Source organism: Agelaius tricolor, unplaced genomic scaffold, assembly GCF_023055355.1.
Source record: "Agelaius tricolor isolate 1412-34295 unplaced genomic scaffold, bAgeTri1.0.p SCAF_49, whole genome shotgun sequence".
NCBI lineage: Eukaryota > Metazoa > Chordata > Aves > Passeriformes > Icteridae > Agelaius > Agelaius tricolor.
This window is the reverse complement of record NW_027269309.1, coordinates 394,114-449,132: the sequence shown is the minus strand read 5'-3', so window position 1 is coordinate 449,132 and position 55,019 is coordinate 394,114. Positions and strand designations below refer to the sequence as shown.

The following is a 55,019-nucleotide window of genomic DNA, read 5'->3' as shown; positions in this document are numbered from 1 at the left end:
CATCATCTGCACCTGGAACCCTGGGGCTACTGGCTCTCATTCCCATGGAAAAGCACAGTCATTTCCATTCAGGGGTCCATCACCAAAATTTATGATACCACCTCCACTACTGAATACATCCAAAGATTTTTCACACACAAAAGGTGTCAAGGCAGAAAAGTCTTGCTGGCCTTTACCAGCACTAGGCAGATGATCACCTGCAGCACCAACAGGATGAACAGGTATTTCCCTTCCCCAGGAAAGGTGCTGTGATTCACTTTCTGGACTGGACCTCTGCAATTTGGGTGCAAAATTAGCTCCAAAACTGAATAGATCCAGGGATTGCTCCTACACAAGATGTGAGAGGTCAGAAAACTGTTGCTAGGCTTTATTGTTGAGAAATAAATTTGGTCCAGGTAACTCGGCCTGCAAACTGCAGATTGAAATGTGGATTGAGCTATTGGTGGGAGCCATGAGCTGCCAGCCTCTGGTTAACAAAAGGCACAAAGACAGGTCCAGGTGATGACACTGAGAAACAGCAGGAGCCAGGGAAGTGGATGGACACGGAGAGGGGGACAGGAGCCAGAGACCCACGAGGAAGAGCTGAGACTTTGCTGTGCTCAGACTGTCAAGGCATAACAGCCCAGGGGTTCAAAGTCCCTCCGTGGAGGCCCCGGCTCGAGCTGTTTCTGTGCTCCTGCGCCTCAAATGAATTGTTTTGTGGAATGAGACACGTGGGACTCTGCTGTGGGAAACCTGGTCTGACTGTGTGAGAGTGGGGAATGCAGGGACACCCTTCGGCTCATTTGAGCCTCCCACTGTGGAGGGGCTTCGGTTCCAGCAGTGAATGTGTCTGACCTTTGGCAGCCTGACTGCCAGGGCGTTTCAGAATGGGAAGCTTCCTTAACACTTACCTCCCATGGGTAGCTTATAACCTGCACTTTAAATGCCAGGGAAAGGTGCTCTCTTTCCCATGGAAACACAACTACATAATTACTCTCTCGAGCGTGCCATTATCGGTTTGATTCACGCCGCTGAAGGCTCCCGATCCCGCGGGGCAGCGCCTCGCTGCCCGCCCGCCTCACGCCGCCGCCCGCCCGGCGCTTCCCACGGAAGGGGCCGGGCCGCGCCGGCGGAAGCGGCGCCGGGGACTCATGGCGGCGCTGGCGCGGGCCCTGGTGAGCGAAGGGAGGAGGGAGGGGAGGAAGGAGGGGAGAGAGCTCTGGTGCTGAGGGGCGAGCGCTGTGTGGAGCCGGGGTTGTCCCCGCGCCGCCCCTGTGGCGGCCTCCCCCCGCAGCCCGAGGGGTGTCAGCGGGGGCTGCTCCCGCTTCCCGCCCTGTGGCCTCGCACCCGATGTCTGGAGAAGCAGCGGGGCGAGCTTTTCCCGCGGAGTTTGTGTTTGCTGAAGGGTTAGTGAGGGGCTGGAGCGTGTTTAGGGAAGGGAACGGAGCTGGGGAAGGGGCTGGAGCACCAGGAGTGGCTGAAGGAGCTGGGCGGGCTCTGCCTGCAGAAAAGGAGGCTCAGGAGGCACCTTCTGGTTCTGCATAAACTCCCTGACAGGAGGGAATAGACAGGAGGGGTTCGGCAACAAGGATGAGAGGAAACAGCTTCAAGTTGTGCCAGAGGAGGTTCAGCTGGGACATCAGGAGGAATTTCTTCACTGAAAGGGTGGTCAGGCATTGGAAGGGGCTGCCCAGGCAGGTGGTGGAGTCACCATCCCTGGAGGTGTTCAAGGGACTCTGTGCCATGGTCTAGTTGACATGATGTTGTTGCAGTCGTAGGTTGAACTTGATGATCTCAGAGGTCTTTTCCAACTTAGTTGATCCTATGATTCTGTTGTGTAAGGGTTTGGGCTCCTGGTGGGAGCTGGAGACACATGCCTGCCAGTGGGCTCAGTGTGTGCCCTAAGGGGTGGGCATTGCCCTTATGGGACCTTCCCCTCTCACTCTGGAGCTGTTTGATAGCAAGGGTAGTGTAAAGATTCCAGTTCTTGTGTACTGCTCAGGCACTGGCACCACCACAGGGCAGTGGTGGAGATACCATCCCTAGAAGTGTTCAGACACCATGTGGTTACGGCACTTGGTGACATGGTTTAGTAATAGTTGGACTTGATCACCTTAGAGGGCTTTTCCAGCCCTAGTGGTTCTGTGATTCAGATTGGAAGTGTTTGGGTTCCTGTGAAAGTGTGGGTTTCCGATGCCTCCACTCCTTTCTTCTTTCCCATTCATTTGTGTGCATTTTTTCTTTCTATTAGCCTTTAAAACATCTGTGGCAGAGTTCCTCTCTTTAGCAAGTTGTCTAGAACACGGAATTTTGTACCTGGATATGATCTTACATCACCACCCAGCACTGCTAGGTGGGGACAGATGTCCCAGGAACGGGAAAGGCCTTTAGTACGGGGGCAATATCCACTTATGAAATCAGTCCCCCAGGTACTCTGAGTCGATGGCTCAGGGTGTGGTTTCCCGAATCGTGCTGAGCCCTGCCCTTTCCAAACTCATGATGAGAGCAGCCACGCACAAACCTGCCAAGAGCAGCTCAAATGCAGCGACCTTGAGTTCCTGCTTTCTCCTCCCACCCCTGCCCTTTCTCTGTGCTTTGTCCTTGCTCTGTTGCCTGCCTTTTTCTTGGCCCCCGTGATCCAAGTGCTGGAGCAGCAGAACGGTGACAACAGGTTGTGCAGTTTGAAAGCATTGAAGAATCAATGGTCGGCAGGCAGGGAGGGGGGAGCCAGACAGGGAGGGCAGTAGGGAAGCAGTGAGGCACCAGGAGGGCTCAGCTGTCTGTGGAGCCTCACCCCCAGGGCAGGGTTTGCAATGAAAGCTGCTTCTGAAGGGGAAGAATTTGCCTCCTGGGCTTACCTGTCCCTGGGCAGCTCCTCAGCCGGCTGCTGCTGCTGGCATTCATGTGACAAAGTAAGCTGATTTGATTTTTCAGCCAGACCAGAAAGGTTTCTCTTTGGAGAGGAGATGATGTAGTTACCTGCCATTTTTGTGAGCTGAAGTATGCTCAGCTTCAGCTCAAGAACTGCTCATCCCTGGCATTTCTCCAAACGTGTTGCTGCATTGTAATTCAGTGGTTTCCTAATTGTATGAAAATGAGTCTTAAAACTTTCTGTATTTCTTCCTTCTACTGGAAATAAGGAAAATTTGGTTTTTGTCTGACTTTGAGCTCCTGGTGTATGATACAGCCCTGGCATTTCAGCTCTGCTCCTTAATACTGGCATTATGATAAATCTGGCTTTTGCCCAAGATACCTTGATAAATAGCTTGCCTGCTACCTTAGACTTTCTGAAAGTTTGCCAAGAGGATTTAGAAGACTAGTGATATTCTTTCATCTCTGCCTTGACAAGGCAGCTGTCTGCAGACTATTCCTGAGTAATCCTGTTCAGTTTAGGCTTGGTACATTTTCTTTCAGCCCAGGGGGGAAGCAAAAGAAGCACTTGTAATTTGAAAGGAAGGCTGTGTTCTGCAGAGTGATGCTGGCTTAGAGAAAATTCCTTAGCTCCTCATATTCCCTGTTATCTCCTGGTGTCTGTTTTCTTTATTACTGGATTGTTTATCACATCTCAGTTTTTAAGTGTGCTTATGCTTTTTTTTGTTTGTTTTCATATGTTTCTGTCCAGTTTTGTTGCATTTGTGCTTTTCAGCAGTTCCAAACCTCAGTATGTTCAAGCTCTAACCTGGGCATGTTAGTGAGAAAAAGCCTCAAAAAAGCTCTGTCAGATTCTTGGAATCCTGTAGTAATTGTTCACAAAAAAAAAAAAGGTTACTTCTTTCTCAATGAAGTGTTTATTAAACTGTTTGGGTCAGAACACTAGATTATGTCAAGAGGTACTTTGTGGGACTCAGCTGAAATGGTTTATGGATAGAAATGTGTCATTTTCATCATTTCACTTGCTGACGATGATGTTAGGTCCAAAGATCAGAAGCCTGAGTAGTCTTGCTGCAGTACAAGTGGGAAGGTGTGGTAGCAGTGGACACTGCCCATGTTTGTCATGGGACAGCATCTCTCCCTGGGCAGTGTTTAAAACCCCAAATCAGTTCCCTTGATGGACTCCAAGTGCAGCTCTGGAGTTGAGGGACAGCCTGCGAGGCCCATGGCCACCCCTGAGGGACAGCGGTGACAGTGCAGGTCACAGGAGGGGGACAGCAACTGGGGGTGCTTTGTGTTGGTTCCTCTTGTCTCTGGGCAGATCTGCTGCTCTCGTGGTTGTCCTTTCACTGAGCACCCCCAGGGACAGTCTGACTGCCCACCCCACCAGATGTTAATACAAATTGATAAGATTTCCCTCAAGTCTTTGTTTCTCAAAACTAATTCTCTGCTCATACATTGCATGCTTCAGTCTCTTAATCATCTTTGTGGCCAACCAAAATGAAGCTATTTTTATTAGGAAATGGCATCTCCATACATTATTTCCAGTGTTGATGTAGTGTATGTATGAAGGAGGCAAATATTGTACTAACTTAAATATTGCAGAAGGTGAAAGGTGCAAAGAAGGTGTAGGCAAAAAAAGCTCCACCTCTTCTTTGTATTGCTGACATTTTCAGGACAGAAAATAATGATCTTCACTAAAATTTATGGGGACAATATACTTTTGGAATACAAAAATTCTTAGCTGTGCCTGAGTAAAGTAAGAGAAAGATGCATAAAAGCTGAGTTGGATGAGGGCTTTTTAGAGCTTACTCAGTCAATTGAAGAATGCTTCTTAAGCATTTGAATTTATTGTATAGACAGAGAAGTTGTGGTGTGGTTTTATGATGTAGACAGCCCACCATTTCCTTCCATTCATCTGTTTCTGCCATCAGACTTGGGTTGGATACTTGTACTGGAAGGCAAAATATTTTCATAATCAAAATTTATACTCTTGTCAAGTACAAGTTGGGAGTCGAATCTGAGGATTTTTGGAATAATGGAATATCCTGAGCTGGAAGGGACCCACAAGAATCATTGAGTCCCATGCCCAGCCCTGCCCAGACACCCCAACAGCCCCACCCTGGACATCCCTGGCAGCTCCTGGAGCTCTGGCAGCCTCGGGGCCGTGCCCATTCCCTGGGCAGCCTGGGCAGTGCCAGCACCCTCTGGGGAAGAGCCTTTCCCTGGTACCCAACCTAAACCCTTCCCCCTGCCCCCTGGCACAGCTCCATGTTGTTTTTGTTGCATGAATGAATAAAACCTGTGAGAGCAGAGGGGCAGTTACACTATTTCTGCACATCTGTGTCCTCTCCTCGTTGCAGAGCTGCCAGGCTGGAGTGACCCAGTGGACAGCAGGGTGCTGTGGGTTGCTGCAAAGCCCCTCAGTCCCGGGCCCCTGGAGGTGGATGCTCTGCAGTGCTTTCCAGGTAAGACATCACTGCATGTTAAAGTGTCTGAAAAATGGAATGATCTGAAATTACCAAGAAAAAGTAAGAGTTTTTCAATAAAGAGGCTTCCAAAAGCGATGTCTTCACTGTGTATTGTGGAAATACCAAGGCAACTCTGGAGCTCTCTGCTGCTGCAAGAGTGAGCTCCCACTCTTGTTACATGTCCAGGTGTGTCTTTTAATAGATTCAAATGATCTGTCATGAGAAGGTTAAATGCAGATGTCCAAATGGAGGTGTTACTTTTCCAAATGAGCTATTACGAGCCAGTCATGTTTGCATGCTGTTTCCAGCATTTTATTTTAGAGAACATTTTATTTTATAGAGCATCTCCACTGTACAGTGACCTTGGACTTCCCAATACTGATGGATGTTTACCTTGCACAGCACATTTAGTGTTGTTGCAGTGGAAGCTTTGCAGTTTGGCTCACTGTTGTGGGACAGCCAGAATAGTGCCAGAGTGTGTCTGTCCAGAGTAAATAACTAGAGCATCAAGTAATAGGAGTTAATGATAAAGGAATGAAAAATATGTAGAAAATTGGAATAGACACAGAATGCTAACCCTGCTATTAAATCACCAGTTTGCACCAGTAGCACGTGATGTTGGGACTAGAGGTGGAAATGAGCAGTTGTGAAATTATTAATGAAGTTGGGCTTACTCTACATTCAGTACACATCTGGGGATGACTGCTCTGAACAGCATATTTACTCTGTCTGAGTTAATTGATAAATAAGGTACTGCTAAGCTGGGTGTGCTGGGAGACTGAGAGTGCTCTGTTCAGTGTGCAGCTTCTTTCCTGGGCAGCCCACATCCTTGCTCCTGCTTGAGAGTTTGTTGTGCACTAGATCTGTGATTGAAGTCATAGGGGCTGTAGTGGTAGCATTTACACTGCAATTTGTGTTTTCTCAAGTCTTGGCCACAAAAGCAATTGAACCAGCTATAAAGTTGTAGATAAAAATAGCTGTTTGTCTGCTAAGTCAGAAAAAACAATTATTCTTTATTAAGAGACAAACCCCATAATTAGGAGTTATGTGAGAGCCAAAGCAGAGAGGCTGTGGTCTTTGAGTACAGTGTTCTACCAGTCCATTCCATCAGTACATTTATGGAACACTGGAAAATGTGGTCTGGAGCATTAAGGATAGGCAACCATTTTGTTTGTAACAGTTGCTATAATAAATTTGTGCTATTTGTGATGCAGAGTTTTTCAGGATTAGCCAGAATTAATTGATTTGGAAGAAAACTACAGGTGGTTGATGCAAAATCAGTGGTCTCTTAATTCTTTTTCTTTTCTTTTATCATTTCTCCTAGAGACACAAGGCTGGCACCTTCCAACTCTCTAAATTCTGTGGTGGATTGACTCAAGCCAATGGAGCCATCACACAGCAAAACAGATCCTTTTACAATACGAGTAAGGTGAGAAGAGTTGGGAAGTTTTATTGTTGGAGGACACATGTGCTAGGGATTCTACAGAGACAGGAGGCAAAACACATAGGAGAGGATTCAGCCTTTCTCTAAGATGTTGTAGTGTAATGTGAACAATGGGTCTGGTAATTGGGGAAGGAATTCTGTTCCTTTCCAGAAGACGAAGGGCTGGCATGGGAAGGGGCAGGTACAGTTGGGTAATCAGGGTGAAGATTAATTGACAAGGCTGAGGGCTTTCTTCCAGTTAGGAAAGAAATTAAGTCAGGGTGTTGGGGGCAGATGTTCCTTCCACACATACTAGAGGTGAAAAAATGTTTCCTTATTCTTTGGTTTGGGAATAATGTGTGGTGACAGTTTTGCTGTCTTCTAAACACTGAAAATTGTCATGCAGTCTACTAATAACAGCTAATTATTGTGTAACAATTTACTGTTCATGTGTACTATTTTGTTAATCTGTGGTCTGTGTGTCTTGTACATGCATTGTCTTTTGTCTTGGAGTAGAAGTTTTCTGACGCATGAATCAACTCCATAATATCAGTTCACCACTTAAACTAAGGGTGTTTTCATCTCTCAACTAATAAATATCCTGATATCTTGTTAATCCAGTGTGAAGAAAATGGCAAAATGGAACACATGCATGACAAGTGAGATGACAGAAGGAAAAAGAGTTAGGGACTGATGGGTAAAACTTCCTTGAAAACAATAATCCCAGTTTGCTATCTAGCTAATAGTGCGTTTTGCTGGTGTGGAGTTTGAGGTACATACTAAGAAGGATTTTAAATTGGTTATTTTGACATGGATAGAAAAAATGAAGTAAAACCAGAAGTGTGCAAGGGAAGAGCCCTTGCCTGGTCTTTGCATTTAGTCCTCAGCTAGGGGTTTTTCCTTCTTATAGTCAATTTTTCAGTATTTTTCAACTGTTAAGATAAAGCAAACATTTTGCAGACAGAGTTTGAAGCATTTACAAAGGGGATTGCACAATTTATCATGGCCAGAGCTAAAGTTGTTATCCAGACTCCCAAAGATGGTGCATGCCCCTAATCCCCACTCCTGCCTGCACTGCTCTGAGCCCTGAACAGGCAGCACTTACAGAGCAGCTCTGGGAGAGCACTGGGTAACAGGACAGTACCTCAAACAAACCAGGAGTGCCATGAAAATCTTCAAGGCAGGACTCAAGATTTGTTTTGGTGTATTGGAAAGGGCAAGGGGAGGGGTACAAGGGCTGAAAGATGGATGGGGAAACTTCTCAGTTAAAATAGCCATGGTGTAAGAAGCCAGGCAGGATTTATGACCAGAGAGGAAGCAGTTTACAACACTGTAGGTTTGAGGTGGGTTTTTGGACTGCAACTTCATTATTTTGAATAGAGAAGTACTTACTCATCTTTGAAATGTGAACTTGACTATGCAGTCCTGGTGGGAAAGTGGTTTGGAATTAATGGTGAGCTCCAGATGTTTCAGTTTGTGTTTGGTGTCAAAATTAAAATGATTGTTTGCTTTAAGCACTGCCTTTCAGGTATTGAGCAGGAAAGGCAGCCTGAGGTAGGCTTATGTCCCTTGCACAGTGTCTTCATGAGCTTGTTTTGAGTGAGTTATAAAATACATTTTTAAAGTTTTCTCTCTCTCTCTGTTGTGGTTTTAGCCCAGCTGGCAACTAAGCACCACACAGTTTACCCTCTCCTCAGCCCAGTGTTTCCTAGATCTGATTTTATAGATACTTACAGGATTGTTTAATTGCATTTGGCTGCAGTCCTGGCATTGACAGGATGAGCTTCAGGCCTCTATCCACAGGTTGAACCAAGCACTCTCTGCTTAAATCCCTTCACCATCTCTTGAGCTAGTCCAGGCTGCCTTGCAGAAGAAAGAATCAAGAAACGTGGCATTTCCTAGAGAAAGCTGCTTGTTGGTTAGCCTTTGTTTTAGTGATGAGCTAAGAACAGACAAATTGAGATAATTTTGGTTTTTAACTTTCTCTGCATAATGAAAAACCTGAGAGAGGAAGACTTCATATGCATTTATAGATAAGAGGCATGTAGTGAAGTTTTACCTGGGTTCATTAGAGGTTCAGTGTGATTTGAATTCCTGTGGAGGAGATGAACGTTGATTTAGTGAGCGTGGCAGTAGTTATTGGACACAAGCTCTGCCTTCAGCAGTTCCTACCATTGCCTGGCTGGAGGGGGATTTTGGAGTTATGGTGGAAGGTTAGGAGCCATTTGTAGAGTAGCAGGGAGTATTGCACTGCATAATCCTGAAGAGGAGGTTTAAATAAAAACTGGTTTAAATTCCCAGGTACGTGTTAGGGGAATCACTGGGTCCATCACGTGTGGCAGAGGGTGGGATGTGCCTCTGCAGACATTGGTAACAGGGCACCAGGTGAGCAGGGTTAATGACCAGCATGGAGAGGAGCTGAGTATCACAGGAGCTCCTGGGCAGTGTTACACTGCCTGGGAGCTTGACAGATATTAAAATGGTGCTGGGTGTGTTTCTCCCCATTTACCTGAACGCTGGGCATGGCAGGATTCAAGGCATTGGCAGCCATCCATGAACAGTGCACAAGTGCAGAGTATTTTATCTCAAGTGCTCAAGCTTGTGTGTGGATATACACAGGGATGGATTCTGTCTCAGAGCTATAATTTTGTCACCTTTACAGTTAGTTTTTAATTAATGATAGCAACTTGTGCAGAGTATGGATCTGTATTTTAATCTGTATCTTAATGTGTATTTACTCACCATTCATGCCATTTCAAACACTACTATATTAGTGCTAGGAAGTCTATAGAGAATGATCAGAAAGGGGAAAAGCTTTCAATATGAGAATAGCCTGTTTTAGGACCCTTCTAAACTAAGGAATGTATGTATGATACTGGCCTATAAAAGTAATAAAAGTTACTGAAAAGTGGGATAGGAAATGGTTGTTTGCAGGTTCTTATGGGAAAATTGGGAGGATCCAAGGATCATAGAATACTTTGGGTTGGAAGGGACTTTTAAAGGTCATCTAGTCCAAATTACAAGGTTGGATTTTAAAAAGGCACGAGGGATTTTTTTTAACATGATTAAACTGTGAAACCCAACATACCACAACTTTGTGTTACTGAGGTTAAATAGTTTCAAACGCCACTGGGATACTGAAGGTGTAGCCAGTTGGAGCTGACATTTTCTTGTGCAGGAATGTCTGTCAGAAGCTGGGCAGGTACATCCCAGAAGGCTGGGGGTGTGTGTGCTGTATTTCTCTGCTTTTGTGTCATCCCCAAGAGTCTGCTCCTGATCCTTGCTGGAGCTGGCATCTTGGTCTCATTACTCTCACAGGTTATAATGGCTCTCAGGTGTATTTCCTCAAATCATACCTAGGAGGTTCATGTGCAATAGATAGGTTAAAAGTAATTTGTTGATAGCAAAAAGTCTATAGTGCATACTTAATTCATGGGAATTATTTGCTGGAGTACCAGTGGAGATTACAGCTGGCTGATGGCTGCTGCTGGGGCAGAATGCCATAAAGTTTTCTTACCAGTTGTGCTGCTTAGGGCTGGGGGAGAGTAAATTTTCTTCCTGGTATCTGGTATGGGCTGTGGTTTGGATTTGTGCTGGACACAGCCCTGATATCCCAGGCGTGTTTGAGTTACTGGGCAGGGCTGGCACAAGGCTGAGGCCTTTCCTGCTCCTCTCCCCACCAGTGGAGTGGCTGGGGGTGCACAAGGAATTGTGGGGATACAGCAGGGACACAGTGGGGACAGCTGGTCCCAGCTGACCCCAGGGACAGTCCAGACCATCCAGCATCATTCTCACATATAAAGCTTGGGAAGAAGGAGGAAGTGGGGGACATTGGTGTGATGTTACTCTGATGGAGCCCAGCTGCCCTGGGGATGGTTTAGCACCTGCCTGCCCTGGGGAAGTGGGGAATGAATTCCTCCTTTGGCTTTGCTTGTGTCTCTGGCTTTTGTTTTACTGCCCTTATCTCAACCCTTCAATATTCTCACTTTTACCCTCCCAATTCTCTCCCCTATCCCCACCTGTCCACTGGGCTAAAGCCACAACATCAGCTCAGGGGTGTTTAAGGTGTGTAGTGAGTCTGGAAAAGAACAATTATCTTCATGTTTGCAGACACTGCAAGTCATTGCTGACTAAGTACTTTGCTGATCTGGATTTTCTGCAAGTACTCTGTAGATTAACTGGAAGGGGAGTAAGAGTCTGGGGGAGCTCTTTGGTAAGAATGGTGGGTTCATGTATCTTCATTGGTTTTAAAACAGAGCTGATTGTTTTGTGTAATGTATAATTACTGTAGAATGCCTGTGAGAGGAAGAGAGGAAATGTGAAAGGTTAGCTTTATTTACTCTGTTTCTGTGATTTGTTTGCTCATTTTATCTGCAAAAGATTTAAGCCCAAGTAAGGACACCTAGAATGAATATGAGAGTCTAGAATACGAGCCATATTTTGGGAAGCAGGTTTCTGTAAGTATTTGAATGTGAGCTTCCAATGGGATGTTGTTATCACAGTGGTTATGCAATGTTTGTATTCATAAACAGAGGAATGGCACATATGAAAACCAGTGAAATATTTTCAGGGGATATCTAAACAGTGTTTAATTTTGTTGAACAAAGAAAGGCGGCAATAAAGCCCTAAAATTCTCTGTTAAATTTGTAACTTTGCTAACTAAAATGTGTCAGATTTAATTGCTGAGACTGAAATATGTGCTATTTCAATTTTACAGCATCTTTCTGCAAAAGATTCCTTGCTGTCATCTGAAGAAAAAGTGGGTGCTTTTACAAGGATAATAGAAGCCTTGGGGTTCACAGGACCACTCAAGTACAGCAGATGGGTAAAGCAGTAATTTAATAATTCTTTTTTTTGTTTCATAGTTCTAAAAAGCAGACCAAAAACACTCCACATTTTTTTCTTATGATAGGAGCAGTACTTAATAGATAAGTTTTAGTGTAAATTTCTGTTTTCCGATATAAGGAATTAATAATCCAGGTCTTGAACCTCCATTATGTATTGCCATCATTGACATATGCAACAATGCTGTATTGGGTAGAGTCTAAATCCTTCTTGAATTTCTTCAGCTATCTGAGAAGATAGAACAGAGTAAGAGCCTTACCAGGAGGGCCTGCTGAGCAGGCAGTGGTGAGATATGGTGTGGTTGCTGCTCAAATCACTGTTCAGTGGTAGCTGACTGGGGCAGAGTCACTAATAGGTCCTGCTCTTTCTCCTTTTCTTTTTAAATGCCCTTTCATAAAGCAGTTGTTAACATTGACTAAGTGAGAGCAGCTCTGTGGGAGATGCTTTTGGTTCCTTATGTGGAAGAAAAAAGATTAAATTCATAGTTGTTTTTCTCAGAACTAAGGAAGAGTACAAAAGAATGAGAGGAGAAGGCAGCTTGAAAGAAGGACTGAGCTCATTTGTGTTGAAATGAAAACCAGTTATTTGAATAAAAAGATTAAAAATAATGGAAGTCTTAAGGTGCTTTGAATAGCTGCAAGGCAGAGTGCACCTCTCCAGAGACTGATCTGAAACTGTTGCTGATTGCATGCTGCTCCTCAGAAAGTGTAAAGCAAAGATAAATGACTTGTAACAGGCTTAGTTATTTTGGTTAAAATCAGTTGCTTTAATCAGGTGATGCTAAACCTCTTGAGGGTGTAGTTTCTCTCCCATGTGCTTGTGTACATATTGTTGTAATAAAGATTCTTGTTAGCTCTAAGTGTTGATTTCAGAGTTCTCCTTAATTGCTGCTCTTTACTGCCTGCTTTTGGCTGGGGATCCTGAGTTGGGAGAGAGTTATTTTGTGGTTAGGGCCCAAGAGACCTGAGTTCATTTTTGGCCTTGCCCGTGCTCTCTAGGAGATCTTTGGGAAGTTTCTTAATATTTTTCTTGCTTTTTTCTGTTTTATTCTCCCTTCCCCTACACTTCTTCTACACCCTAAAACTTCCATGATTAAATTTCATCAGTTTCTCCTTTGTTACCTGCATTATTTAAGGGCTGGATTGTGGGGACTGTTTTTTACAATATGTTTTTAATGTCTTGTAATGCCTGCTCTGGGGCAGTGACTCTCACCAGGGAGATCTCTGCTCACAGGCCAGGCAGTGTTTCCTTTAAAAGGGAAACCTTCAGAACTCCTGTAAGCAATGCAAATCATTTTACTTCAAGAAGTTTAGATGTATGTTTGATTTTTGACAGAAGCCTGAGATTACTGAATAAGAAAAAAAATGAGCTCCTGCGTTTCCTCAGCAATCAGTTGCAACTTCTTTATTTTCCTTTTGGTTGAAGGAGACACAAAGGATTACTTTGGTGATTTGAACTGCCATTTAGCAGGCAGGGTGCTCATCCCTACAGTATGGTGAGCACTGAGATGATCACTGGTATATGTCACTAGAAAAAACAAAAAAAACAGACCAGAGCAATTCAAACCCAATGCCATTTCTCTTTAAGATTTTTGCTATTAGTTATTGTGCTCTTTGACGCTTCAGCACATGTGTCTGTGTTCTGGATGATGCACTGGAGGTGTTTTGGGTGCAGTGGCAGGCTGGGAACAAAATGAGAAGTGCCAAAGCACACAGGAATACCTCATGTTGTTCATCATTTGGGATTCCTTTCTCACTCTTATAATCAGTCAAGTGTCACTTTTCTAGGAAAAAAAAAAGCTATTTTTAGGACATGTCTGGTATGCAACTTCTTTAATATTTAAAACATAAATTACACAAAACACTCTTAGTGGTATACATCACTTAAATTTATTGGAGGAAACCAGGAGTTGTGAATTGGGATCTTCAGAGGCTCTGTAAGGAAAACCATTTGATTTATATTTTCTGTAATTATATCAAGTATTTTAACACACTAGATTTGGAAGGATATTCAGGAAGACATTTAATAATTTTTTTTCCTTCAAGGCAAAATTAGTTATCCTCATGCCATTACTGGCAGATCTAATAGTTTAATGTGCTCCTGAAAATCTCGAGCGATGGTGATTCTCAAAAGAAGTGTTTTCAGAAAATGGCAGTGTGGGACAAAGGGACAGTGTTCACCAGTGTTCACAGTGTTCAGGGACAAAGCCAGCAGCGTTCCCCAGCTGGTGATGAGTGCTTCAAGTGTTGTCTCTTCCCTTTGTTCAGAAGCTGAAGGTGGCGGCGCTGCGCATGTACGCGTGCTGCGTGGAGAAAACCGACTTCGAGGAGTTCTTCAACAGTAAGTGCTGCACTGAGGGCGTGTGCCTGCTGCCCTGGGAAGGAAACACACACTGCAATGATCTCACTGGATCTATTTGTGATGAGAAATGCAACAACAAAAAGATTTGTCAGACCTTAGCAGGGCACAGTCAGCTGGAAGGGGACTGTACTGCAGCATTCCCCTGAGCTCTGGAGTGACAGGGTACAAGGGCAGACCCTGGAGTCTGGCATTGTTACATTTTCCCTGCTGCAGTGGGGAACAGGAACAGGAGTGGGATGGGAACAACTTGGAATAGCCTGGACTTCAAGGGATATTCCCATTTTTTATTACCAGGGGTGGGATAAACTAAGAATCCAAATATCCCTTCCCTTTTTATGGTGGTCACAGGTGGTTTCTGTGTCCTACCCTGTGCCATCCCCAGTACAACTGGGATGCAGATAATCACCCCCATCCACTAATGCACAACTTAGTAATGATACAAGGTCAGTTAGGTCACAAGGATCACCTGTCACTATTATGGCTGGGGGAGGTTTGGGTACAACTTAAGAGACTTTCTACATTTTTTACTGACCCTGACAACATTAAATCAGGACACATCTCTTGACTGGGTAGAGAGTATGACTAGAACAGTCTATATAGTCTATATAGTGTGTATATATATGTATATAAACTAGAGCATAGAACATAGACATACATACACATAGAACAAGTCCTTCCTATAAGTATGTAGGTATATTAGTGGCTTGGATTGGTATGATTTTTTTGATGTTGTACACAGTGGTTTTTAACTATCAGCTAAAAAATCTGTTGCAGCTTTGAATAGTTTCAAACCTGGCTGGTGAAGAGGGAAGATGTACTTTGAGACTTATGTAAGCTGCAATAGTATTTTTTTCTTAGGTGAATTATTTCTCGTGTCAGTGTGATTTAGCTGGTAGTAAACCCATTAGCTGATCTGGCATGGATTCCTGAGCTGCCAGATGCTTCCTTACAGCACAGGCTGGGGCTGCTGCCTCATGCTGAAGGGACACCTTCATCCAGTGCAGAGCACAGTGAGGGTGGTTTGTTACATGGTGTTGCTACTGCAAAATTTTCAAGTGTTTTTCAGAAGATTTTCCAAACCTCTGATGTGGTTTCAGTGGTTGCAGGAGTGAGAGAACTCTGTGAGCAGTAGGATTCATTTCTAGTGATCAAAACTTGGGAACCTCATTTTGCCTGTGCACACCCTCTCCCAGCTGAGTGCCCTCCCAGGCTTGCTCAGATAGGGTCTGCTCTGTTTGTGGTATTTACCTCTCAGACAAGGGCTTTGCTGTCTTTAACTGGTGTTTCACTATCCCTGTTTAATTGTACAAAGATCTATAAACGTTCCCCTAGCTTAAAATTTAAAGGAATTTCTAAACTTGTCTGTGGAAAAAATTCTGGCACAGATTTTTCAGGTTCAGTACAGAGTAAAATAGCTTCAGTTGTGCTTTTGATGTTGTCTTACTGTTTTAAAAAGAAAACATGTATTTAAAGAGTAGGGTATGTTTGCATGGACTTGAGACAGTTGTTGTCTAAGGAACGAGGTAGTTTTCTGAGATTGATGGAGTGCATGATGCACCTGTTGGTGGTATAGGATCACCTGTGGTGTGGGGGGTCAGTGCTTGTAGTTCCAAGAAGAACTACAAGTTCTGAAAGAGAAATCGTTGTTTTCATATCACAACAGGTAAAAGAAGTTTCTTTTACTTCCGTCACATAGAAGTTAAACTATGTTTAACTTCTTTAGTTTAGTTAAACTAAAGTTTTGGGGGATTAGCTCAAAAATTTAACAGGCTTGTGATCCATGTTAAAAAGTAGCTCCCCTAAAACAAGCAGTGTGGGATGAGTGGGAAGCTTTTAACAGGATTTTGCCATGGAGAAGCTTTAGGCTGTGGTTCCATGGGCAGCTGAGTTGAAGTAGCAGCCAAAGGGGAAAGTCTCACATCTCCATCTTCCTGTGCCCTGTTCTGGACTGCACAGCTCTGTCCTTGGGGAATGTTCAGGTCACTGAAGGAAAACAGCCCAGTTTACTGACATCCTGGTTTGCTGTGTTGGTGAGCTAAAGTGGCACATGGAAGGGTCTGGTGGAGAGCAGCTGTGACACAAAGGAGGTGCTAGGGAGTGCATAATTGAGAGGGGAACATGGCATGGAGCAGGATACCCAACTTTCACTTGGTTTACCATGTCTGCATCAAACTGTGTCAGTCGGGAGCTGGTTTTTTCCTCTAGCAGCTAAAGATGGACATTGCTTAAGCCCATTGCTCACTCCTGAAGGAGCAGCCTGGGGGCCTGGTAGGAGGAGAGGCAAGTACCTGTGCCCTGTGCTGTGCTGCAGCAGGGCAGTGCCCCAGCCTGTGCTCCGTGGGTGCCGCTCCTCTCCCAATGCCCACAGGAGCCCCAGGGCACGATGGTGCTGTCTGAGCCATGTGCTCACCTGGGCTGTGTTTGTGCTCTGCTGCCCCTCTGGCTCTAGCTGGAGGGTGTTGATATCAGGTGAAGTGCTCAGGGTCAGCTTTGCTCTCTGGAGAGCTTGTTAGCTCCTTCCTGGCCGTGTGTGAGCCCTGTTAACCTGCTGAGCTGACCTGGGAAACCTGCAGCCGTTCATGTGTGAAACCACTCGTGGGCTCGTTAACCTGAGTGAGCAGAACCAGTTCTGCACAGAGCCCTTCTCAGTGTTTTCTGGATGTGCTTTTGTGGTGTGGTTCTGGTGTGGCATAAGGAACAATTGCACTGTGACCTTCTGGAACTTGGATTGCTGTGGGGAGTTTGCAGGGTCGCTCTCTTACAGAGGTGACAGTGTAAAGAGTGGATGGTGTAGTGGAGGGCTAGGACAGTGTCCATTTCATGTCTTATGGGCTATCTTCTATCTCACTGCATTCCTGCTGATGCCCAGTGGAATTTCTGAGACTTTTTGTGGCACAGTATGAGAGCCCTGTGAACTGCCTATCTCTGTATATGTCTTGGAGCAGCAGTTCCCAAAATACAGACTGTGGCTATGCAAGTTATGAGGCCACTGCAGGATATAAAGAAGGTGTTTTAATTGAGATTCTTGAGTATAAAACTGCAGTTAATTTTATTGTGCTTGCCATGCCTTTGTCTCTCAATATTGGATCACTCATGGACAAAACTTTGGGAACTCTACTTTAGAGCCCATATCCCAAATGTCTGCACTGTGCTGCTTATGGGGAAAGTGGAGCTATTTTAGGATGTCAGCTGTTTCTTGTTTAAAGGAGAAGAGAGAAGCAGCAGAGGGAATAGCAAAGTTGCTGGTGCCAGGTTTGGCACAGAGCTTGGGTAGTTCCCATGCAACAGAGGAGGCAGCCTGTGAGGAGAGAATTTCATGCCTGACCTCAGACTTGAAAGGTCAAAAGAACTTTGAGCATCAGGCAGGTAATACTCAGAGCTGAACTGGAGTTTGGCTGATGAATATGCACTGTAGGGTTACCTTGAATTGAACTTGAACTATTAATGCTGTTAATTCTCTAGAGTCAGGCAGCTGCAACAGTAGAGAGCTTGTCCCACCAAATCAGGCTTTTGGATGGCTCCTAGTGGGGCTCAGTGCAGCTCAAAAAAGGCTGGAGGATACAGGACTCTTAATTCTAATGTCTCCCATAACAGGCACCACTCAGTGCCTTCCAGGCTCCTGCTGCTGCCTGCAGCACTCAGGGGAACACTGCCACAGCACACCTGTTCTTTTGTAGGATGTGTGGATGTTATCCCATTGTGTCCTACCTGAAGTTGTGGTAGTGGCAAAGGTGATCCATCATGAAAAAGTTCTTGCTTTTGCTTAAAGGAGCCACCCTTCCTTTAAATTTACCATGCAGACAGTCCAAATATAGAAGTTAAAGATGATTTATAAAAATAGAATTGCAACTCTTGGAAAGTTAAAGAAAAAATTCTTGCCTCCTGGGTACTGAATAGGTCTTTAAAAACTTTCCGTGTTTCCAGGAGTGGAGGTGTGAGCTTTGCTTTCCACTGCAGAGTGATTTCTGTGGTGGGGGACTGATCCATGGGAACTCCTACTGGAGAAACCTCTGTCTGAACTGAGTGTTTGCCTCTTGCCTGTGGAACCTTCCTTTCCTGAGATGGTTTGGTTAATGCAGGCATTGTGTGCTGCTGCCCTAGTTAGAGATGCCTTGGCGTGGCTTTAGGTCAAAGTAGTCATTTCTAGGCACAGGAATTATTTCTAATAGGAATGAGAGAGCCAGAAGGGTAGAAGGGTGAGGGAGACCTGTGTTTAATCTCCAAACATGCACTGTTAGTGTCTTTGTACTGTCTTAGAGGTGATGGATGGGCAGTGGTGCTGAACCTTGGCACCTCCTAGGCCTGGTGGAGTCATCTCTCTGGGGAGGGAGGAATAGTGGTGATCTGTTTGGTTCTTCTGATCAGAGCTGGCATATAAAAAGAAAGAGGCTGTGAAAGCATTGCTTCATGATCTGGGTGAATCTCTTTTGTAATACTTGACAGCAAAGAAGTATAGGAGCCAGGAAGGAATCCATTTAGCACAGAAAAGATGAGGTTGACTTCCTTAGGGCATATCTGACTGTAGAGTCACTTTCTGAAGGCTCTCTGGCCTTCTTCCAGCTAGGTTTGAACAGCTCAGAAGAGAACACCTAGTGCTGGGTAGGCCAAGGTGACTGCCTCAGATCCTTCTCCTTAAGGACTTGCCTTAAAACCTTCTCCAGGAAACAGATGCAGAAGTGTGCCTGGGAGGAAGGTTTGAGATTGACAGGAGCTAAAGGATTTGGCATGCACAGAACCCACAGGTTCATTTTTTTTCAAGCATGAGGAAGAGGAATATGGTTTTTGTTCCACGTGGCCTAAATCTCTAGCCTCACATCCTAACAGCACATGAAAATCCATCCTGTGAACACACATATGGACAAGCCATCTCTGGGAAAACAGTGGCTGTGGGAGTAGAGCTGAATCTGGAAACAGATTGTTTCTGTGGTTGGTTGATGGGTTTAATCCTAATGTAGCCTGGCTGGAGCACTCAGAGTGCTGTGGGCTGTGCAGCCATGGAGTGAATCCAACCAGTGGAGTGGGAGCAGAGACTCAGGGAACACAGAATTCTGTCCCTGGCAGGAGACAGCAGCACATGGGAAGGAAGAGTGTAAGAATGGAGCAAAGCATCCATTGATTCCTCTGTGTTAGTCACTGCTGCTTTGAGACTCTCCAGGCTAGAAGCCACATGTTTGTCTCATTCTCCATTGTGGAATTTTCCTCCTCTGTAAAAGTTATCCAAGTGGGTTCTAAACACCTGAAATCTATCAGAATCCACAGCATCCTGTGGCTGTATGTTCTAGAGTTTAAGCACAAGCATGACAGTAAATGATGTCTGCTTCCAGTATGTATGTACTGTTATTGCTGAAAATAAATTACTAAAGTGCTTTTACATTTTGGTGCAGTGAATTTCTGTTAAGCACAAAATGGGATTCAATTCATTTTAATGTTTTGTTTTGGTTTTGTGTTTTTTTTTTCCCTTCCATCAAGGATGCCAAATGCCTGATACTTTGAATTCATGGTTTCTAGTAGCCCAGCTTCATGTCTGGTAAGTGAAAGACAAAATAGTAATACAATTATTTTCAGGAAATGGAGTTATATACGACTTAATGTGAGAAAAAGTACAGCCTTCTATCCATGGTCAATAATAGAGGTTATGTTCATTTTACTGATGACTGAATTTAAGCTGTTTTCTGCTGAAGAACAGTAGGTCCTATAGAGAAGCTGACATCTCTTACATCTCAAAATCCCTCACTAGTGGAATGATCTTTGCCATGAGTTTTCTAAAAGCCTTGATCAGGCTATGTGGAAAAATCCTACTTGGGTGTTTTAGGAAAGGTTTAAATTTATGTAAAAGTCATTTAAATTGGGAGAATTTGTGGTGATGAGAAGCATTTAACAAATTATAGCACTGGCATTTATTCTTTCACTTCTGAAAGGTACGTGCAGGGTGGTGAATGCCAGCTTGGCTGCATGTGAAAATATTTAACACCTTAAAGGTGAAGTTTTTTCCCTTTTTCGTTTGTGAAAATAGTAGCCAAAAAAATCAGGTTTTCATCTAGCATTACATGCTTATAAAGGTCAGAGGATGCACAAGGGAGTACAGTAATTTTTTAAGTGCCAGATCTTTCAGGGAACTGAAGTCCACAGACTTGGGTTCGGCTGTCCAAAGGCTGAAAGGAAGTTTGTACTGAAATAGCTGCTCTTAAGGCCCCTTGTTTCCTTGCCTCCTCCTTTTTCCCTTCTCTCCTTTTAATTTCCTGACTCCTCAATATAGTGAAAGATGGGGCAGCTCATTACACTAAAGAGTGAATAAATGAGCAGAACCATTGAAATAATAATCAATTAATGAAATCAGTGGAACAAAGTAAGGATGACCCTTGAAATCTGCAGTTTTTCCTACTGTTCCCTGTGGGAAAAAAATGAATTGATAAGCTAATAATTCATATAGGTATTTTGAAAACTAGTGCAATAAGTGTTAAAAACCAGACTGCTTGTCAGTATCTGGGAAAACCAAAGAGAGTTAAGATGAATCTGCAGAGAACACACTTTTTTCATCTTGATTTCTCATTGATGGGACAATGTCTCCTGTGATTAATACACAGCATCAAATTCAAGATTAATTATAAAAATCAGCTAGAGAACTATGACAGAGATGAAACTGGTATAGGATAGGCATAAGTTTCTAAGATCAAAGCTACATTGGCTTCTTTTGAAGGTGGCCAAGAGTTGCTGCACTTTGAGCTGATGTTATGGGGAGATTTGCTGAGAATGGAAATACTCGTACATGTGAGATATGGTGGACAGTTTGACAGCAATATCCTGCAGAAGCAGGAAAGAGCCAAATCCCTCTGCCTCACTGTGGCAGCAGTGAAAATTCAGGTGTGGAGGTTAGCACTAGAAGTTAATTTTCCTAGGGTTTATGAGCCTGGTTCCTCTGTGTTCCTGGCAGCACTGTCATTCTGGACCACAAGTCAGAGATCTGGTTTGATATTCCAGGACACAGAGAAGCCTGTGACAGGCCTGCTCACTGCCTGGCTCATTGGGAAATGCTTTACCTGTGATGAGATCAGTGACCAGCATCCTGCCATGCCATACTTTGCTTTCCCAGGCAGGTTTATTGCTGTTCTCTGGGATCTCTTTCTTCAGGCACTTTGACCTCAGTAAAGTGGGAGCAGAAGTGCTTCTGCTAGCTTTGACAAGGTCAAGGACATCCTACCCCTGTGTGAAGGCTCCAGTTCTCCTCTTTCCTGCTGGACCATTTGCCTCAGGGGCTAGAAATCCTCCTGATCTGGTGGACAGCAGCCTGCCAGGAGATTCTGATCACCATCTGCTCCTGCTGCCCCTAGCAGAGCAGTCTGCACAACTTTCTTAGATACTTCTTCCTTCTTATTTCAGCAGCCTATTTTCAACTGATTTAGAGTATCTTCTGGAGCCAGAGAAGTTGATAATTTTCCCTAGTTTGGTAAACTTTGTCTCCTTCTCTTACTGTTGCCATTGCCTAGCATGTTCTGGTCAATTTTTCCATGCTTTTGTATCCCAGCTTTTACAGACTTAAAGTGCTTGTCAGGGCATGTTGTTGTGTTACACATTCTGGTGGGTTCTCTTTGAATCTCGGGCTCCTACTTCTGTGTCTGTGAATAGAATGTTCCTACTGACCCCACTCAAAAAGAGAGGAATTCAGGCTCTCATGTTTAGCCTCTGCTGTTGCAAGCTTCTTTATAAGATAATGTTCCTTTAGAAACACTCCAGTGCTTTCCAATGCAGTGCTAAAATCATGCTTTAAAAAGTCAACCCATCAATATTACTTGGAAAACCAACCCATGGTTATTCTTTCCTGAATGTCATGTTTTCATAGGCCCTTTCTGTTACTTTACACCTCTGATGTCAGAGGGACTCTTGGTTTATATTTAGAAGTCCAGACCTTTAGAAAAGCTCTTTATTTCTTCTGCTGGGTTTGCATTTTCCCATGCATCTAAATGGAGCATTGGCTGAATCCAGAGCTGTTACCAAACTGCCAAAGAAATTACTTGGGTGACTGCTGAGGAATGTCTTGGTTCAGTATTTGTCATGTAGATACCTAGAGCTCCCTTCACATTTTCACCACACCAAGATGGTGACATCTCTGCAGTATTTAGGATCAAATTGAGTGGTGCTACAACTCCTGTTTTGAAAGACTCAGAGACCTGTTGCAAAAATTTATCTGAGCATTGTTTTTCTTAAGGAAATCTGCACTTAGGAAAGTTTTGATCAGCCTCAGGAAGACCAGAGGGGAATGAAAACCACCAAGTATATGTAGAAAACAGCTCCTGCCAGAAAAGATTTCTCTGATTTGCACAGAGATGCTTGAGGACACAGTGGCATTTTGAAATGTGGTGCTTCAGAAGAAAGGGAATAAACTCTATGTTTTGTGTCTTAATTGCATCAGGGTAGTCAGATAGAGAGATTTTAAGAATAAGTTTATTTGGAATGTCTCCAGCATTTGGTTGCTCCTGCCATAACGTGAGGGACTGGGCCACAGCAGCCTAAGCAAAGGCCCCAGGGGAGAGGAGGCTGCAGAGCCAGGCTGGGCTCTGTCTGCTGGATCCAGAAGTGGTGGGGAGCTGGCCAGGCTGGAGCACAGGAGAACATGCAAACCTAATTAGGTCCTGTTCAGAATTCTGCTGATAATCATCATTCCCTGAAGTGCAGTGTCACAACAGAGCTGATGGAAAAGTCAGTCCAGGAGTTTCCTGCTATCCCCCAAGCTGGCAGCTGTTCATGAGTGGGTTAAACAGAGTAAAGCCTTCCAAAAATGCTGTTGATATTTGTAGTGTTAAGCCAGAGTAATTTCTTTGAGCAACTCTAGCATAGCTGCAGAAATAGTTGCTCTGGAGCAACTGAGGAAGCAGGAATGAGTGGCCAGGTACAGGAAGGTTCAAGTGGGCTTTACCCTTAATGGCTCATCACACCTTGGGGCCTGGCACAGGGCACCTCACAGCAGTGATCAGGGGGTGTCAACCACCACTTCTGGTGTTTAGGCCAGTCTGGCACTCTGGGAACACTGACAGAAGCTGGCTGAGGCTGTTGTGAGAAACTACATCTCAGCTGATGTGGGTTGAGTTACAGATGCTCCTGATCCTTTTCCACTATCCTTTCTTCTAAGATTCTAAGATTTTCTTCTAAGATAATCTCTCTGCATAACTTAAATACAGCAAAAATTATCCAACACAACTAATGTGAGGTAGACAGCTTTCTAAAGATAGTTTGGAGTAATTTTCCTTTCAGGGTTTGATGGAGATGAGTCAGTATTTGACTAAATTACAGAACAGATTGTGCAGTGAAATGATGAAATGTTTCAGGCCATGGTGATCTGGTTAAGAGGTTTACAGGTTTTAAAAGTCTGTGTCACCTCAGACAGCAGGTGTAGTAACAAACTACCAAACTTGCAAATAAGCTGCAAAATTCCATGATCTCACTCATGGTGCTGCAGAACAGCTCTGTGTCAGCACTGTGCATCCAAACACAAGAGCTCCCTTTTAGGCTCCATGAGTAGCAGGTTTTCCCCTGCACACCAGTCCAGTGCTGCTCATCATTGACCAGTTGTTGGTCTCTGCACTGCTTTCTTCTCCTGCTTCTCCACCACCCAAGGCACACAGGATAGGAAACACTATTTATGCTCAGGGGGAGCCTTTCTTGCCCCTGAGTTTTCACCCCTGAGTTCAGCCGTTCAGCAAGAGAAGTATAAAAATGCTTTTCTTAACACAAAATTAGTCTTTTTAACTGAGGCTTTTTCTCTTTGACTTGCTAAGAGTGAGTAAGAATTTTCAATTCAGTAATTCACTTCTTTGTACAGTTCAATTACGTAAATGCACAAGAGGAACAAAGGTTTTGAAACTGGTAGAAGTAAACTGAAAGTTTTAAGCTCTTTGTGCATTTGTTTTGTAGAAGGTCTCATACCTGGGCAGCTGTTCTATGACAGCTGCTCTCTGACCACTGTTTGAACAGAAAGCTTTGCCATCCTTCTGTGAGAAAATGAGGGTTTGGTTTTGGTACCATCTTAATTGCATTTGTGTGGTGGGACAGTGATTCTGACTAGCAAGAAGAATATAGGACTGCTGTGGGTTTTGCTGCCTTCAGATTTTGTCTTTGCCTGTCTCTGGCAGTAAGTTTTACTTCTTTAACAGGTTAAAAAATGTTTCCTTTACTAATCTGTACACAAGATAGAACCCATCATAAAGATGGACATCTGTCCCTTTACAGGTCATCTCAGCACACTTCAGGTGTTTGTGATTTTCCCTGTGGAGCTGGCATTCATGGGTCACCAAATACTTTTAATGCCTGCAGATCTTATATTCACTAAAGAAATGAATCTATTAACAATAAATAATCATATTTTCCTATTAGCTCTTGTGGCACATTCACCATTGTTAGTGTGCACCAGCTCCACAGTGGCCTCCTGCAGCTCTGCTCTCTTGGTTTTACAGGGAGCAGTTTCCTTCCTAGCATGCCTGTGAAAAGCAGTGAATTCTCTGAGCTCCAGTATTTGAGCATCACCTCATCTGCAGTCAGTCAGTCCTGGACAGGCACTTCTGTCTTTGAGCACAGGAGTTGCTGAATGAGGTAGAGAAGATGGGACAGGTGACAGGACTGGTCCCAGCCCACTGAGCAATCAGCCTGGGCTTCAGTTTGTGCTCTTTACAGATGTTTTATAAGAAGCAAAATAAAATTATTCTTTTATTTTGTAGACAGAACAGCAGCAATGAAGTTTTAAGTGGGTTTAGTGCTTAAAAACAAAGTAAAACAGCTCAACCTGATGTTCTCATTAAGATCTCACAGTGCACTTACAAACCTCTGAGCTGGTCTTGCACGGGGAGGTTTTGCCAGGTGGCTGGACATGTATCCTAATACCCCTGTAGTTGAAGTAATTTAGGACATTGCTAATGTGGATTGGTTGAAGTCTGTAACTTGCTTAAGCTTTCCCAGCTTGGCTAGTTGGGCTCTTACAGCACTTGAGTGACCAACTGAGCTACAGCTGGCTTGGAGCCTGGGATTAGACAAGCCATGTGTTCCTGCTCCAGAGGGTGAGGTGTTCTTAAGGCTGAGGAATTTAGGTTGCAGTAGTGTTTAACTAGATTACAGTACTGTCAGTAAGAATAGAGTCCACTGTCACTCTTCCATAGCTGGATTGGCCAAAATCCAGCAGATGCAGCTCCTGAGTCCAGAATGGAAATGTTTGTAGTGGTTTATTAAAAAAAAAAATTAAAACCCGGTAGTATTTTCCTCCTGATCACAAACATACACTGTAAGAAAAATCTTCAGTGAGCTGGAATGTATTTAATTTACTCTCTCCCTTTTACAAAAAGCCCAGGAGCTGAGTGGTGTGTGCTCTTGCAGGATGTGCCTGGTGCGGCTGAAGCAGGAGGGCCGCACGGGGAAGTACATGTGCCGCTACATCGTGCACTGCATGTGGGAGGACGTGGAACAGCGTGGGAAGGTGATGGGGGTAAGTCCTCTCTGCTGGTGTTAATCCTCATGATTTCATATTTCAATGCTCTTTTGGATTTAAATATCTTAGAAAAATGCCCGAGAATCCACCTGGTTGATTCCTTTTCTAGCTTAAGCTGGTACCTGCAGCCCTCACTCCTGACCATTCATTCCCTCAGCTGCTGTATTGAGCCACTGTCCTTGTTTCTGAAAGTGCATTGTGGCCTGGATAAAGGTATTGATTTGTCTGAAATTGATTCATTTCCTACATGATTTGCCATGTGATTGCAGGAATGGATGCTGCTACAACAGAAAGGGGATAAGAATAAGCAGCTGTGGTAGGGAGGAATGTGACTGGTGCCAAATCTATAGCAACAACTTCAGTAATTCCAGAAGAGCTCTGAGTGTTCTAAGTATCTAAAGTGGTAAAAGGGAAGTTAATCAACAAGGGATTTTTGTCAAGTTCCTGCACATGACTATACCTAGTCCTTAGTGTATCTTTAATTTTGGATTTTCACTATACCTAATCTTTATCACAAAAAAAAGAAGTGTTTCTCCAGTCCTGTGTTGGTGTTTGCCTGAAGAGAAGGCATTGCAGAGGCAGTGGAAGTAGGTGACAGCAGACCTGATGCAGGTGAGGCTGCCTGTGTTCAGGGCACTTCTGTGGGAGAACAGGGCTGGCAACAACTGTGTTGTCAAAAAGGAAGAGAACTGTTCAGTGATTCAGTGTTAGAGAAGTGACAGTTTTCATATAGCAATAATTAATTCCTTATTTGTTAAGCCTTAGCTGTCAGTTCTATTGGAGAAGCTGCCAGGATGTTCCTGGTGGTGCCAGACAAGGGAATTAACCAGTGAGTTAGGATTTGGGATGCAATCACATTAGAAATTCAAGAAGTTTCTCTCTGATTCTGTATTTTGTATGAGGTTTTAGAAGGTGTTGGTTCTGGTATAACTTCAGTTATTCCTTTAGCAGTAGGATTTGTTCCTAGTTGTTGGGACTTCTGTAGCTTTACTTTGTTGCACATTGCTCTTAAAGACAAGACATCCTGTTAATCTTCTTTGAATTAAATTTAAATTCGTATATCTGAGGATTTTTTGCTATGTTAATGTGCTTAGATAAATTCCAGTGTGGGAATCTCCTCTTTCTGGTAGGGCAGTGTGAATGAGCCTAAAAAATCAGATGTACTGGAGAAAAAAACTGAATGAAAGAGCTTCTGCATTTTTTGTCCTTATCCAATGCCTTCCATATCATATCTCTGGTTCATTCTGCTTTCTCTAGGAGCTATACACAGCTCAGATCTTTACTCTGGGTGTAAATTTAAGGTTCTTCTTCTTGAAAAGCAAAAAAATTCCCCCAAATCCAAAACAAACTCCAGTCAAACATGTCGCCTTCCAAAGTGACCCTCCACACAGAGGGTTTGTGACCTGATGGAAGGATATGTATACCTGAAAGTATCTGTCTGATTCCATGGAGAAAATGACCTTTGGAAAAGAAAATTATTTGTCTGTTTCTTTTGTCCCTAATTTTGTCTTATATGAACAAAGTGCTGGCTTGTAGATTTCTGTGCAGGGTAGGAAGCAGCAGTCAGAAAAGAGGAGCAGAGCTGGCTGTTTGCTGCCCTTCCAAGCCATGCAGGGCTCCAAAGTGAAGAATGCTGCAGGTTAGGCCTGCATTGAGAGCTTTACAGTAAACTTTAGGGGAAAAAATAGTGTTTGCAGTCAGTTATTTTTAAAGGGATGCACAGGGTTTCCATTTATGCAAACTAAACTATCCCATTTCTCCACAAAATTCCTTGAAGTATAAAAAAACCTATCAGTGTCTTTATCTTTTTATCCAGTCTGTACCCTGAAGTGTTTATACATGCATTTTGCAGCAGCATGGTTGCTGTGTGATGCAACTGCAAGGAGCTCTGAAGTTGCAGAAATGCCATTTATTCCCTGCCTTGTCAAGTTAGGCATGTGGTCAGTTCACCCTTGAATTTAAATTGTGCAGTCCTTGTAGGAATGACCCTGCAGTGGAATCTCCAGTGTGCTTAGCTTGCCCTGCTGTGATTCCTGTAAGTCACCAGACTGTGGCCTGGTGCTAACACAGCCTTTACGTGGCCATAGCAGATGCTCAGAGGAAGAAGCTGCACATTTCAGGGATTAATCTGCAAGGCAGTTACACCTGGGTGTATTTAGTACAGCTGAGCTGCACAGGGGCCCCTTGGTTTAATGAGCCTCCTTGGGTGAGAAGTGAACTCCTGAGCAGGCACTGAGGGGGGGTGAGAAAGCAGAGTGGACTCTCCTGGGGGGTAAATTTGGAAATCAGGAATGTTCTCTTCACTGTAGTCTTGGGGAGGGCTTTCGTTATCTGCAGTGGTTTGGTTTGGTTTGGTTTTTTAATCTTTTATTTATTCCCGATCTTTCAGTCATTATTTGTAGTCAGTCCCCTATGGAGATGGGCTGGGAAGGTTGGGGCTGTTGAGGCTGGAGGAGGGAAGGTTGTGTGGAGACCTCCAAGCACCTGTCCAGAGTCTGAAGGGGCTCCAGGGAAGCCAGAGGGGGACCCTTCCTCAGGAACTGCAGTGACAGGACAAGGGGGGGATGGCTTCACAATGAAAGGGAGGGAATTTAGGTCAGACATGTGGAAGGAGTTCTTCCCTGTCAGGGTGGGCAGGCCCTGGCACAGGGTGCCCAGAGCAGCTGTGGCTGCCCCTGGATCCCTGGAAGTTTCCAAGGCCAGGTTGGATGGAGCTTGGAGCACCCTGGGACAGTGGAAGGTGTCCCTGCCATGGCAGGAGGTGGAATGGGATGACCCAAAAGTTCTGGGATTTTGTTGAGATGAATAAACTTTTTGGTCTCTTCTGGTAATATTTACTGTATGTTAGATGAAAATTATCTCTGCCTTGATGTTTGAAGGTGTTACCAGTTCCCTTGCTCCTTGTCACTGCTTCATTTTCCTTTGTCTTTGCCAGTGATTCTGGCTTCATATCCCACTTCACTCATGCCCCTGCACAGGCAGTTCCTGTTTTTTCCATGCTTGTTCACTCTTCTCCACTCACCTTCCTTCCCTTCACAGAGCTGTACCCTGACTGAAATCTTTCTCACTTCTCACCTTTGGCAATTGCAAGGAGTTTTGAGTGACCAATAAAAGGCAGTTTCCCAAGTGCTACATGCTTTTTATTCATCTTGACCTCTTTATCCCTAATGATTTTTTTAAACTGAAGCTGAGGTAATGACAGAGGGTTTGTGACCTGATGGAAGGATATGTATACCAGCAATCTATTTTCAAGTAATGTAGTCCTGCAATCAGTAAATATTCTGCCTCCAAAAGAAGGTGGTCAAACACGTCAACAATAGTAGATAAAAAGAAGATGACACTAATGTTCCTGTGTTGATGCTCTTAAATTTCAGAATCTGAGTCTTTCTCAGAAATAAGATAAGTGAAAAGAAACTTTACTGACTACATTCAGAGAACTAAATTTTCATTTGCATAGATCCTAGAAGGTTAGGAAATTACATTCTTTGCCTTTTCTCTCATGCAGTGTATCAGAGGTAAAGATTTAACTCTGATTCCTGTATTGTGGTACAAGTGACAGAGCATCTGGGTGGAATTGCTGCCTGGATGCAATTAGTTTAACTTGCTGACATACAAAGTTGCAGTTCTTTAGCTTGCTTCCAGTCTAGCAACAATGCTGGCACTTGATGCAGAAAATGGACACTGTATTCCTGAGGTGATGCTGATGGTTTATTGAAATGTGCCATCTGCTCTTAACTGGTTCATTGGAGCCAAAAGGGGTAGAATGTAAAGCATTTGAACTGCAAATTTACATCAGCTCCAGCTCCAAATTGAGTTTGTATTATTTCAAAACCTGGTTGTTAAAACTGCTGAGATCTAAATCTCTGCTACAAAGTTTTGGGACCTGTTAGCCTGAGCTCCTTCAGCACTCCTGAATGTCGGCAAGAGTCAGAAACCCAAACTTGACACAGCTGTAAAAACACACAGAGAGTCTGTGGCCTCAGCAAATTCTACTGGTGCAGGCATATTTCAGATATAAATTTTACTCTGCTGTCCCTAGTACTAATGAAGTCAGTCTCTTTTGGTGGGTTTGCAGCCAGGTGTGTCCAGTTCTGTGGCTAACCAGTGCTCTTTACTTAATTTTTCCACTAGTGACATTTCTATCAAACTTTAAAAACAAACAGAAAAATTGGCTTGATGCAATGGCTCCAAGTGTTAATAGTAACATTAGGCTGGGTAAAAGACTTCCTTTGGATCCTGCTTTGCCAGAGATCTCCACCTCGTGGCTTGCAGGGAATAGATTTACACTGTGCAAGCTGGCAGCTGCCTCACCAGTTTGCAAAGGGAATTCTCTCAGGACTGGACATTGCTGCTGTTTTCTCCCTAAGGGAGTTCTGGAGCCACCTGAGAATTAACCTGGTTGATATCAGTATTGTGCTTTAGTAACAGGGTGGATTTAAAAGTTGTGATAAAAGTTTAAGTGTGTTTTAATACCCTTAGATGAAGCTGCAGAGTTGATAGGAAGGACATGTAGGTATTCCCTGGAACAGGATTTCAGCTGATAACAGGACAGGAGATATGAGGGTTAAATAAATAAATAACAGACTTTCAACCACTCAAAAAGTCCCAACCCAAAAAAACCTCCACACTCCTTCTCCCTCCTCCAAGCACCCCCCACTAATACTTTTGGGTGCAAATCCTGTGGTGTCTCAGAAAGATCCACCAGGCTTTATTCCAGTACTTGTAACTGGTTGCAGGCTCACTTTACCTGCCTTGGGCATGTTTGTGGTGGTGGCATTCTGCTGCTGAAATGAATTAAAGTTGTTTTCAGTGCAAAATGACAATCCATTTTATAATTAATAAATGTTCTAAAAGCCACCCATTCATTTTATAATAAATAAATGTTCTAAAAGAGATAGGACTAGGAGGGGCTGTCCAGCCCAGTGTGCCAAATCTGTTTTAATTTGTCATAATCTCACTTTCCTGTTTTCCCACCAGACCATTTAGACTCCTACCCCCTTTTTTTTCCAGGAACACATCTAGGTGTCTTTTGAATTCGTTTATTGGCTCTGCTGTGTGTAGCACAATACAGCCTTTGTTACACTTTTAGCTGGAGCTGTTTATACCCAGTGACCCATAATTTGCTCTCAATTACACTCATGTACATCTGAAGTAACAGCATCAGAATCAATACATGTAACTGAGAGCTGAAATTGGCTCTGGGAACTTGAGCACTATTTTCTGTCTTGATACTCTTTTCATAATTAGAAAATTTCAGTTGATTAAAAATGCTTATTTCCCTTACAGGAGCTACAGAATTTCCTAAACTCAGTTTAATTCTGTTTAGGTTATTCTTACTGTGGAGAACAAAAAGTTTGAGCCTTGTGACTAAAGACTGAGAAGGCATGGTCAGGGTGAGACTAGCAAGTTGTAGAATGGCTTTAGAGGATGAGAGGACAGGGTGTAAAATGGATACAAATTTGAAATAGAACTTGATCTTTGTATGAATTGAAGTGGGAAGCTGCTGCCCTGGGATGTCCAGGGGTCCTCTCCAGGCCTGCCTCTAAAATCTGATGGGGAGTCATGGAGTCAGTTTTGGATGCACAGGAGTGAAACTACATTTTTGAGAGAGAATGGGGCAGGAGGAAAGTGGGTGCAGTATTTTGGGGCTGGAACGGGGAGTTGAGATGAAGGGAATGTACTGAAGCAAAACATTGCAGAGAAGGTATTGATTTTATCTGAGGAAATGGACTGGGATAGGAGACAGAGGATAGTGTTCAGTACAGTTGAAAAAGGTTTTTAAATACCTATAAAACTAAAGAAGAGAAGTTTGAGTTTTAAATTATCTATGTATATTTTGAAATGCTTTACCAGGACATTTTAAGGAGAAAAATGTTACGATTTTTGATGACCAGTTGGAATATATAAAATTTCACCAGTTTCTAGTTCCCTTTAAAAACAACAATGAAACTAAATCCTTGCCAAAGTAGTGAGATAGAAAATTGTTCTGTATAGTTTTTGTGGCTTTCTTAAAATAGGATACCAGACATTGTACAATTAGTTTTACCTGAAGTTACTGTTTCAAGAACATCACCAAAAAAAGTTAATCAACCCTTGATCTTTTCTCAAAGAGCTTGAAAGTTCACACTTAAGTTTCCAGTACTTTGTCATTTCATGGATGAATAATAGTAGGTACTTTTCCAGAGGAAATTCAGTAAATTTGATTCTGGAAATCTTAATAACTTAAATATCTAGGATAGTGCACGTGCATGGAATGTTACCTTGAATTATCTCAGCTGTGATGCTGTCTGGAACAAACTGTAATGATGCAAATGTAGCTTTACCAGCACGTGGAGCTTTGAAATATGGATCTCTTTCTCAAGTTGTTTGTTATGTAGTTGTTCTAGAGACAGCATCTGTGGAACCAGCACACCTGGGTGGAATGTTTGGGCCATGCTGAGGATAGCTGGTATTGAAATCAAGGTATAATAAATGCTTGGTTTCTCTTCAGACGGCCTGCCCCAGTTTTCTGGCATAAAAAAATCAATTCTGACACAAAAAAAATCAATTTAAATTTCCCAGATGTGTTGGATCCTGTTACTGTAAGGTGATGTTGTTGGCATGTTCTGTGCCTTGCTTGAGTGCCTGCAGGAATTACACTGGAAGCTGCCTTGTGGCACCTTTTCTAGAGATACCTTTTCTTCAGAATTATGTATTTTTCAGTGTTATATTACTCTGTGTCTGTTATATAGGGAAAGTTCTTCCCCCAGAATGTGCTTTCAAGCTCCTCCATAAAAACAGAAATAATGCCAAGACCAGAGTCTGTTCTAAATCGAGCCAAACAAACCATTGAGAGCTTCTCTGCTGTTCCCATACATTTTAATCACATTGTTGCTTGTGCTTTTCTCTGCAGATAGAAAGTCACTGATATCTTCTTCCACTTCAGGAGTGAGTCTTGTATTTTATTGCTGGAGCTTTGTTTATTTTTTGCTTCCATTTTCTGAGTTCTCTGACCCGTTTTATCCATTTACAGAACTGGTAGCTCTTTGAAACTTTTTTATTTTTTTTTGACTGCCTTTGCTATTTGCTCCCACAGGAGAAGAAAAGATAATGATCAGGAAGTGCAAGTGCAATCCCTGCAGCAATCCCAGTGCCTGCTTCCACACTTGCTGACTCCTCTGGTTTCTTTTACAACCCTACTAAAGCAACAGCATAGGAAACTTCTGTACAGCCTAGGGATACTGAGGTGCTTTTCTGTTTTCCATTCTGGGAATCTCAATGGATTCTATTCCTTTTTCTGTCCTCAGTCTTCCTCTTCTCTTCCTGGTCTTACACAGCACTTGCTTTGTCTCTATTAATTAGTTAATTCCGATTACACTTCCGTAAGAGCTTGAATGTTTTTATTTCATTCAAAGGTCAGGAAATAATGCCAAAGCTTAAAATACCAGCATATCTAATCATGGAGATCTCTCTTAGTTGGTAGCAAAGTGTTCATCATGTTGATTTTCAAGTTAGTCAGGGGGCCTTGAGGCCAGGAGAGTAAATGCACACAAAAGGGACAATTTTATGGCTGGGCTGTCATGGATGGGAGATGGGGTCACTGCGGTCTTGGTCTGTAATGTAAAATGAACAACCCTGGTCTGAGAGGGTTTTCACAGGGCTTGGGCATGCAGAAGGACCTGGCAGGGAGCAGAAGGCAGGCCTGTGGGTGAGCAGGGGTTTTAGGGGGTGTCCCCTGAGCTTTGGAGTCACTTGTCTCATTGATGCTGAGTACCAGCAATTCTGTTTGGAGGGGCTGTTTGAAGACTTCATTCTTTAAAAGTGGGGAAGTGTCAGAGCCCCTGTAATTGGTAGAAATACAGGACTAAAGCCCCAGAGGACAAAGCCAGGTACCAAGAGCTTAAAAATAATGTGTCTCCTCGAGAGCATCCTAAATTTACCTTTTAGTATTTCCTGTTTTATTATGTCCTTGTAGGAGGGAAGATAACCCATATATAGGTTTAATCTGTGTTATTCAGGAAACTGTGTAAGGAAAAATCCTTGCCCGTGTTTTTAGGATCTTCTGGAAGTTTATTTATTCACAGCAGCATCGAATCTGAATGAAATGCAGAAGTAAGATGGAAAACTCACAATATCTTACCATGCAGCCTTTTCATGGTTCGCTTTCCTCCTTTGCCTTTTACTTGAGGGCAGAACTAGGGTAGAGAAATAATTTTTGTTCTCTTCTGAAAGGTTACAGTAATAAAGAAACTCTTGTTAACATCAGAGTATATGGCAGGCAGGAGTTTTCACAGTCTGGCATTGTTTATTTTACCAGCAATTTGGAACCTTCTGCACTCTTAAAATATTGGCAAGAAAATATTTAACTGTTAACTGTTCTGTGGCCTGTGTGTGTTTGAAGCCCTGGGGAGGAGGAATGCTTGGGGAAATCAGGTTTTTCTCAGCTTATGATTGAAACCAGAAGGTGCAGAATATTGGTAGAAGGTGAAAGCAATGTGACTTCAAATTAGAATTTTACCCAAATGTGGAACTGATGGGAGAATGTCAAACAGGTCACGTACGAGCAGGGCCCTGCCAGGAGAGAGTGGGGAGGCTGATGGAGCAAACACAAATCAGCCAGTCTGCCAGGCATACAGAAATGAATTTGAAAAGGTGATAGTAATTGTGAGTATTTGCCTTTGTCCTGGCCTCTGTCACTGGATGAAGGTTGTAGCAGTAAGAATTAGGCTGGTTAATTGCTGACAAATTGTATGGACTCTAGCAATTGTCACTCCATTTGAAATGAAACAAACATTTTTTGGACAGTTTTTTTAGGAGAGGAGATGGGTGCCTTGCTGTTCCCCTCCAACAGAAGCTTGTCCTGGTCCCAAATTCTGGAGAAAAAATGGTTTTTTTGTGTTCTTAACTATTTTTCCCCTAGGGGAGGATGACCTGTTTGGTATGAGCGGGATCATTCTTGCTCATATTGCTACATAAAATGTAGCCTCTTCCCATGAGGGTGTTAAAGGCTATGCTAAGGGAGCAGGGTTTTTAATAGCACTAGCACTTTTCAGGTGAAATTCCTGCCAAGTCAGCAAAGTGATCTGATGTCTGGTGTCCAGGATCATCTAATGAGCTGTGCCTGATCTGCTGGAAGTCAGGGCAGGAAAGGACAGAGACCCAGAGAGGAGAGATACCAGCAATATCTGCAAAGGTCAGCAAAAAAGGGACAAAGCTGAGCATGTTCAGAGCTCCTGCTGCTGTCAGATGAAGATCCAGTGTGTGCTGTGGCTGCCAATGACCAGAGATATTTGGGATAAAGGATAAGAAACAGAACTGTGGGTCAGTTCCTTCTGGTACATTCTCCTGGCATTCACTAACGAGTAACCTGAGAGCTGCACGGGGATCACTGACAGGAATCCTCCAGGAATGTGCAGCTCTTTGTTACCTCTTCCATCATTTTTGCTCTTTAATGCCCTGTGGCAGTGACTCCTGCCACTTAAATGCGTTGCATGAGAAAACACCTATATTTTAAAATATTATTTCATCATTTCATTAGATGCTTTTCTACATCTTTTTTAATGAGAAACAGTGGACAATAATTCTTTGTTTATCTGCTTGATACCAGTCGTGACTTTGCCTCTCCATCATCTCTTCTTCCTCATTTCATCCTGAAAAGTTTCTTGAGTGTTTGCTCCTATGTGTCATCATGTCATCATGGTCTTTTCTGTGTGTTTTCTCCTACTTTTAGATTTGTTCAGAGATCAAAAGCTAACAATTATGCACACCATTTTATATGCAGTACATTATGGATTTATGCAGAATAGGGTTCCTCTTTTGGTTTATATTCCTTTCATAATAATTCCTAAAATTTATGTATCTTTTTCTTCACTATTGAATTGTTCAACTTAATTTTTTTCTCTTAAAGATCCATTTCAAAACTGTAGCTGCCAAATGTGTGCATGTTGTTAAATAGGTTTTATGGAGTTTTTTTTAAACACCTACTACAAGTACCTTTATCAGCATTGAATATTACTGGTCATAATTAACTGTGATTTTTACTTTCATCTACTGTATTTTCTACTAATTTGTACTTATCTGTTTCTGCTGAAAGACTTTTCAGAATGGATGTCACCTTTCCTGTCTCTGCAGCCCTGGTAATGTTAGCTAAGATGTTTAATTTAGTTTAGCACTTTATGATCCCTGGAATTTTGTTGTTCTTGACTTTTAGTAAGTTTTCAGAAGCCTTTCTCTATGGGTGGATCACATCTGGAATATGATGGACTGGGAGTGTCCAAGGCCAGGGTGGACAGGGCTTGGAGCAACCTGGTCTGGTGGAAGGTGTCCCTGCCCATGGCAAGGGGTGGAAATGGATGGGCTTGAAGGTCCCTTCTTCCAACCCAAACCAGTCTGGGATCGTTCTCTGACCCTCAGAATCCTGAGTGCTCTGAGAAGGTGATGGAGCAATTCACTGCCTGATCCTGTGGAAAGACTGGGCCAGCAGATGCAGCCAGCAGGAGCCAGTTTCAGGGGGCCCACAGGAGGAGATTGATCTCCTTGGGGGTAGCAGACCAGGGTGCTTCTTGCTGAAGCACATGGTGAGTGCAGAAAGTTCCCTGCACAAGCTGCTGGACATGGAGACCTTTTGGAGGTTACTCTCTAAACAAATAGCAAGAGTTGGGAAGTATCCTTAGCTGAAATTAGTTGGGAGAATCCTTGGAGGGAGTATATATCAGCTTTTCTAGGGTTTGGCCTTTTCTCAGGGATTCTGGTTGCTGTTGAAGGCAGGATACCCTGGTAGGTGGCCCCTTGGTCTGGTCAGTGTTCCTGGTGTGTGACACTTCCTGACAGGCCCTGAGGTTTGACTCAGTGAGGAGCTGGAGCTTTACAGGAACTCTGTGAGTGCTCATGGTTAATGAGTGCTTAATGATTTATCTGCCTTTGCTGCTGTCTCTCCAGGTGCTTCTTTCAAACTTGGTTCTGAAATAGCCCTTATCAGTTTATCAGGCTGAATTCCTGATTCTGGTGTGTTCAGAAACACATTGGTTAGCTTTAGGCTTTTAGCAACTAGGTTTTTCAAGAGGCATTACAAGAAAATCCCTTGACAGCTGCTCACCTTACAGAGAATCAGCACAACTTGACAGAGCACAGCAATTTGACCTCTTCTCCCTGATCCTTCTCTTGAGAAGTTATCAGTGAACTCTGCCAGCCACGTTCTGCAGGGAAGCAGGAATTTGGAGTAAGCCATTGAATACAGTTCAGATTGTACTGTGATCTGCTCTGCATCTGTAACTGTTACCATGGCAGAGCTTCCAAATTAATAAACTGCAAGATGGGAACAAATCTCATTTTCTGGGTAGCAGAAAGGTAGGGGTGAGCATCTGCTTTTGCTGAAAGATGTAGGTAATGTTGTATAACTTATTGATGATTGCACAATTGTTGTGAAGGTAGAGCACACACAACTTTTTCCATTAACATGGTGTATTTTATGGATTGAAGATTTTGGCAGGAGCTGGTTCTGCTACAACCCAACATTTACCTTTTGTCTAGGTTAAAAGAAGATTGTGCTAGGTTATCACTGAATATTGAAGAAGGCTTTAAAGATTGTTCTCTGAAGTTAATGATTATGGAGGTGTATTACAAAATTACTTCTAATTAAAAAATAGAGAATTTGTCAGAAGAGTTAATATTTAAAACATACGGGACTCAAGCTGTGGCTAATTACAAGCAGTGATCTGCTTTGCAGACAAAGTAGCAGAGCAGTTAATAAAAGGCTCAAAAATTGAAGATTGGAAAAATAATTTCTTTAATACCTTTGTCATTTCACAAGTATGTGCCTGAAGGAACTGGCTGTTATGGCCCCTTGCTACAGGACTCTTCCTAATCTTTTTTATTAATTTAATCTTTTTGATTCTAGCTACAGTCTCAGTCATGTTGAAATTACTGTCCTGCAAGCAGTAGTGATGTTACAGGATGAAATAAAAGGGCTGTGTTTGCCCATTTAATGTCATGTGTGTTTTAACACAGTGTTTTGAGCAAACACTCAAAAAGCCCATATATAACTGCGAGTGCTTATATATTATTTATAAATAACATAAACCATATTACAAGTAATTCTGTCCTATTCCAGCTTGAGAGAGGGGGCATTAAAAAACCTAAATATTTGTGGAGTGGCATTTTTTACCATGGAAGTTCAGTCCTGTATCTCCTTCAGGAACTTTTGTTGATATTCCTGCTCCAGCAGTCAGAAGTGTCAGTGAGAGTGGCTGATGTTTATGGTAGTGGGGCTGCAGAAGCCCCCAGAGTGGACTCAGCCATGACAAGATGAGTGTACTCAGACCTGTGGAACTTGTTTTGCACAAGGGATGGATTAATTTGTACTGTATCAGCGTAAACCACTGCTTTGCTGTTGCAACTTTGACCACTCCAGGAGGGTGCTGCTGGTGTGGTGTGACACCTGGAAGAGCCCAGTCCTGGTTTGAAGAGATGACTCTGCTGGCACATGCATCCTGTACAGGTACAGGAGCAAACACATTGTACAGAAGAGGCTATTTATTCTAGCAGGATTGGTATAACGAGAATGAGGGGGTGGAAACCCAAGCCAGAAAATTCAAATATGAAATGAGATACACATGTTCAACTGTGAGGGTGATATGCTTTAGCCAAACACAACTTAGTGAGCTTAGGGCAGGGGGAACTCGGTGAAATGTAATGGTCTGTGATATGCAGAGGGTCAGGTTCTATGATCTAATCATTTCTTCTGGCTGAAATCTCTTCATAAAAAAGTCTAGTTCAAGCATAACTTACAGCCTAAAGAGAGGAATTGCTGCCTGGAATTCAATGACTAGTGCTTGTACAAGGCAGTTAGAAGTGCCCCTTCTGGCTTTATAGTCTATGGAAGGATTAATGTGTTAAAGTAGCTTAAGGGTGCAACACATGCTGGCAAAAGCTGAAGCAGAAAGAAACTCCTGTTGCAGTGCTCAAGGCAGTGCAGCCCATGGCCATCCCAGCTGGGGCAGTGCTGGCAGGACACAGGTGTGCAGTGACACTGCCAGGGATGCCCTGTCCTGCTCTGAGGGGATGGGCTGCACCTCAGCCCCTGGGCTGATGGCTCTGGGCAGGCAGAGCACATCAGAGCCCACAGAATTGTTAAGATTGGGGAACACCATCCAGATCATCCAGTCCCCATCAGTCAGTGTAACAGCACCTCCATGTTCACCATCAAACCATGTCCTCAACTGCCACATCCACATGATTTTTGAACCAGGGATGATGACTCCACCACTGCCCTGGGCAGCCTGTGCCAGTGTTTTAAAAGTCTTTCTGTTGTTTCTTTTCCTTCATGTCCAATCTAAACCTCTCCTGGTACAACTTGAGGCTGTTCCTCTTGCCCTGTCATTTGTTACCTTCCAGTCTGTGCACACTGATCCTACTCTGCACTGTGAGCCAAAGCAAGTGGGGAGGAGGAGGAGGAGATTCATTTCCAGAGGAAGCTCTTGGTCCTTCAGAGGACACTGACGTGGACTAATTCCAGAGCAGCATTCACTTTGAACACCATGGCCATGTGTTAGGTCTTTTGCTATGTGCCAGCAGTGCAAGAGAGCACTGTGCTCTTACTTCCCTAGAAATCTTCTTAGAATACAAAACCTTCTGTGAGACTGAGCTGCAGAGTCACCCTCAGCACATGGCTGTTGGATGATGCACATGAATTCCCTGAGGCTGAAGATGGTTTCTTCACTGTGACATGGAAAATCCAGCAGCTGCTTGCTGCAGTTGTCCCACAGGCAGAACAGAAAGGCTCCCAGAGGAAGGCCCACAGAGAACAGTTGTGACCTGTAGCAGGGAGATAATGTTAGCTGTACATTTCCTTGTTTCAGAGGTCTTGTAAAGGTGAGATGTGTACCAAAAATGGGTTCCTTGTTTTGAACTAATACAGTCCTGTGTCACTCAGCCCATAAATCTGTCCAGTGACAGCTCTGCACTGGGCTGCTCCAAGGAAGGCAAAGGGGCAAAGTCCCAAGAAGAGCTCCAGATGTTACTGATTTTTTCCTTGTTATTAGCAATTACTCACTTGGAATTCTCTAGCAGATTTTCTTCTTAATAACAAACTGTGGAAGAGTCAGCAGAATCACAACCAACCAGATCCTGAAACTTGCCAGTGGCAAGAACTTGTACAAGCTTTGAAAGAGGAAGCAATTCCAGCAAACACTGCTTTGGATGTGCTCATTTTTCTTGATTTATAAAGAAGGATTTTTTTTCCCTTCAGTGTTTGTACTTGACTGATGCCAGTTGTATTCTTCAGAAACTGCAATATTTCTTTAAATATCATTTCATTGCATAAGATACAGCTCCATCCCCAAACTCAGATTTTTTTATCTGAAACTATCTTTTAAGATATATTTATTGCCATGTTTGTTTAACTTGCTTATCTCCTTCATCAGTCTGTTTCTTGCTAACCTAAAGCTGCTGCTCTTTGGTTTTAGTAGGGAAAGCTGCTTCCCCAGGGATGTATAGTCCAGGACTTGTCTCTGTAATGGGACTATTTGTTTTCTTTGCCCCTTGCAGTTGCCTGCTGTAACATTTGTAGTATGTGTTAAGTAATCCTTGAGGTAACATTTTTATTATGTCATAAAAAGTGCGTGGCAAATATATAATAACTCATGGAATTTGTTTGTTTAAAATGGAAGGATAATTTATTGAGTGTGTTACATGAGACCTGCTCCCCCTTATTAGAGCTGTAGAAGTGCAGCTTATTTAGAAGTATGTTCTATTGAGAAAAACCACGATCTCTGACATGCACAGAAGGTTTGAGCATGGTTGGGTAGAAATGACATCATAGTTTATGTACTCAATAAAAATTTAATTAAGTCATTACAGAAGTTGCAGTCATCATTTAACCCTCTGATTTCTTATGTTTAGTTCTTTTTTTAAACATTCAGTAATAACCAGTCTCCAAATCTTGATAGCCTATAAAATATCTGCATGAATTTTAATAGTTTATATTAATGGAAAAATATGAGTAACTGACATAAAAGGAATTTTCCTTGTGTTTGCACTATGTGCATTGCTATAAAAACCAACAGATGAAAAAAGACAGTGGTTTAAGGGAAGAGTATACAAACTGGAAATTTGTTCACTTGACAGAAACTAACTCCTATTTTGATAGAAAAGCTGTTGTGTAATTGTCAAGGTGAATACTCACAAAGATACTGAGAGAGAATTCAGGACAAGGGGTTCCCAGTGTGGTGGATGTGCTGGGCTGGTGTCTCTTGTGTGTGAATCCTGTCTCTGCAAAGTGCAGTGTCACACCTGAGTGTCCTGCTGGTGTGCAGGGCTTATTGGCCTTGTCTTCTGTACTTCTGGAGCATGTGAGAGCTGTAGAAGAGAAATGCCTTGTGTCTCTTGGATCCCTCATGGGAGTCAGTACAAAGAAGAAGCTTTACCAAAGTGTAGCTGGGCCCTTGGGAGAGGAACTGCATCACTTTGTTGGCAGAGGTAAAGAGCAGAGGCAAGAGGAACAGGCAGTGTGGGTGAGGGAGATGCACAGGGGGCATTTCAGCCATCCCTCTGCACCCAGCAGTTGGTCCAGTCCCATTTTAAGCTCACATGGGGTCAGTTCTCACATCAATGGGTGGCTTAGGCCAACCCAGCAAACACTGAAGCAATTACTAAATTTAGTTAAAGGTCAGTGTGGAACTTGGACTGAGTCACACAGAGCATGGGGGAAGTTGCTGTGTCATCACAGACTCTGAAAGAAGTTTAATCATAGTCAAAAACTTAGGAGTCTGAGCTGCTAGAGATGCTGGGGAGGCAGAATTCATGTTCTTGCTGGCTGAGAGTCAGTTTGAACAGTGCAGGAGGAGCAGTGGCAGGGTGGTGTCTCTGTCTTTAGCATTCCTGTACTTCCACTGTAGTAGCACATCCATCCCTGCAGTCTGTGCTTTGGGGACAAAAAAAACCATTGAAAAACCTTTGAGTTTCTATGGATGAATGAATGAAGGTCTGGAATAGCTGCTCAATAGTTGACTACAGAGGGGTCTCCATGCTCTTGGGCTGTGCTTCACACTCCCCCAGCAGCATTTTCTCTCCCCTCCTGCAGCTGGTGGCAGAGCTGTTGGCTGGGATGCTCCTGCCAGTTGTGAGCTGGGTAACACCAAGCTCAGCTGTGTCAGGGGGGTTCCAGAGGGACTGACTCCTGCTTGCAGCCAAATCTCACTCAGGTGGGCTGGGGCACTGGTGGCTCTTTGTCCACTCACAGTGAAACTGGGAATATTTTCTCCTCACCTCTTCCTTAAAGCCTCTACTGATGGTTTTCTGGTTTGTTTTTCAGATTAATTCTACTGTTCTAAAAGAAGACTTGAAAAGGATGGCAGAAAATTTCTATGCAGCTCTGTTTGGATATGATGAGGTAAGAAAGCTGTTTCCAGGGAATGTACAAGTAGACCATCTAATTCCTGAACACAGAATAGTCCAGGTGGGGCAAACATTCACTGCCTATTTTTTTTGAGAAATATTACATTAGGGAAGCAGCCTTGAATGAAAGTTCTTAGAAGAAAACTGCACAGGGCATATGGATTTAAACCAGGGGTGTGGAAGGTAGGGTGTTCTTTCTGCTGTTTCACCATCCCTTAGTGGCCACCACTAAGTCATTTCCTCTGTCTGAATCCTGCTGTACTCAGCTGTACTTTGAAAGCAAAGAGAGGATTTATAGAGTATTTATAGGGAGTCTATGCAAGAATATTTACAGGCAGTATCTAATAAGGCAGGGAGGCAAAAGCACCACTCTGCACAAGTGTCTGCAGGATCTTCAAGAGGAAAATACAATTACATTGGGTTTTTTGCTCTTGTGAGTGTTGCTCTTCAGATGCTCTTATTCACATCATGATATTGGATTTTTTGCACAGTGATTTGCTTATTATTATATTGTAAATGTAACCTCATAGAATTGTGGACAGTGTTACACATGCAAGGTTTAATCTAGTTTGAAGTATAACCAGGATGTGTCTGCTTGTGCTTTGTTGACAGTCTTTTTGGAAACAAAATGTTTGCTTTGATCAAAGACAAATGTTGACTTTTTAAAATTTTTAACTGAATATTTTAAAGTCATTTGCCTTTGGTAAATGTGTCAGCAGAAGACAGGAGTTATGAGCCTGTGGTGACAGCACTACACAATCTAAAAAGACAATAAAAGTGCAAGAGAATTTGGACAAAAAACATTAATGGATGTGGTTCTTGTATAAACCAAAGCTAAAATTTGATTTAACTGGAAAAATCTAGATAGTTCTTGATGAGCAGGGTTTCTCTCTCATTTAGAATGAAAAGTAAAAAAGCAAAGAAAAACAGCAAACTCCAGACTACAGTTTTGCAACGTTGGATTAAATATCCTTTAATTTTTCTTTTTAAAGTGTCATAGATTTCACACATTCCCATGAGGTGGTGCTGCCTTCTCTGTAAGATCACCATTTTTATGGTAAATATTTCATAACATAGAAATGCAGTTATCAACTCCGACATTAGGAATACCCTGACCCAGGTTTTTTCCAAATTAACTTGCCAGAAAATTGGTTGGTTACAGGCTGCTCTGTAAATTAATTTAAGGCCAGGGCTGTTTTTCCATTCTGGGAAAGAGTGATGTTGCTGCCTTTCCATGTGCAGAGCCCACGGCAGCTGTGGGCTCTGGGGCAGGTGCCGTGGCCAGGGGCCAAGTACACCAGTGGGGGTGTCTCGTGTTCAGACCTTCTTCACATGCAGTTTTTAATCCCCCTCTGTCCTTCCCTTTAGGGAATCCTGTGTGATGATCGTGTTCTAGCATCAGCTCTTTGGAGGAACCTTTTTAACAGGAACTGTGAGGACCCTCGGCACCTGGAGCTGCTCGTGGAGTACGTGCGCAAACAGGTGCGGCCCTGCACGGGCAGCTTCCACTGCTTCCCTGAGCTCATTCTCATCAATAAACCTGATTCTAATATTCAGTGATCATTTTTAAGGAGAAGAAAGGAAAAATCTGAAAACTGGATGATATTTATTACAGAGTCATGGAATGTCCTGAGCTGGGAGGGACCCCTAGGATCACCCATGGCAGGGGTTTTTTTCCTTTATTTAGAAGAAATATAATATTAGTCAGTGTACACATAAGAGTTGAAGGGTCTAAACTAATTTGCCTACATTTGTTTAAGATAAGAGCTGTGAGCTTGGCTTCCATATTTAGAGAGTGCTGCAAAAATGTGCTTGATCTGTACCAAGAGGCAGCATTCTTTAATTTATCCTGATATATTTATCAGAATAAATTAAAGAATCATAGAATCACAGAACATCCTGAGTGGGAAGGGACCCACTGGGATCATGCAATCCAACCCCTGGCCCTGCCCAGACCCCCCAACAGCCCCACCCTGGGCATCCCTGGCAGCTCCTGCAGCTCTGGCAGCCTCGGGGCTGTGCCCATTCCCTGGGCAGCCTGGGCAGTGCCAGCACCCTCTGGGGAAGAGCCTTTCCCTGGTATCCAGCCTGAGCCTCCCTGTCCCAGCTCCAGCCATGCCCTGGATCCTGTCCCTGGGCACCAGAGAGAACAGATCATTACTGCAGTTTGATGACAAATGGCTGCAGAGAAATTAATGGAATATTGAAAGCAGTCCTGCTCAGCTATTTCTGGACCTGTGCTACAGAGTGGCTTGACAAAATGTGCCAGAAATAGCCTGCAAATTTGTTGTAGAATTGTTACCAGTGTTACAGAGTTGGGCTTCTCCTCATAGTGGAATAGCACATAGAGCTTGAAAGTCTCTTGGTGACCTTTGAGGAAAAGAAGCAAACAGGTTTGTTTTCCAGAATTATTTCTGATTCTTTCAGTTACAACCTGGAGGAGACAGCACTGAGTAGTGTTTGTCCTCTCAGCCCAGAGGAGTTTTGTGAACCAGATCTCTAGGAAATGTTGGTGGGATAAAATCCATGTGGGCACCAAAGAAAGGGGGTGAGAGAGGTTATGGAGTAAAAGTGGAGGGTGTTGGACAGGAAATTGAAGACCAGACCTTTCACAACATCATTCTCTGTAATGTTTCCAATACCATATTCAGGAACAGATAGAGGTATGGAGAGACAGTATGTAAGTTTGTGTCTGAGAAAATGAGAAATAAGGGGCTGAGCTTCCTAAGGGACTGAGGACACTTTGGGGATGCCAGAGAGTTCTCGGGAGGGACTGGCTTAAATACTGAAGGTTGCTGATGCTCAGTGGTGAAGCTGTAGGAAAGTTTGCTGGGGACAAGCACATATAAAAAGTATGTAATTTGGGATAATTTCTTGCCAGATGGGCAATTTGTTGCACTTCTGGATATTCAAGCAAAGGATAAGTCTGAAGCAATCAGCAGTTGAATAGGAAAGAGTGATCAAGCAGGAAAATGTGGCACATTGGGGAGGAATGAGCACAGGTTCTATGCAGACAGATCATTCCTGCAGACAAGTGGTGCACTTGAGGAAGGCATTCCCAGCTTTATATAGGTACCAATGAGCTCTGAACTGTTAGCACACAGGAATGAGGCTTTGAGTTCTATTATAAAAATGTCAGTTCAGCACTCCATAGTGTTTAAAAAAAATGTAAAACAAATCCTCAGAACTACTAGGGAAGAAATAGAGGATAAAATACTGCTGTGGTGCCAGTTTTACATGTCTGGTATCATTGTGAGCTGGAACAATGTATCTGGTTTGGGTGCTGACCACCAGAACAGATCAAACATTACCTGAAGAAAGCTCAGAGAGGAGCACTAAGGGTGACAGTGAAACTGCTCCTTTTGTAGCAATGAGTGGAATCCCCTGCCCAAAAAAAGAATGGGAGAAAAAATGGGAGACATCTCTGGGAAGTCCTGAAGGCATGTGAAAGGTGAGGAAGGAAAGGCATTCAGGGACACAGGAATGTGGGGACAGAGCATTGACACAGGTGATTGGGATGCTGCAATTGCACATGGGGTTCCAAAGCCACTGGCAAGATTTATGGAAGAAAAGTTTGCCCAGGGCTATTAAATCCACAACACTTCAGACTCAAAATCAGTGAATGAACAGATTCTGAGAGGGAGGGAAAATGAACAAGGAAGAGAGCATTGTGTGCTGTGTTTAACTCCTCCTGGGGAAGCTGCTGGTGGTGACTGTCAGGAACAGGACACTGTGCTTAGGTGGCTTCCCAGTGTGACCCTCTGTGACCATGGGTCATTCATTCCCCTGTTGAGAAACTCCTTGTCCAATTATCCTTTGTTTCTATAACATTGTGTACCAGGTTGTCCCCAGTTTCTTGTGGATCCTGTCTTTAACAGTGGCTGTTAGTGGGTGCCAGAGGAGAACATAGTGACAGCACAGCATGTACTGTGCCCCTGGTCAGCTCTCCCAGCCTTCCTGAGCTAATGGTGGTGGGATTGTCTTTGACTCATCCTTGAATGACTTTTTTTTTCCCCCATTTCCCATATCTAGGGTGACCAGTGGCAGCCAGTTGACCCTCTGCTATATGATGAGAGGGTTTTTTTTTTTTTTTATTTTGCTTATATTTCTCCCTGAAATTACAATAGATCCTAACTATCTCGCCCAGAGGGGTTGTGGATGCCCCATCCCTGGAAGTGTTCAAGGCCAAGCTGGACAGGGCTTGGAGCAGCCTGGGACAGTGGAAGGTGTTCCTGACCATGGCAGGGGGTGGCACTGGATGGGTTTTAAGGTCCCTTCCAACCCAAACCATTCAGGGAATTCTTCTGTTGGGAGGATGAGCATTCATTGCATGTTCACCTCTTCCAGCTCATGTGCTTTGATGTGATGATCCCCAGGTGTTCCCTGCTGCTCAGGCCATTTTTCTGTAGCTGAAGCCTCGGTTGTGTGCAGGGTGGGAGCTCTGCATGGGGTTCTGGCCTGGGCAGTGTTCCCTGCAGTAACCACCAGGAGGATGAAGTGACTCATGGCAGCTTTGCTGGCTCCTCTTTGCCCTGTTGCCAAACCTTCAGAGGAGGCATCAGTGACGCAGGTGACTCCAGAGGATCTGCAGATCCTTATCCTGGCCTTCCCATGACGCTTCGCAGTTGGAAGTGACCGTTTTAGGTCCACCTCACAGAAATGGCAGAGTAGGCTGAAATGTCCCTGTTGTGTTGTTTTTTTGGAACGAGGTGTTTGTGTAGCTGCTGAGGGAGCTGCCTGGGCCATGGGGACGTGGCAGTGACTTGCTGTGCTTGCAGGTGCAGCACCTGGACGCGCTGAGCGGGGAGGATCTGCTGCTCACGGGCGAGGTGAGCTGGCGGCCGCTGGTGGAGAGCAACGCCCGCAGCATCCTCAAGCCCCTGTCCCCTGTTTACAACGATGAAGGACTCTGAGATCCACGTGCCAGAACAGCTTGGGAAGCATGGCTGCAATGGGACTGGGCTGAGGCTGTGTGGTTGGGAAGAACAGTTTGCTGTTGGAAGGAAAACTTTTCATTTGCTCTCCCATCCGTGGTGCCTCGGTAGCCTCCTGGACAGCCGTACTCCCGAATCTTCACCTGCAAATAAATGCTCATTGTTTTAAGAACCTCTGTCCTTTTTATGGACCTGAGGGGCCCTTGCTGATGTGGACAGAGCTGCCTTCTGCCTTTAGGAAACCAGGTATTCACCATGATGTAGAGTTCTCTCAAAAAGACATTTCTGTCCCTTGCCTTGTTTAAAGAGCTGCTACTCAGAGACACAGTGGTGTCCTCTGCTCCCTGAATGGTTGTAATTGTAAATCTGAGCTTTGCATACTTAGATATTAAGTATATATTTTAAATGCCTGATACCAAGATGGAATGGTCCATCTTTGCATTAGTGGAGTTAAGAATTGCTTTAACATTCTGAAGGGTTTTCTGTGAAAATCCCTTTTAGGAACTCTCCGTTCTGTTGCACAAGGGTGAGAGAATGCAAAGAATAATGCACAGTCCCCAGCAATCCTCTGTGACTTTGGCTGTCTGAGGGAGATTAAAACCCCAGTTCTGGCTGGGCTGGCACTAAAAGCTGCCCCAGAACCTGTTGTTCAGTCTGCCTTGCTGATACTTCCATATTCTTTGTAGAATTGTCTTCTAGGAACTCCTTTATGAAAAGAACATCCCTGTTGTGTCCCTGGGACAGGACTCTGCCATCCTCCATCCCCTATAGCAGCAGTCTGGGGGTTTTAGCAAGATCCTTCAACACCAGTGAAAACTTTGTATGGCTGTGCAGGCAAATACAGTAATTAGGGGAGCAGGAGCTGCACTGATGAGATCAGCAGAGGCTGAGGTGCTCTGTGTGGGTGGATGGTTCACCAGGCTGTTTCCAGGTCAGTGGCAAAAAGAGTTTTTATTTCTCTCCTGTCCAAAATCTGAGTCAATAATAAATGTCAGTCTGGGTTAAATTGCTGTGTGTTTGTTTTCTGTGCCATGTGTCCTTTTGATAAGAATAAGCCCTATAAAATCAGGACTTATTCCTAATAAAAGTATTAAGCAAAAATAGAAGGTGATAATCCTTAATTTACAAATTTAATCCTTAATTTGTGACTCCTTAGTCTGGTGAAAGTGAAACTTTGCCTGGTTGTGACTATTCTTCCTTCTCAAGTTGCTTTCTTTGTAAGTGTTTCTGTTGGGGAATATTTGCCATCTCTTCCCTGTGTAGAAAGCAGTGGGATGCAGCATAGAGGCTCCCAAACACTGACTTGTGGGTTTTTTTTTTTAATCTTCTTTTAGGGAGCCTTCTGTGTATAAAAAAGGCTTTTTTTTTTCCAGAACGAGCTTCCTCAGTTTAACTTGTTATAAAATGAGGCATGTAAAGAGCCCCTCTCTCTGTGTGAGGTGTATCCCTTCTCTGTGAAAACATTACAGCCCAAACAACTTGCTTGCAGTTTATTTAAGATGCTTTTGTTGAAAGCTGAGCTAAGCAGAGAAACCTCTTATGTGTGAAGTATTATACAGTGTGTGTGAGATAATAACACCTTGTAATTCATTACAGCTGGCTTGTATTTACATAAAAGAAGGCTGAGCTGTGTAGGAATTTGCTGATTAATTTATTTTTAATGAGAGTGAAGTATACCAAGTACCAAAATAAACTTTACTTTGTGTATCTTACTGCTCCTGAAATAGGTGGAAAAATTAATGGTAGATATTTTGGCTCAAAACTACATACATTAATTCATATACAAAACAGTTATTTAAACTTTAACCCCTTTCCTGCTGTGTAATTTAAACCTGAGCTCATGTTCTCCATGCCATGGGAACAGGGGCTGGGAGCACAGCACCATCGAGGCTGGAGAGCTGCTGGAATCCCTGGGCTGGCCTGGAGGGGAGAACACCTTTGTGCTCTGGATGTGGGACAGTGTGTGGTCAAACTGAACCCTCCCCTGTGTTTATGGGCAGGAGACTCCACAAGTGATGGTGCCAGATTGGAGTCGTTGGCATCTGCCCCTGCACCTTTTATTAGGGTGAGGATAAAGGGCTGTAATCACATCCCTGCCTGGGCCATGAAATGCCTTCACCACCCGCTGGAAGGGCTGAGCCAGCAGTGGGCTGTGCTTGGGCGTGTGGGGCCTGGTGAGAAAACAAGGCAGATACTGTCTCTGAGTTAAAAGGGTAATTTGTTACAGAGGCAAAATCCACTGGAGGCTACGCAGGACCAGGGAAGACTTTGCTTCCCAGTCATTGGTTACCCAGACAGGATCCTACAGTATTAGATTGGAGAGCAGGAAGAAATCCTTCCCTGTGAGGGTGGGCAGGCCCTGGCACAGGGTGCCCAGAGCAGCTGGGGCTGCCCCAAGAGATCCCTTGGACCTCTCCAAGGCCAGGCTGGACAGGGCTTGGAGCAGCCTGGGACAGTGGAAGGTGTCCCTGCCATGGCAGGGGGTGGAATGAGATGAACTTCAAAGTTCCTTCCAACCCATTCTGGGATTTTAATGTGACCCCTGTTGCTCTCAAGAGGTGAAGCTGCCATTGCCAGTATCTTACATAAGACAGAAGGAAAGAAAATACATTCCCAGTAGCAAAATCTGCCCTCTGCAGTGTTCCAGCAGCAGAGATTGGCAGGTGAGTGGTTCCTATGCACAGCTCTGCTTCAAGGGCAGCAGAACAAAGGGGGTTTAACCAAACATTGTAAAGCCTGTCTTTTCCTATTTTCAAAGTTTTCCAGAGGGAATGATTGAAGGTGTTTCACTTATGGACAGTTCTTTGTTTATGCTGTTGGGTTTTTGGAAAGTGGTCTCAGACCATCAGCTTAGAGGCACTCACTGTATTTAAATGAACATATCTATGTGAATTTCTTCTGGAAGGAACCACTTCACCATCCAGCCTGATCTCCTGCCTCATAGACAGCATTTGGACATCACTTAGAATTCCAAAGAACTTAACTCTTAACTTCTCCAGGTGTCTTAAAATGAAGAGACATGAGCCCCTAGGAAGCATTCATGATTTCAGCTGGATCCTGGGTTGCTCTCTGTGGATAGAAGGATCAGCACTCACTGTCTTTCCTCTCTTCTGTTTTGCACCATGGGAGAGTAGGAGCATGTTTTTCCTCTCAGGGTCCAACTTGGGAAGTGTCTTGCTTTAGGCTGGTATTTTTGAGATGTTTTGGAGTAGAGGGGAGTCATCTGATTCTCTTCAATGCCCACTCTCTATTTTAGGTGGTTAAATGTTTTCCTGTGTCATCTTGGCTGCTGTGCTCACACCACCTTTGGGTGTGGAACTGTTTTCTCCTGCATCTTCAAAGTGCTGCAGTGCTGGGAGCACAGGCATCCTCCATGATCTCCACACTCCTGTGCTAGCCAGTGCTTAAGTGCTGTTGCCACTTCCCAGATTTGTGACTCCCATCCTCACCTTGCCCAAGGTGATATTTTCAGTTGTGTCTCTGCCCCACCAAGCCCCAGGTCAGAACTGCTGCTCCTGACCTGGCAGTTGGAATTAACCACTGTCCTGTCTCCCTGCCCGTGCCTCAGCAAATGTGGGAAGCAGAACCTGGACACAGAACAAGAACCAGAGCTAAGAACCAGAGCTGTAAATGAGATTAATGTAGAATAGGTGAAGAGTAGCAAAGCTGGGGGGGTGAGCATCAGCTGGGAGGGGACTGGTTGTGCAAGCTTGGTCCCTGTGACATGTGCCACTGCCACTGTCTGGCACCACTCTGAGGAGCACTGGGAGCCATGCCCTACCTTATGACCCACTTGTATTTTCCACATTCTCCTACTTGTTGGAGAATGGTTTAATCCTGGTGGTTGCCTGCATCCCAGGGATGTGCTGGAGTAGTGCTTGAGCATTTGGAGAGGTTTGCTGATCTCCTCTCCAGGGGTGCTGCACTGGGTGCTTCCTTCCTTCCAGGAAGAGAAAAGTCCCACTGTAGGGAATTTAAAGTGTTTAAGTTGATCCATACCTAGAACTGCTGTGTCTTCCTAATTCTTCTGCTAAGAGAGCTGTGCCACAAATGGAGTGGTTATTTCAGCCCCAGTGTGGGGTTTGGTCCTGGCCACAGCCTTGTACACGAGCATTTTTCTTGGCTGATGCTGGTGGCAGCTAATTTAGAATCATGGAACACCCTGACCTGGAAGGGACCCATCAGGATCAGAGTCCAGCTCCTGGCTGTGTACAGGACCCCAGGAATCCCACCCTGTGCCTGAGAGCATTGTCCAGGGTTCCTGGTGGAGACTTCTCTGTATGGGCTCCTTCCCTCCCCGTCTGCCTCTTCACATCTGCCCTGCTTTGTCTGATCTCTGTTGTCTCCCTGATTAATGAACTCTAATCAAGGCTTCTTTGCTCTTTTCTCTGCAAGAAGCTGTGATGAACCTATGTCCTGTCCTTCCCACTGACCTGCACTGTGTCCAGCTCTCCCAGGCTGGAGGGACACCTGTCCCAGCTCTCTGGGTGACGATGTCCCTGTGCCACTGGAACAGGATCAGCATCTTTGGGCACGTTGTGTCAGCACAACCTGGCCCTCAGCATGCTCCATGTTCTCCTGAAGGTCTGAGAAGGCAAGGAAAGGGCAGCAGCTTATGTGAGAGCCTGGGAAAGCTGACAAGGACATAGGAGAGACCCTGAGGCTCAGCAGGGGTGACCAGTGGGCTCTGCTGCTTACACAGTGCCCACCCCTCCTCTGCCTGCAGAGGGACTGTCACCTGTGGGTGCCATGGGCTGCCCGGCCTCCTGCACCCTGATGGGGCAGTTGAGTATTAACAATCCTGTGATCCTTCCCAGACTCATCTGGTGAGGGTTTTGTCAACCACTGCCCCTTCTTCAGGCAGTGGTTAAAAAAGGCCCTGTGCATCCTACATGTGTTCTTCCTGAAGTTGCTGAACATGTTGAGGGAGTGCTTGTTTTGCTTACAGTCATTCAACCTGCTGGGCAGCTTGCTCTGCTCATTTGTGGGACAGAAGTGATGGCTGGGCCTCATCCTTCCACTGGGAATGCAGAGCTCACATGGGAGGGATTCCACCTTCTGCTGTTACATCTCGGTGGCTGCTCCAGATGTGATTTGCTGGGAGCAGCCAGGGAGTTCAGGTCAAGTGGCAATAGAACTGTCAGAGGGACCTGGGGCAGGTTAGTGGAAACACTTCCAAACACTGTCTTGAATTTTTTTAATCTTTTAGGGAGCCTTCTGCATATTAAAAAAGGCATTTTGTTTTTTTTTTTTTCCAAGACAAACTTTGTCAGTTTAACTTGTCATGTAAAGAGCAACATCTGTAACCAGCAGCATCCTCTGTCCTGCTGTTGCTGTCTCATGCAGGTGTGTTCATCTGGGAGGGCCCTGCACAAGCTGCTGAGCCTGGATCCTGTTGGGAGCTGCTGCAGCTCCTCCAGAGGTGAGAGCTCCCTCGTGCTCATTGTAGAAGTGAGGAGTCAGAGCCTTCATTAATAACTGCATCACAATGAGCTGGGATCCTTCATGCCTCATCCCACCTGCCAGCTCCTGGGCTGCTCCACATCCTGTCAAAACCAGGCATCTTAGGCAGATTTACTCAAGGTCCCACATCCTTCCCTGTGCACCCTCTTCCTGCTGGTAGCCAGACCCAGTGATGTTACAACACCCAGTTCTGTCTCTGTGGATTCCCTTTGGAAGGAGACACAGAAGGGGTGTCTGGAAGTGCTTTTCCCATGTTCAGTCTGGGGCAGCAGCTGAAGGAAGCAGCTCTGTGTCCCTCTCCTGCCAGCTGAGCATCAGCCCCCTGAGCAGCTCGGGGCTGCACTGCAGCAGCTCCATGGACTCACGTTGGTTTCCCTGCATGGCACAGGGGTGTGGAGACCTTGGAGCTGCAACGGGACAGAAGCTCTGTGCTGGGCACAGCACTGGGCAGGGGCAGCAGGGCTGGGGGGTCCCTGCTCCCCTGACATCCTTTGTGGTTGGATCATTGGCCTGTGGCTGGCAACTGGTGTCCAGTGCCCTCCTTCAGCTGTGCAGGTGTGAGGCTGCCTCTCCCCTGATTGAGAGGGTCTTAACAAATGAATGGTAAAGATGAAACATGGAATTCATGTGCTGCCACTGTGCTTGGATTGTGTAACACCATGGCTGGGAATCTTGGACAAAAATGGGGATATTTGACTTTGCTCTGTGGGTTCAGTGCTGACAGAGCTCAGTGCAGGAACTAAAACTGGGACTTCTCTCATCCAGCTGTGCTGGCTGAGTGCATCTGGCCAGTGCATTCTGCAGTGGAGCACTGCTGTGCAGTGCCATCCAGAAATGCTGGTACAGCACTGAGGAGCACCCTGATGTTTTGAGATGGAAGATTGGGTTTCAGTCTGAAATAGAGGAGGGAAAAAAGCAAATCTGGCTTCTAGTGTTCCCGGGTGAATGCTCTCCAAGAGCTATCAGGAAACAGGCTGGCAGGCTGCCTCCATGTGTGCGTGAAGAGGAAGCAGCAGGTACATTCTGTGGAGAGCCCAGGCAAGGTGTTTGTGTTTGCTGAGCTCCAAGAACATCTGTGGGATGGAAGAATGAAGTATTGCCTAATGCTGAGCTCAGTTATCAGCCAGAGCAGAGCTGCCCAGAGACATTGACTTGGCAGTGGCACTTGGGGCGTGCGTTCAGCCAGAGGGAATTTTCCCCTTGTCTTTCTCTGTTGATTGCAGAAGGTGTGTAGACAAGACTTCCAGATAAGATCCCAGCTTTTAGCTGGCAAAAATAGGCTGATGAGATTCCCACATCCTGTGTTGGCCAATCAGCCTCTGGAGTGCCAATTAGAGCCCTTTTGCCAGACAGCAGGGACAGGACACATCTAATTTTAGATGTGTGCATGGCAAACCTCTGTCACTGACTTGGGCAGCCCGAGCTCCTGCTGTCAGTGGGGGGAGATAAGAGCTTCCCAGGCACCTTTCATCCAACCTGTTCCAGGTGTCTGCTGCAGGGTGAGGTAACTGACTCCTGGAAGTCTCTGCCTCTCCCCACCAACCCTGAAGGAGCCCAGCCTGACGAGCTGGGCTGGAGATGTTTACATCGTGTGTGCTTTCATGTGCTGAGGACATGAGAAATTACTGGAGGGAGAGTAGATCATTAGCAAACAGTGCAAATCCCTTTACAAATCTCCTTTATCGAATCAGCAGCAGAAAATATGCATTTGATTACTTCTTTTAAAATTCACACTCTTTTCAGCGCTTTAGGAAGGCAAAAAGTAGGGTGATGGTACACTTCTTTTCTGTTATCACCCTGGCAAAGCAGCTCCAGAAAAACACTCACCATGTTACAGCTCCTTCCCTTTGTTACTCTCCCAAACTTCCTTACACTGGGTTGGGTGTTCACTTCACATTTTAATTTAGTCTTGAAGCTGTTCTAGCATTTACTTTCACCCCTAACACTTCTGTGCCAGCAGCTTTGTTATAGTTTTGTCCCATCCCTACTTTGCCCTTGCTCACAGCCAACTGGCAGCCAACTTCTGTTTTCTGATTCAATCAATGCAGTGTTCTTGCCATTTGCAGTCCTGCTGAGGCTTCATCCTGAATTCAGGCATCCAGAGACCAGACAGCTAATCCAAACTAATCATCCCACTCAGCTGTAGTCCATGGAGAGTGATAGTCCCTTGGGGACATGATTCATCCCAGCTGTCTTAGAGCCTGGTGTCTGGATGTGCTGGTTCACACTCAGGCACGGCCATCCCTACTCCATTGACTGTTATTCCATGCCCATGATTATTCCAGGGCACACATTTATCTTTTACATTACTTAATTTAATTTAATCCCAGGGGATTTTGTAGATAAAAGGCTAATTGATTACATCAACTCTCCAGCCAGTTTTTCATTCCCTGGTTGCCTGTGTGGAGTTCAGTAGCTCCAAGGTGAGCTGATCTCTGCTCCTCTGTAGTTCTTCACACGTTGTGTTCTCCTGGTGTGTTCCTACACAGTGCCTTACTTCACATAGCAATGTCTGCCCGTACTGTTCCTCCATAAGTCCATGATGCTTTTGGGAATCTGGAATTAACTAATCCCCAATAAGCAGCATGTGGGCAGTATCATCATTCACACAGCACCAGACCCCTAAGGCTGAATGTCCTTGAAGGATTTCCAGGGAGATGCTGAATGAGCATGTGAAATATTGCTCTTCTCGCCTGCAGCATCTAATGACCAAGATTCCTGCTGGGATTCTTACAAACACCATGACTCTGTGTGTCAAAAAATAGACTGTTCTGGTGTAGCAGAGCCAAGCTCTCAAGAAATGCTAAGGAGGAGCATTATCTGTGGCTCAG

At 44.3% G+C, this 55,019-nt stretch overlaps 1 protein-coding gene across 1 annotated transcript; it reads left to right on the top strand.

Annotated features, from left to right (window-relative positions):
• Window positions 1-1,097: 1,097 nt before the first annotated feature.
• UQCC1 (ubiquinol-cytochrome c reductase complex assembly factor 1) lies at window positions 1,098-48,432 on the top strand. The gene is made up of 10 exons (XM_071455409.1): window positions 1,098-1,157; window positions 5,217-5,321; window positions 6,649-6,753; window positions 11,465-11,572; window positions 13,860-13,932; window positions 19,423-19,480; window positions 25,309-25,417; window positions 41,709-41,786; window positions 43,160-43,273; window positions 46,570-48,432. Exons 1-10 carry the CDS (start codon window positions 1,134-1,136, stop codon window positions 46,702-46,704), a joined length of 909 nt encoding a protein of 302 aa, XP_071311510.1. The 5' UTR covers window positions 1,098-1,133; the 3' UTR covers window positions 46,705-48,432.
• The last annotated feature ends 6,587 nt before the right edge of the window (window positions 48,433-55,019 follow it).

Bases quoted from the DNA above. Each gene is read 5' to 3' on its own strand.
- UQCC1 (XM_071455409.1), top strand. From the start codon at position 1,134: ATGGCGGCGCTGGCGCGGGCCCTG. The intron at 1,158-5,216 runs GTGAGCGAAGGG...TCCTCGTTGCAG, and splicing joins CGGCGCTGGCGCGGGCCCTG to AGCTGCCAGGCTGGAGTGAC. The intron at 5,322-6,648 runs GTAAGACATCAC...CATTTCTCCTAG, and splicing joins TGCTCTGCAGTGCTTTCCAG to AGACACAAGGCTGGCACCTT.